Source organism: Populus alba, chromosome 6, assembly GCF_005239225.2.
Source record: "Populus alba chromosome 6, ASM523922v2, whole genome shotgun sequence".
Taxonomy (NCBI): domain Eukaryota; kingdom Viridiplantae; phylum Streptophyta; class Magnoliopsida; order Malpighiales; family Salicaceae; genus Populus; species Populus alba.
Genome location: NC_133289.1, coordinates 14,259,904 through 14,322,509, shown reverse-complemented (window position 1 = coordinate 14,322,509; position 62,606 = coordinate 14,259,904). Strand labels below are relative to the sequence as shown.

General features: G+C 32.4%; 6 protein-coding genes across 12 annotated transcripts in view; 4 read left to right on the top strand and 2 right to left on the bottom strand.

Moving 5' to 3' along the window:
- The first annotated feature begins 4,369 nt into the window (after positions 1–4,369).
- LOC140955704 (uncharacterized) lies at positions 4,370–5,179 on the top strand. The gene is made up of 2 exons (XM_073409874.1): positions 4,370–4,543; positions 4,622–5,179. Exons 1-2 carry the CDS (start codon positions 4,394–4,396, stop codon positions 5,177–5,179), a joined length of 708 nt encoding a protein of 235 aa, XP_073265975.1. The 5' UTR covers positions 4,370–4,393.
- Positions 5,180–7,902: 2,723 nt separating this feature from the next.
- LOC140954164 (chloroplast processing peptidase-like) lies at positions 7,903–12,013 on the bottom strand. Of its 3 annotated transcripts, none has more exons than XM_073410251.1 (5): positions 11,221–12,008; positions 10,347–10,484; positions 9,834–9,920; positions 9,503–9,570; positions 7,903–9,077 (listed from the first exon to the last, which is right to left on the bottom strand). In XM_073410251.1, coding segments are annotated over exons 1-5 (822 nt in total). In that variant the 5' UTR covers positions 11,749–12,008; the 3' UTR covers positions 7,903–9,076. The 3 variants fall into 3 exon arrangements, with proteins under 3 accessions (XP_073266352.1, XP_034913446.1, XP_073266353.1); XM_035057555.2 differs by lacking the exon at positions 7,903–9,077 and adding an exon at positions 9,121–9,397 and having other exon boundaries at positions 11,221–12,006; XM_073410252.1 differs by lacking the exons at positions 7,903–9,077; positions 10,347–10,484 and adding an exon at positions 9,121–9,397 and having other exon boundaries at positions 11,221–12,013.
- A 6,095-nt stretch (positions 12,014–18,108) lies between these two features.
- On the bottom strand, positions 18,109–21,927 carry LOC118048043 (nudix hydrolase 20, chloroplastic). Of its 4 annotated transcripts, XR_004687420.2 has the most exons (10): positions 21,383–21,926; positions 21,239–21,303; positions 20,948–21,137; positions 20,772–20,852; positions 20,555–20,680; positions 20,130–20,209; positions 19,858–19,973; positions 19,596–19,716; positions 18,343–18,718; positions 18,109–18,241 (listed from the first exon to the last, which is right to left on the bottom strand). XR_004687420.2 is itself a non-coding variant. In XM_035057557.2 (9 exons), the coding sequence occupies exons 1-9, from the start codon at positions 21,635–21,637 to the stop codon at positions 18,649–18,651; spliced, it is 1,050 nt and encodes a 349-aa protein (XP_034913448.1). In that variant the 5' UTR covers positions 21,638–21,927; the 3' UTR covers positions 18,109–18,648. The 4 variants fall into 4 exon arrangements, 3 of the variants coding, with proteins under 3 accessions (XP_034913448.1, XP_034913447.1, XP_034913449.1); XM_035057557.2 differs by having other exon boundaries at positions 18,109–18,718; positions 20,948–21,083; positions 21,383–21,927; XM_035057556.2 differs by having other exon boundaries at positions 18,109–18,718.
- An 8,041-nt stretch (positions 21,928–29,968) lies between these two features.
- LOC118048045 (uncharacterized) lies at positions 29,969–33,005 on the top strand. The gene is made up of 6 exons (XM_035057561.2): positions 29,969–30,193; positions 30,275–30,344; positions 30,419–30,524; positions 31,371–31,469; positions 31,556–31,693; positions 31,772–33,005. The coding sequence occupies exons 1-6, from the start codon at positions 30,058–30,060 to the stop codon at positions 32,924–32,926; spliced, it is 1,704 nt and encodes a 567-aa protein (XP_034913452.1). The 5' UTR covers positions 29,969–30,057; the 3' UTR covers positions 32,927–33,005.
- Positions 33,006–39,955: 6,950 nt separating this feature from the next.
- LOC118048046 (large ribosomal subunit protein mL101 (rPPR4)) lies at positions 39,956–42,714 on the top strand. 2 transcript variants are annotated; one of them, XM_035057563.2, is made up of 3 exons: positions 39,956–40,180; positions 40,672–40,884; positions 41,307–42,714. In XM_035057563.2, exon 3 carries the CDS (start codon positions 41,319–41,321, stop codon positions 42,549–42,551), a length of 1,233 nt encoding a protein of 410 aa, XP_034913454.1. In that variant the 5' UTR covers positions 39,956–40,180; positions 40,672–40,884; positions 41,307–41,318; the 3' UTR covers positions 42,552–42,714. The 2 variants fall into 2 exon arrangements, with proteins under 2 accessions (XP_034913454.1, XP_034913453.1); XM_035057562.2 differs by having other exon boundaries at positions 40,647–40,884.
- Positions 42,715–62,351: 19,637 nt separating this feature from the next.
- Positions 62,352–62,606, top strand: part of LOC118048047 (uncharacterized) — a 1,563-nt gene continuing 1,308 nt past the window's right edge. Inside the window, exon 1 of the mRNA XM_035057564.2 lies at positions 62,352–62,606. This exon is cut by the window's right edge and continues 416 nt beyond it. Coding sequence (XP_034913455.1) covers positions 62,465–62,606 — 142 coding nt within the window. The 5' untranslated portion in view covers positions 62,352–62,464.

The following is a 62,606-nucleotide window of genomic DNA, read 5'->3' as shown; positions in this document are numbered from 1 at the left end:
CTTTGATTGATTTATTGTAATGTAATGTATTTTTAATTAAATATGTAGAAAATTCTTGGTTATTTTAAATATAACGTTATGAAATTGATATCAATTCATAATATTTTTTTGAAGTTCCTCTAACACTTAACAATAATAGGTAGGATTGATTAACTTAAAAGATAACAACCATAATGAAAAAAAAAAAACATAAAAAACTTGAAAATTATGATAACATAAGAAGTTCAAATCTAAAGATTCTACTCGTTATCATATTGTTCCCACAAATGTTCAATTAAATCTTCTTGTAGTTGAGAGCTAGTTGCTCTATCCCTAATTTGATTATGAGTTTGAAGAAAATCATGTAGTTCTGGTATTTCATCATGTGACACTGATATAAAAAAATTGACTTCATGTTCATGGTCAAATCCAAGGTTCATTGCTCCTTCATCCTTAATAATTATATTATGCAAGCTTTCATAATATATACAATTGTTTCTTAATCCCAATATTGAACAGGTCCACGTACAATTGCAAAACGAAATTGGAGCACCCCAAATGCCCGCTCCACATATTTTTTTTGCAGACTCTTGCTTGCTTGCAAAATATTATCTCTTTGCTCCTAATGGTCTTGGGATTGTCTTAACAAAGGTTGACCAATTAGGATAAATCCTATCTACTAAATAGTATCCCATTGTATATTCATTCCCATTAATTGTATAATTGACAGGAGTAGTACGACCTTCAGCAAGTGCAGCAAAAATAGATAACTGATCAAGAACATTAATATCATTTAAGGATCTAGGCATTCCAAAAAAGGCATGCCGTATCCAAAGATCTTGTGAAGCCATCGCCTCTAGAATTATAGTTGGTTCATGATAATGACCAGTATACATCACATGCCATGCAATTGGACATTTCTCTCATTTCCAATGCATACAGTCAATGCTCCCTAACATCCCTGGAAATCCATGTTGCTCTCTAATTGATAATAATCGACAAATATCGGCCTCGTTTAGTGCCTTTAGATACCAATCACCAAAAACTTCTATGATTGCTTTGACGAAAGCTCTAAGACTTTCTATCGCAATGGTTTCTCCAATTCAAAAATATTCATTAGTAAGATCTGCAGGAATACCATATACAAGTATTCTGTGAGCTACAGTTACCTTTTGAAGGCAAGATAAACCAAGAAAACCAAGAGTATCTGTCATTTGTTTGAAATATAGATTATGAGCTTCCACTGCATTTGCAATAGGAAAAAAAGACGACGACTCATCCTAAATCTTCTTTGAAATTGACTTTTAGTGAATTTAGGATTTTCTACAAAATAATCATTATATAACCTTAACTCACCTTCATTTCTATTACAATTGACAATATTGTAACCAGGAATAGAGCCACGATACCCTGTTCTCCGCCTTTGATTCTTTGATTCTTCTTCAGCAACCACAACAGTAGCAACTTGAAAAGCAAATACAGGAGTGTCATCATCAAAATCAAAAGCATCATCAAAATTAAAATTAGAATGATTCATGATGAATTTTAATGAAATATAACAAAGATTGGAGAGAAGAAAATGACGAGAAAAAAATGTTAAGGTATATGATAATATTTATAGATGGATTATTTTTTCAAATTGTAAAATCTTAGAATGTTAGCAGTAATTTTTTCAAAATTTGAAATTTTAAAATTTAAAATGTTAGGGGTTATGTTAGCGGTCATTTTTTCAAAGTTTGAATTTGAATTTACTTTTAAAAAATTAAAATTTTAACAATAACATATAAAACTTAAAATTAAAAATATTCATATAAATAAATTTTAAATTATATCTTTTAACTTTCATATTACTTCATTAATTTTATATTACTTTTATAAATTACTCATATTAATTATATAATTAATAACATCATAATTATATTATATATAAAATATCTAAATTAGTTATATAATTATATTAAACTTAATTGAACATGAAATATATTAAAATATAATTGGCTTTTCTAAATAGCTTTTTACCATTAGAATGCACATAATCAAAAAAGCTATATTTACACTATTCAAAAAGCCATTTTCTCCATTTGGCTCTTTAATATAGCATTTCCCATTGGAGATGCTCTTAGAGAGATCATGAACATTCACCACCCCTGCGCCAGTTTGTTTTTGGTCTTATATCCGTCAAACCCTTAATGTACACCACGATAACATTCATATTTCATATCCCTTCTAATTCATGGTACATACTAGTGGAAATATAACGAGCTAAGAAATCATCCAATGCTTGTTATTTAATTGTTATATATACATATATTAGTATATTGATGCATGTTCTACAATGGGTTAATATTAACTTTTTTTTTAAAAAAAAAAATTTAAGAGTATGGAGAATGTTTTAATAATGTTATTAAAATTTAATTAAGTTAAATTAATTTTTAAACCTCCACTCAACTTTTTGTTAGACTTAAGTAGCGAGAGTATGGCAATCATGCCAAATCCAAGCACAAACCTAGGTGTCTTGGATCTGGCAACCATAGCGTGGTTGTTAAACCCAGGACGGTTATGTCTTAAATGGTTGTTAAACTCAAGTCGCTTGAAATCATTAAAAAAAAAAACTAGGAAAAACCTTGGCAACAACCCTCTCAATAAAAACTCTTCCTATAAAGTAATTGAGTAGACATGCAAATAACATCACAAGTAAATATGGTATAACAAAAGAAATGTTTATTGTGTGTGTCGATGAGCTAAAGTCAGAACCCAAGTAGTTTGGGTCTTATTTTTGTCTTTTCCAATACTAAAGATGTATATTAACTATTTAATAATTTGTAAAAGGTTAAAAAAACTCTAGGTGACAAGCCTTATTTTTGTTAACTTTAAGGGTAGAATAGTATTTTTACTATGCAAATAAACATGAAAAAACTAACATGCCCCCACTCGGACATTTAATGACCAATGAGCCTATGAAAAATACTGAAATACCCTCACAATCATGGCTTTAATTTTTTTCAATCAAATGGTAAAATAATAATTTAACTTTATATGAAAAGACAACATTAGCCCCATCCCAAGCTTTCAAAGCTTGATAAATCCACTGTGCAAATCTACAGTGGATCGTGTCTTGGTCCACAGTAAAGGTTGTCAAACCCAAGCCACTTGAGTTTGGCAAACCATGTCATACCTAAGGCGTGTCAGACCCGCTTTTGGTTTTGGCAATCATGCTTGACCCAAGTGCATGAGTTTGATAACCATGCCAGACGTAAGTAGCTTCGGCCCAGCATGGTTGTCACACTTAAGACGCTTAGGCCTAACGTGGTTACCAAACACAAGATGCTTAGGTCTTGAATGGTTGTCAGACCCAAGTCGCTTGAAATCATTAAAAAGAATAAGGAAAGCCTTGACAACAGCCCCTCAACAAGAACTTCTCCTACAAAGCAATTAGGTAGGCATGCAAATAAAATCACATGTAAATATGTTGTTATAACAAAAGAAATATGTGTTATATTATTCACTACAAAAGCTAACCACATTGCTCTTACTGAGGAGGATAAAAGTTGTTATGGATGAAATTCTTACATGAACTTGGTCTAATGCAAATGAATTTTGTGTGGCATTGCGACTTATAAAAGTGCAATCTATTTTAGTATGCATTATACTTTTCGCTCTTAATCAAAACAATTTAAAATTAGATACCAATGGATTCAAGATGTTATGGAGAATAAATACTATGTTGTTGAGATGAAACATACTAATGATAATATATCATATAGGATAGCCAAGCTTCTACCAAGAGAGAAATTTAAGTTTATAAAAGGCAAATGAACTTAGTCAAGCTCACCAAATTAAAGCTTATAAAATGATCATTGTTATGGTGAATTCCTCACATGGTGTGTGAAAAGAAGTTTTTTAAGAAGTTTTTTTATGAGTCCCACACCATTTAAAGAGGACCACACACTTATAAAAAAAAAAGTAAAAGATGCTTATCATATATAAGAGGGCTAGCTCAGTTTTATTTAGGGTCGTCGTAACAAATAAAAAAAAGAAAAAAAAGAGCAAAAACATTAACAGCTTGAGCAAACAATTAAATTTTTTATTGGTAGCTTGTTCATCGTTGTATTGATCTGAAATTTTGACAACATGTTTAAGATATATAACTCTTTATTTTGTATGATTGGTCTGAGGATTAAAGATGTTTAAGTTAGTTGTTTCAGTATAAAATAAGATATTTAGTTTTGTGAGTATTTCTTTCAACTCCTAATTAATCTTATTGTATTTCAGAAATATGTTATTCTTGATGATTTATATATTGTTACCTGTAGTTTTAGCTAAAACATAACACTTTATAGTCTCATTATTTGTGTAAGAAGAAGATTTTAAATAGATTACGGTTAAAATAGTCTCAATTTTCTGATGTGTGGGGATGAATATGCAGAGCAGAGAATACAAATATAACAGGCTGGTGTTTGACCAAAGAGCTCAAGCCATGACTGAGAAATATGCTAAGCCTGGAGCCAATATCGGTAGCTGCAGTACTCAATACATTCAAAGTGACACAAATTCAAGCCCAATGGTAGCATTTGTTTGGTTGTTTTCCCAAATTATTTTTGAAAAATCTGGATCTTTTTGAATTTGTAATTTTTTGCTCTAGGTGGAAATTAAAGGACCAGACAAGGAGTCGACAAATCAAAATAAGGATTTCATTCCTAATCATGAGAAACCAAGTGGGATTGGTGGAAAGCTGTCTCTGGAGTTTGCCACCTCCACTTGTAACAAGGGAAGTGATGGAGATGTGAATAACAAGCGAAATCATGACCTCCTGTTTGACTTCAGAAATCACACAGAAACAAAAGGGGAGGGGGGAGAGTCGATTGTTATGCCTGAAGAGTGCAATGTGAAATATGAGAAGCCAAGTGGCATTGGAAAGAAGTTGTCTCTTGAATCCTCTGTTAGATTCCCTGAACACAACACACAGAATATAAACCCAAAGCAATATCAATCCTTCTGTAACCCACAAACTGCTCCCATGACTTCTTTGGATTTGCTAGTGCTGCACGTTGGCAACTGTAAGGAGCAACGACTCCATAAGCAGCATGATAAGATATCAACGTTTGACAGCAAAAGCACAAGCTCAGACAATCTTTGTCAGGTTAGCCATAAGATGCTGTCTGGAGCTTTGGATGCATACCAAACAAATGATGGCCCCTGAACTATTGCCTTCTCAGTCCCATTCTCATTCAATTCTACCTTCAAAATTATTCTCTTTTATTTCATCATTCAATATTTTATTAATTTTAAATTGGTTGTCATAATTTATTTCAGATTTTTTTCTATAAAATTATCACAGTCTCTAATAAACATCTTGATATTTGTTTGGTATTCAATTCTACCTTCAAAAATGTTTTCTTTTGATTTTTTCATTCAATATTTTATTAATTTTAAACTGGTTTTCATAATTTATTTCAGTTTTTTTCTATAAAATTATCGCAGTTTTCAACAAATATCCTGATATTTAGTTAGTACTCAATTCTTATAAGCGTTTATTTTGTTATCATATCATTAAATAATAATAGTTAAAAACAACTTTTTTAAACCTAGTAGAGTCAATGATCCAGGTTAAGGGTTTTGCAAGTTAAGTCGCAAAGCCCGAGCAGATCCACTATACCAGCATTTTAATATTAAAAAAAATATCATCTTAAAATCTTTTTGTGGCCAAACAATGCTTTTATCGGCTATCTAGGTTGTCTTTGGACCTGCCAAATCAACTGAGTCATGTAAAGTCAACTTTCATATAGGATAATTTTAAATCATGGTTAAGCAAGAAGTCGGTTTGAGAGGTTCTAAGGCTGAGATGTTAGGATTCAATTTAATAACAATACAAATAATTTCATTTTCTTTTAATTCAATCTTCTAATTTTTTTTTTCTTTCGATTGAATCTTTGTTTACTTTTTATATTTATTAATTTTTATCATTTAATATTTGATTGATTTTGAGCTGATATTCATAAATTATTTTGATTTGCTTTCTATGATGTTATTATAGTATCAAACAAATATTTTAATATTTGGTTGGTACTCAATTATAAGAGCGTTTATTGTTGTTATAATACCATTAAGTAAAAGATAATTTTAAAAAATAAAGTTGTTAAACCTAGTAGATTCTATTATCCCAGTCACGAGTTTGTGGGTTAAGTCACGAAGTTTAGATCAATATAATATATTATTGTCTCAATATATATATAAAAAATATATCCTCTAAATTTTTTGAAAGCCAAACCACATTTTTTATTGGTTAACCAGGTTGTTTTTGGATCCATCAAGTCATCTGGATTATATCAGGACAACTCTCACAAAATTAATTTTAAATTAGAGCTAGATAAGAAGTTAGTTCAAGATAATTCAAAATTTATAATTTAAGTTAAGTTTAATAATAATACCAAATAATTTCTTGAGATCTCAATATTTTGTGAAGTTGAAAAAAAATTTATCCAACCCACGAGGGTTAGATTACTAGTTTTTACTATAATAAATTTGAATTTAAATTCTAGTTGATTAGATATACTAAATGTTTGTCTTTTCTTCAATAAGCAAAGTAAATATGTTGGTAGTCTATCAACCTACATGTAAACAATTTTTTCAAGCACATTATAATAAATTTTCACGACATTAAAATCAAGACATTTTTAAAAGTTCATGAAAATATATAATTTTCAAGAATAGATGCCCTAAATAACTAACTTGCTTCCATGTATATAATCAAATGAGAGTTGGAGAATTAGGCTCATGAATACGTAATTAATATGACCCACAAGAAAGAAAAGAAGAGAAGCTATAAAATGATACATAAGATGTACATATATGTCAATGGAACTTGCAAATATATATGTTGTGATAGTATAATTTCTAGGAAAATATAGATGGTGTAGTTACCATATATATGAACGATGACAACAACAACAACAACGTCATCAACAAAGAACACAACAATTTCCACAACAACTTGCATTTTATGGACAACAACAACAACGTCATCAGCAAAGAACACATCAGCCTTCCTCAGCACGCAGCTCATATTAGTTCACATTTAGTGGAAAAGGATTTCAAGCCCAGCAATCCAAAGATCAAAACAAAAGGTATTTTAATCCCACTCAACAACGTCGTCCTTCACCACCAGGAGAACGCCGCATGACTCAAACAGAATGAGAGTTGTATCGTGAAAACAAATGCCAATATTGTGGCACAATGAGTCACATTGCTAAAATATGCTGGTGAATACCTAAAAAAAAAAAAAAAAAAAAACTACTTAGGATAATGAAATCCCGCAAGCACTAGCAGCCCTTACGCTATACAACACCGTTGTTGACATAGAATGGACATCAGACAATGGTGCATCAAATCACATAACAAGTAAGGCAGGTATGTCAATTTTAAAAAAAGATACAATAAAATGGCCTAAGTACTTGGATTAACTCGAGAAACTTGTAACCCAATTCATGAGACTAGGGTAATTTCATAGAAAACAAACCAAAATAAATGAAAAATTTTAATTCATAATCAACTAAATGGTTAAAGATGTTGAATAATGAAATTAAAAAAAAAATCAATTAAATTTTTTAAAAAAAAACTCGAGCTAACTGGGTTAACCTACCAAACCCGTGACATAGGTCATGAGACTGAAATAACAAAAACAAATCAAACCAACCCGTGACGTAGGTCATGAGACTGAAATAACAAAAGCAAATCAAACCATAATAAATTATAAAATTCAATATTCAATAAATCAAGTATTGGAGGATTAAATTAGAAAAAAAATAATTTTTTTTATTAAAAAAAACTATTTGGCTAGAATAGAACGACCGAAATGGGATCAGAACATTCTGGTTATTCTATTTCGACCAAAATCATTCTAAGAGATTTTGAACGAGACGAGATGGAATTTCTTCCTGTTTGTTTTTTTATTTTAAACTGGTATAAGATATATCAATTATTGCATAAAAAACAAAATGGTATTGACAACCTTGAAGATGCCCCTTTTGATGAGTGATATTAAGTACATTTTTTCCCTTTTAAAAATTGGGCAAGCCTGTAAACACTTGCATGTTTATGCTTGCAGTTGAAAAGATACTTCCAACCAAGAAAGAGCCACCGGACCGTGTCCGTGAATCTAGAAGGAACAAAGGTTCCGCTGTATGGCGCAGGGGCGGGATTAGCAGCATCAGAAGACAACGGGGGAGCTCCAATGACTCTAGTTTTTGAAGTCAGGTCAATAGGGAATGTTGTGGGAAAATTGGTGAAGCCGAGGCATAGAAGGCGCGTCGCTTGCTCTTTGGCAATTGATTCTCGTAGCAACAAAGCCATCAAATTTAAGGAGGATTCGTGCACGTACCTTTGAATGGCGAGGTGGTTGATTTATCTTCCCATATGGAAGAAGAATACCATCCACTGCCTAATCAATACGAGCCCTAGAATTTGTTGCTTTAGGCACATGAAATCATGTCAACTATACAACTGTATATAGAATAAGTCCATGCTCTGGTGTTTGACGTTTTTGTTTTCTTGTTATGCTATGTCTAAAGATGACTTGAGCTATACAGTCGGCCTTGATATCCTGTGTGCGAGACTGTGAGGTACAGAGGAGAGACAATTACAAATTAAGAAAATCACTTCATGTGTAGATTAGCTGGTTCAAGGAATCATTAGGCACTCCTGAAACAGTACTCTTCACTTACAGAAAGTGGGAGACTCGCCATGATAACTACCGAATGAAGGAACACTACTCTAGGCTTGAAGCATGATCCTACATGGCAATTGAAATTGAAACAACTCAAACAGTGCATTCAACATGCAACTTCTCATTGCCTTCTGGAATCTCAAAGAGCCCAGACGGTTTTTCCCGGAATTAAAAATACACCATAGGACCCACTTTTAAAGCCAAATGGGTAAGAATGTTCTGATAAACTCAAGTTTAACTTATTTGCATTCTTGCTCATGCTGGAATCAGATCAAATCATTTGCCATTTTTTGAGTGTGCATGCGCACGCAAGTGTGGTGTGTCGGTTTATGTATGCGTGTGAGAGAGTGTTTGCTTCATAAAATACAATTCAATTCTGTAGATCAATACAGGTATGACTTACAATTACATCAAGGTCATTAGAAAGGGGCAAAAAAAACTTTCCCCAGTAAGAACTGCCTCTATCAAGCGAAGAATGCTCTAACAGATCTTGTTAACAAATGGTGACAAGATTAAAGGCTAAAAAAAAATAAGACAGAATACAAAGATTGTGAATATCCAAACTATTTAGATGAAGAAGTGCTATCCTGCTTATCAACAGCACAGCCAGTCTCAAGAACTGTGCGGCCAATCCTATAAGGAGGCCAATAGCGGAAGATTGATCTTCCAATTATATTCTTTGCAGGAAGGGGACCCCTAAAAGATTCATAATTCCAGACATCAACAATGTTATTTGAAAAGGGAAAAAAATATATAAAAAGCTAGGCATACTCTAGCGGTTGTAAGTTCAGGAGCCATTACCATACGTGTGAGTCATAACTGTTATTGCGATTGTCGCCCATCACAAAAACAGAGTTCTCAGGTACATGCTGCGTTACAAAGCAAAGAAATAAGTGATGGGTTATAACAAGGGGGAAAATGGTACATTTCCATGCAAACACGCTGCAAGGCAAGAAGTTCAGAATTTAACTTCTAAGCTGTAATTTCACTATGATGACAGTTAGGAGTTCTTAGTGAAACTGTATACATGTTGGCCAACTACCAACCACAAACCTCCTCCTATAACTTGGTTGGGATAAAAGAACATCCAAAAATTAAGAAATGAGATGCCGATGATAGCGTTGATACTTACAATGGGTGTCAACTCATACGAAGGAGGTTCAAGAATAAACTTTTCACTTCTCACAACTCCATTTACTGTAAGCTTCCCCTCATGAACCTGCAATCAAACCATGGGCCATGTTTGAATGCAATAATCAAAACATTCCAAGAGAAAATTTGAAACGTAAATTTTGTAAGATAGACATGTTCACTCGGAAAGACAGGCATTTTGTAAGATAGACATGTTCGACAAGCATCATTTCCCTATGCTCTCACTGTTTTTTGAACTAGAAGGCACGTTAATCACATTATATCCAAATGTATTGAGACATGAGGTTCTATAATCCTGCAAAACATCATTATTTGGTGCACATCATCCCCATCATTGTCATCATAAATAAAACAAAATTTGATTTTGCACCCTTCCCCCTCTCAAAATCTCAAAAATAAAATTCTAAAATGAGAGTGAAGTGTCTTATGAATAATAAAAACACAGAACTGATGATATGATTACTTAGCAAAAGTGCCTTCTTTGGTAGCTGACCTCCACGGTATCACCTTCCTTTGCAACAATTCGTTTTATGAAGACATCATCATCTGTGTATCCAACTTCCTGGAGGACTGGTGGACTTTTGAAGATCACTATATCATTTACACATGGCTTTCTGAAATAGTATGAAACCTGACAATTTCACGTAACATATCTTATGCATGATATTTCATAAGAAAATTAGTCATTTCAACATTTTCACATCGAGATTCAAGCAAAAACATGAAATTCCCGAACATGGCTCATAGGGCCAGGAAGCACGGACCTTTCTTTCCAAAATCAGAGGATCAACCATTAGGCATTCAAGAAATTTGATAATTGGCAAATGTTATACAATTCAGTCAGTTCTTTGGGTTTTATGGTATGTCTGAACTAATTCTCAGTATGGCAACCCTTTTTAAATCTGGAAATCTAGAACGTAGAAAAATCTCACTTTCCGGAGAAAAATTGTTGTGCCATTCACTAAATGTAACGTGAAGAAAACTCATTCTGATTGTAGCACAAACAAAGGCAATAAGTTCCTACATAGCCTTCCAGGATTGACACTAACACACTTTCCTCATTCATGCAACATCTTGTATAAACTTTGATAGCCTCCCAAAAAATTTCAGTGCACTCCACAATAAATTGGAATCTAAAGTTGTTCCCTCGTACTTGCTAATTACCACTAGGCTAAACGCCCAATGGTTAAAATCCCTCATTATTCAGAAAAAAACTTCGTCTAATGAGACATCAAGACAATAAACCTTTGCATCAACTTGCAATCTCCGTGACTGAAATGTGCCTCAGTTCAGCATTAAATTTACTCCCACAAAACCTCATTAACATCCTAAAAGGAAAGAAAGAAAAGGAAAGGAAGTCATGCTACCTTCTCTGAAAAAACACGATCGCCAACATCAAATGTTGGATACATGGACAGAGAAGGAATGAATCTTGGCTCTGCTACAAAAGAACGAAATGCAAGGGAAACAGCAACAGCAGCAAACACAGTCTTCGCATCATCAGTAGTGAAATTTAACCACTCTGGCAAAATCCCATCTTTTTTCTCCATCTCCCCATCACCATCACCATCATCCCCACCTCCACCTCCACCTCCCCCGCCATCACCACCAGAATCCACAACTGCTTTAGTCTCTTCATCAGAATCCTTAACCACATAACAAATTAATCTCTGAAATTGAACCGAAAGTTTTAATCTTAGTGAGGTTTTAAGTTTCAAGTTGGAGTTTTTGGGGAAAGAGAGGAAATGGGTATGCGTTGATTTTACAGGATAAGGGGTTTTGGAGAATGATTTTGGGTAGAAATTAGGGTTTTTGGAGCATTGGAGTGAAAGGGGAATAGGGTTTATGAAGTGGGAGGAAGGCAAAGGGGATAGAATTTGCAGAGATATCATCATCTCTGCTCAAACTTCAGAATTAGGTCCCAGTTTGAAAATCAAAAGTTTCATATTGTAGGGAGTTGGGATTCTCTTAGATATACTTTAATAGCGGGTCTTGGTATTTTCCTATTGGCTGATGCTTTCTTGTAGTTGCTAACAATACGTTTTTACAAAAATATTTTTATATTAAAAATATTCTTTTTTTATTTTTAATATAATATATAAAAATATATTTTAAAAAAATAAAATCATTTTAATATTTTTTTATGAATATTAAAAAAATAATTTAAACAAAAAAAACAAACTAACTAACTATAAAAAACCAATAATAATAGTATATATAATGAAAAAAAAACACCATGAGTACGTTAAGTTATGATTTTCAAGGTTAATCATGATTAAAATTTTATCATTAAAATTATTTTTTATTTAATATTTTTTTTTTTGGAAGAATAGGTGAATAATTAAAGATAATGATTATCCTTTCTATTATTGTTTTTAAAGTTTTTTTTTAATATCACATTATAATTTATTTATTTATTAAAAAACTAACACAATTTTAAAAGTTTTCAGAAATTGTGTTATTGTTAATATAATGGGTTGTGATATTTTAATAACTCAATCCATTTAATATATATAGACACACAGCATACATATGAATTTATAGACTAAATATATAAAATAAAGTTTACAAACAAGCCATAATGTATCACTACATAAATCATAATTTTTTTGATTATTAGATTAGACTCAATTTTTTTTTAAATGGATTCTATAGGTCCAATTATATATAGAGATCAATTATTGTAAACAATATAGGTTTAAAAGACCTTCAAATTAAACCTAGAAAATGATGTTTTTGGTATTTTACTTATTTTTCTAGTTAATTTTAAATTTTAATTATTTTTTTCTTACCTTTAATTTAAAAGTGTTCAACCTTGCCTTTTCTTCCTTGAGTCATTAAAATGAATTTTTTCAAGGTTGTTAAAAACGCATTTTTGACACGGCATGGAAAATGTAAAATAAAATCAGATCGTAAAAATATATCGTAAAATCATAAGAATTTTTTTTCATATAAAGTTTAAGCATATTAAAATACATGGTTCAAATAAAAATTTATGCAAAGTTTAAATACTCTAAAATACATAATTCAAATATAAATTTATATATAATTTAAGTAATTTTTCATTAATTATAATTAATAAATTTGAAATAAATAATATGATCATGTGGAAGTAATTCAATAACCAACTCAAATTAATATTGTAAAGCATTTCTTCCTCAAGGGCACCTTTACCAACATCTGTAAAGCAAACCTGGCCATTTGAAAAGCATTGATGCCAAACTTCACTTCATCAAATATAAAGTTGATAATGATACTTTTACCCATAGTTTTTAAACCCAGACTTGCCCGGCGGGTCGATCCGGGACCTGGTCGACCCGGTGGCTGGACTGGTTCGGGTTTACTAAAAAACCGTCTAAGGCAACAACCCGGCAAAACCCAGTCGACCCGGCGAGTCGACCCATGACCCGAGCAACTCGGGCAAAACCGAACGAGACCCAATTGGAGTTGGGTCCGCGATCTGAGTTTGGAGATCTCGAGGGTAGGCGTTGGTGATCTATGAAAAACTTCGAATCCTTGTTGCGTTCTTACTTTATTACTTTGGATTTTCCATTACTGTTGAAGAAAGTGGCAACTCCACTCACTGCTCATCAACAGGCGTAGGAATTTCTCATTTGTTCCTTCTCGTTGATGATTGTAACTTAAATGGGACAAAACTCACAGTTTCAAGAGAGAGAGAAAGGCAACAGGGATCAAACTCACAATTTCGAGAGAGAGAGAGAGAGAGAGAGAGAGAGGCAATAGGTAATACCAGCACCATCAAGTCTTTAACATCTCTCTCTCTCTCTCTCTCTCTCTCTCTAGCTAATGTTTTAAAGCATGTAGAAACCAGATCGTGTTCATGGGGGCGTCAAGGAGCAAGGACTGTGCTTCTAGGCTTTCAACAGATCGTGTACATCCCTGCACAAAACAAATGGTTAAAAAAAGAGAGACAGATGGTTGCTTGTGATGAAGCCAGGGAGGGAAGATGAACTTTGTAAGGAGATGGCGATGAGATTAAGTGCCCTTTCTCTGTACAAAACAACCAACAACGTGATATTTATCCCTCTCCCACGCCCTGCTGGTCCCACTCCACCCCTTCATTACTGCCTCTCTTTTCCATTTCTTATTTTTAACTACACAGACCCGACCCAGGGTTGACCCGGGTTGACCCATAAAACCCGGAACCCGGACCGGGTCACTCCCCGGGTCGAGTTTATAAACTATGCTTTTACCAACACCCAGTAACATGACCAACACCCGTAAAGCATCTCTATAACTTCACTTCATCAAATATAGAGTTGATAGTGACACTTTTACCAACACATGTCTTTCCAAGAACCATTAGTTGTAAAAGAGAAATCAAAGGGTTCTTGCCCAGCAGCCTCAAGGTGCTCTGCCATGGCACTATTAAAACCAGCAACACAACCACCATATCTACCTCGCAGCTGCTTAGCTGATCCCAATCTATATAAAACATGTGCAACAACAACATTATAAGGAAGTCTGCCCAAGTCCATGTGCAAGCTGCAAAAATCTCACCCTAATCATCTGAAGTTTTTCACGTGTCTCATCAAACTCTTACGATTCCCATTTTTAGGATCTTCAATCTGTTGTGATTGCGTATGAGAAATAGTTTTGTTAGCATGAAGTTGCGGGGTTGCCCTGGGTGTAGGTTCCAATTGTGGTGTAGCACACCCAAGGCCAGCTGGACGAGAAGGTGAGGGGGCTACACTCAGAGACTTTGCAGATGAAGATGCAATCTCAAAGTCAATAATTTTTTTTAATTTTTTAAAACTCGATCCTAATTTACTGAGTATGATCGATTTTTCCAGTTTTCGAGTTTTTTACCTAATTTCACACATTATATATGTGTTGACTCGTAAAATCATACGATTTTACAAGTCAACTCGCGAGTTTGACAACCATGGATTTTTCTATAAAAGTGACTATCTTGGTTTTCTCTATCACTGCTTATTAGCAAATGAATCCGTAAATAAGAAAAACAAAGAATAATGTAAAACAACAACTTTCAAGCTTAATTTGGGCATGAAACTGATCTCAGATGAAAGAGAGAAACTACAATTTTGAAAACCCAAAATTTAAAGTTAAACTCTAACGAGAGAATTCTTATTCAGTAAAGTATGAATGTCAAAATGACTTACATAAATAGTATATATAAATGTTTAAATAAGAAGTGAAACTAACCTAGCTAATAAATCTTGAATTAAATAAAATTTGCATACCTAATTAGAAAATGAATCAATAAACAACAAGGAAAATAAAAAATGGTGTGAACAACAACATTCGAGCCTTATTTGGGCCTATAAACAATCTAAATTGTAAGAGAGAAACTAGTGTTTTGTAAAACCTAATATTACATGTATGTCTTATGATTGGTTATTGAAAATTTAAGCAATCAAATCAACTTAGAGTCCATTATGTGTGAATCCTATGATGATTACATGAAGATAAGCATAGGTAGATAAACTATTAATATTTCACACTTTGAATTAAGGTAATACATATGGGTTTGTTGGAGGACATATAGTCAAACTAACTAGAGTAATTCATGATGGTAATAATACACGTGGTCAGATCAGCTAGGGGTAATTTAATTTAAAAAACCCTTGGCAATGACACTAATTAAATGATGACATGAAGAATTCCATCAGAAGCCATGAGTGATAAGAAGAAATACCTTATGATGATATGATGCATATGTGCTTTTTTGATGAGTGTTGAAAGGATGAATATATCCAGATCAACTGGGAGCAATTTTGTTTAAAAGAATAAGTTGATGACCTATTCAGAAGTTAAGAGTGAAAAGCATAATTATTTCATTAAGAAAAACAAAAGGTGGGAAAAGATGAATGAATATTACACTTAGGGGCACAATCCAACTAGGAGAAACATTATGGCTAAAAAATGGTTTGTCACTTTTCAAGAAATGGTCAACTAATCAAAATTTCTTATAGTGAACTTAAAAGGGCAATGGTTGTTACATAAGGTTCAGGTTGTATTGAGACATGATTTACACAAGCAAACTTGAGTAAGTCGGTGGGTCAAGCAATCAAAAGAGATTAAATTCAAAGTAGCGAGTCCTACTATAAATAAGAAAGATAAATTGAAAAAGAGGAGGGCTTATATTTCCATATAAGTAAAAAAAACATGAATTTCATCTTATCCAAAATGTTAGCATTGTGTAATGTTTTACAAAATTTGTTTTTAATATAAAAATCTCATATTGAGTCTAGTAAGACTCTAAAACATTTTAACCTAGCAAGGTTTGTTGCAATTTTAAAGCGTAATAAGGCTCAAACAGATTTTAAGTCCAGCAAGACTTTATTTTTTTTGTTTTTTTTTTTTTTTGCTTTTGTAGCTTTTCAATTTTTTTTTCATAAACACTATCTTTTATTTACAAGCTTACAACATAAAACCTTTTTTTTTTTTATAAGACTTTGTTCCATAAGAATTGTAAAGTAGGGGCAACTATAATAACTCAATTTTTACCCCTTTGAATTTTTCAAGAATTTTTAGAAAAAAAAATGTCTTCAAAATCATTCTTTAAAAAATAATATTCAAATAAAAAATATTTCAAAAATAAAATTTAATTTCAGGTTGAAATCAGGCAATAATTTAATTTGTATTTGGTTAGGTAGTCATGTGGGCATGTAATTTTAATTGAAGAAAAATGGAATAAATGGGTTGAAATCGGTCATAATTGAAAATATTAGATAACCAACGATCAAAAAAAGAGTGGCAAGGTTTGGAAGCTTAATTCAGTCAATTAAGAGAAACCCAAAGACTTAAATGAATGTGGAGGATCTAAATGAAAAATTGAAACTTAGGTCATGATTGCACAAATTGGAAAGCTAATAAGCTAAATGAAAGTGGAGGAAACTTGGAAGGTTGCAATTGATTTAATTAGGGATCCAATTGAAGAGAATTTTAATATTTGGATCTAATTTTGATTGAAATTACATAATTTAAAGAGTCAGGGAGCATATTGCAATGCATCGTAAAACTTAAGGGTCTAATGAGAAATGCTTGAGAGCCAAATTGAAAGGATTTTCAAAAAAATAAAGCCAATTAGAGATTTAATTAAAACTTTCATACATCATGGGCTACAATAGAAAGGAAGCCATAATTCAAGGACTATTTTGATCTTTTTAAAATGACATCATTTCACTTAGAAAGAACCCAATTTGAGCGTTCTTCAAAAAACTTAGAATTTTATTTAACTCGCAGTTGTGATGATTTTACAATAAACTCCTTGCTTAACATGTATTCTCAACACATTCATTGATTTGCGTTTTGAATAAAGAAATTTTAGCTTTTAAAAGCATTTTGTTTTTTAATGCATAAACATACACAATCACAAACCGGAACATTCCTTGCAATCTCCCTGAAATATTTTCAAAAGAGTGAAAGTTTATGCATTTTATGCAAGCTAAGATATGTATTTATAAAATGATAATGATTAATAAGCTTAAAAAAATGTCTAAAGGATTCAAACAACTTAGAATCACTTCCAGACACTCCTACGAATGTTCTCAGTGGATTGTGCACATCACATCATATAAAACTCTTCTTGTTGCTTAGCTTTCAATTGTCATCTTTTCCATAAACTTGCCCCACCCTTGATCGTAAGTTCTTTGTTTGCACTTTTTTCTTTTTGTTTCACTATGATTTTATTTGTTTTGGATATATATTTTTTTTATGTGCCCCTTAATGTCAAGACAAGTCTTTCTAGTTGTTAAGAAAAGTATAGCTTTTTTATTAATTAAATGGTCGATCACTTTATGAATAATTTATGTATTAGCATATAAGATTTTTAAAATAATTTTGCTCATTAGTATCGATATTAAATGAGAATGAGATATTTTTTATTATAGGATTTTTACATAATTTTTTTAAATTTTATTATTTTCATGTTTTTTTTATATATATATAGATGTGTAAAAGTAAAAATAATCAATTTAAAATTTTATATTTAAAACATGCTTTCTTGATCATAATAGGTTATTACTTAAAAACCAATTTTTTTTTAATAAAAAAATATTTTCATCAAAATAAAAATAAATGCATAAATAAATAAAATTAGATTTTTAACTCTATATAAAAATACATGAATCAAATAAGATAATTTTTATTAAAAAAAAATAAGTTTTCTATATAATTTTATTATAATATTTATTGAAAATATTTTATTATTATTGTATAATTAAATAAAAAAATAGAATTCAAAAGGTTCCCACCATGCTCGCCGCGTCTACAATAAATTTGGATTCCTCTTTGATGATAAAACGAGAGAAGCAAAACTCAAATTTGGCCTCCTGGACAGGTGCAAACCAAATGTCCTCAGCACTATCATCCGTGATCCCAAGGACCTCATCATGCTCTTGCCTGTCTTAATGTAATTAAGAACAATTACAGCATCTTTAATGAAATTCAGCATCTATTTTTAGCAGTGAAATCTTTCGAAATGACTAAAAACTGGCATTTACCGTCAAGGCGAAGGACTTTTTCAACACAGCAGGCAGGAAAAAGTGGAGGTCCAGATATTACATGCTTTCCCTTTTTTTCTTTTTTCTTTTCTTTTTCCTTAACCTTTGCTTGGGCACTTCAGATCCATTGACGTGATTCACCTCCAAACAGCAAGCTGCCTGCACCTTCCAACCACCATAAAAGAAGTCTCCGGCAAACAAACTTCTTGTTGCAAAAGAGAGGATATTCAACCACACAGGACAGCTTAGATATATTTTCCCCTTCTTTTTGTTGAAGTTTAGATATTCAACAAAGCGAGAGCATATTTAGGAAGTATCTCCACTTCTCAAACTTTGTAATAGATCCAAGTATCCCAAGCATTCAGGACCAATATAACTGCAATGAATACAGATATCAATTAATTTTAGAATGAGAATCGCAGTGGATGTTTTCATTATTTGCTATTTGTTTAAAAGGCATATTACAACAACCATTCCACAAAACTAAATCATGAAAAGAAAGATTTAGAAGAAGTGTCCTCGAGTTCCGCCTCAATTGATTTTCTCTGCATGTAAGAATGATATGGCTGAAAACCCATCAAGATAGTATTATATAGTGATGATCACCATGATGTGTTCCAATGATCCGCAAGCTGCAAGTAACAAGGTCTAATGATTATTTGAGTAAAAACTGATGTTAAGCAAGTTCTCACAGGATCTAATACAACTTTCAGAAGTGGAGTAATTGAAGGAAATCCAACGTAGGAATTTACAACCAGAACAATAGAATTATGATTTTATGCTCCGCCTTAGGCAGTAACAAACCTATACCTTGCTCTGACACTGCTTATAATCTTTCAGAAGTCAGAACCTCATCTATAGACTTAAGTAGGCCATTATCTTCTTCAGGAAATATCAAAGCTGTATAGAAGCCCAAACTTTGAGCATAAAGCTCTTATTGTGGCAGGTGAAGGGATGGAAAGGCGATATAAAGAGTGAAGCTCCAAGACATTAATTTGTGTGATTCTTGTGGCAAGTCATGGGTGTTCTGGTCTTAATGAGAGCTGGAAGACAGAGATAAACTTGTAGGTGCCCCTATTGTTTGTATAATTACAGGCAGAAAATGACTAATGAATGTGATTATCTTCTCACCATGACGAGGTGGGTCATAATAATATAGGTGGCAAAGAAAAATTAGTTTATCTTTTATAGTTAAATGAGTGACCGCTAAATGAGTGTGAAAATAAACAAGGGAAACAATAGAGAAGAAATACCCGTGTCGAAACAGAAAATCCATGATAACAAGAGAGCAATTAGGCTTGAAAAATTGGGTCCTCCGTATTACATTTGCAACATTTTCCACTGGGATCAACTTGAAACTCTCCACTTCCCCATCTGTCACAGTTTGATACGCCAATGATGGTAAAGATATCATAAAATGTCAAAAACACAATCCTCAAATTTCTAGGCATATTTAAAAGGCTTGAAGAATTGACATATAATTACAGCTGAAAACCTGAGCTTTCACAGTTTTACCTTGATTCTTGGGAATAAAATCACCAGGGAGTTCTAAATCATAACAAAATAGAACATCCCTCTCGTATCTATACCCGTCAACATCCACATAAGAAACAGCACCAACTGACATGGCTCTGTAAAGAAGAAACATAGACCCATCATCAGAACGAGAGTGGTTGCAACCAAAACAACTTGATCAAAGGATCCGTTCCTGCTGCACCAAGATTCAGCTTCCCAGACAATACTGATTAGAAAGGCTGAACATAATTCATCAGAAGAAGAAAACTTACTGATTAGAAAGGGATAGAGGAATCCCTGCTTCCTCTTCACATTCCTTTATAAGATTTGCAACACAAGACATCCCATGAGGCTGTCATTACCATAATGTAAGAGTTGGCTCAGAAATGAAGTGACAATTCTATGGCATGCTTATTTTTGCTAGTTGCCGCTACTAAAGGAAATGGATTGCAAATATTGTAATCATCCGGGATTTAACATTGACATTGCACACTCCAAGTTCAGTTCAGAGTTCACCTACCACTTGGTCGTCATAGTATTCAGAGCATTCAAATGTTAAAAATAAATAAATAAATAAAGGAATCTTCCCTTCGTCTTAATCTGACAATGCAAACCAGATACCAATTTCATTGAATGGTATACAAGTAAGAATGTGGATTACAAAAGTAACTGATGAATATCATAGACAGTTACAAACCAGCCCACCAGCAACAAGGTGATCAAGCATCCCAGGAAAAGTTTGTTTCATTGGACTTCTCTTTCCTATCCATAAGAATTTCTCCCCATCTCTTTTCACAAAACCATTCATATGAACTCCATATGCCTATTCTCATAGAGTTGAAAAGTGAAAAAAAAAATTAATTAATTCTAGAAAAAAAAAAAAAGAATGAAGCAAAGAAATAAGAAGCACAAACCTTAATTCCAAAATAAGGAGCGGCAGCACGTTCAAGAGAAAAATAGGGGGGCGATCCGAACGAAGGTGTGACAGGGTACAACTGATTGAAAATCAACGAGTAAACAGCCAATACAGTTCCTGGAATCAAGGTAAGAAAAAAAAGAAGAAGCTCCACGGGGTTGATGATCTTTATACCTCATTTCGGATTCCTGGAATCAGTTCCTTTTCTTCTTCTGCCAGGCTTTTGATTACTTTTCCAACAACTCTGGTTCTTTCCTCTGGCGTGCTTAGTGTTTTATTTAAAGTCACAGTGGTGCCGAAACGAGAATCACTTGGCACAAAAACAAACACGTCCTTAAACCTCCTCAAATAATTATCAAAAAAACTGTCATAAATCAAAATTAATTCATCAATTTGAATTTCCCATTTTCTTAAAATGCAAAAAAAAAAAAAAAAAAAAAGGGAGAGGGAGAGAGATTACCTTACCCGTTATGTATGTAACCAACTATTTGATCTTCAATCACCAATGGAATAAATTCAGATTTTATCTCCTGCAAATATTAAAAATTAGACAGTAAAATAGATTGTTAATTGACCAAAACACAAAGGAAAAGAGAGCTCGCTCTATACGGAGGAGCCGCGATTGCAGTATTTGATCTTTTCGAAGAAGCCAGAGAGATCTGAAGAATCATTTGGGGCATAGTCAGGTAGAGAGGCTTGAACGACGTCGTCCCAAGTGAAGCTGGTAGGTGATGATACAGAGCGACAAGTAAAAGCAGAACAACTGCTTCCTCCTCCTCCTGCTCTTGTTGTGATTGGTTTATAGAGAAAAGGTAACGAGAATCCGATTTTGTTAGGGAGGGCGAGAGGAATTATGGCCATCATCACCGGAATAAGGTGGGCTGCCGTACGTGCCAGAACAGAGGTGGATGTTCACACATGTATCTTCCACATAAAATAATGAATCTCAATCATCGTGGCTCATGGCGCTGCTAACTCCAAAGAATTTAGTCCAATAATTAAGGTTTTACATTTAGCTTGATTATTTAGGCGTCTAATTCAGAGATAAGGTGACTTGTTAGGGAGATCATGAACATTCACCACCCCTGCACCAGTTTGTTTTTGGTCTTATATCCATCAAACCATAAATGTATGGAAAGATGATGAGCTAAGAAATCATCCAATGCTTGTTCTTTAACTGTTTATATACATAAATGCACATCAAATCTGCAATGACAATTTTTATTTACCAACACATCCTGTCTTGAGAACATGTATTTAATTAAATCTATTTTATATATTACATTACATAAACTATATGTACCAGCATAATTTAACATAGGCAAAATACAACAATTTCTCCGTCAATACGAATCTTTCTTCCACTTTTATGAGCACACGACTAAGACAAGACACAATATGTTCATTTCCAAAATCGTTGCCATTAGATCCTTCTTTTGTGAAAATAAACAGCATCAAGGACTTAAAGTGTGTTTGGAATTATAGTAGCAGCGTTTAAATATTTTTTACTTAGAAATATATCAAAATAAAATTTTTTTATTTGTTGGCAAATTCTAAACCCAACTTCAAGCACGTCATTCTCTCTTGTTCGAATGAATTGATGAACCTATCATATATAGTTGGGAAGGTAAAGATGTGTAATTTCCAACTTAATTAAAATTGCATCCAAACCCCTTATGTAGATTCAAATATGACCTGAAAAGTAAAAAAGGTCTAGATTGATAAATTTTTAACCCAACCCTCTTAACTTAACCAGTTAAACTTCTCTTGAATCCACTTCATTTTAGGTCTTAGAATAGATCTAATAGGCATTCTCATGCGATTGTATAATGATGCTTGTAAATTGATAAGAACCATAAAAAAAGGAATGAATGCGAATGTAAAGAATAATAAGATACAATTCTTGATATTAATAAATGATGTTTAATGATGGCCTTTTGTGAACTAAGAAAGGCATTGACTGCAAGACCATAAGTTAGTGGAGTATGACCACTAAGAGGAGAAGTAGATGGTTACCATTTTATCTCTATTTTTTTTAAAAGTTATTTATATTCTAAAATCTTTTTTATTATTATTATTATTATTATTATATAAAGATGTATGAAAATGAGCATTAAAGTATGGAACAAGGTTAAACATGATAATTTGGTGTCATAGGTTAATATGGTGAAATTGTATGTTGTTATTATTGTTATTATTAGAATGGATAAGACTAACTCAAAGAGGTAAAATAGTCAGCTATATAAGTGGGGGCAAGTAACTACTAGTTGGCCATGTGCAGTGGGGAATATAGCTGGTCACAAGAGTGGGGGGCAAAGATGTTAATGGTCGATCACATGAATGAGCACAAATGTATATAGTAGTCAACCACAAGAGTGGGGCAAATATAAATCATAACCCGCCACAAATGCAAATTTTAACCTTCACTTTAGTGAAAGTTGAGGGTGCTAGAAAAGGGTTGACGAACCAAATATAAAAAATTTGAAATTTTCATGACTTGGTATTGTGTCAATGGTTAGAAATTAACAATTATATTAATGGTGAATAGGCAAATATAAATCATAGCCCACCACAAATGTAAATTTTAACCTTCACTTTGGTGAAAGTTGAGGATGCTAGAAAAGGATTGACGAACCAAATATAAAAAATTTAAAATTTGCATGACTTGGTATTGTACCAATGGTTAGAAATTAACAATTATATTAATGGTGAATATATGTATTTCATTTCTTGTGATTGATTATTTTTGCATATATTGTTTTTCTTCCAGGACTTTCTCATGCCTACCATGACTAGAGGACTATCTACTTGATTTTAGTATTTAGATTTTGGATTTCCAAATGTTTTCTCAAGGCACTGTAATAAGGTGTTAGAACAATTAAACTATGTTTTATTTTATAATTGAACCTATGTTTTTAAGTAATCATGATGTTTTTAAGAATACAAATTTGTACTCATACACTATTATATTATTTCTTTCTTATCTATTCATTCGAATTCTAGTATTAATAATTAAGCAATTTTACATACTTTATATGTTTGTGAATGTTATATGTTGGTTGATTGGGTAAATGCATGTTGATTTAAATTGAGTGGATTTTGATACACACACACATATAAGTGTTGTAATAAGTTGACCACATGTAAGTAGGGGGTGTTACAATTCTAGTTTGAGAGAACAAATGTTGCGATGCCGCATACGTGAAACAACATCCTTGATAAGAACTATCTTCCCTTAAAAATTATGAACTTGAACACTTGTTCTCATTATTTAGATGATAAACAACATATAGTTGCATTTCAAAAATTATCTTCATATAGAAGATCATATTTTCTTATTTTGGTTCAAACTGATGTTTGCTCTATGATTGATAAGTCTATTGGAGGCACTCTGTGTTTTTTTTTTTTTTAATTAATGATCATTCTAGAAAATTTTGGGCCACTTGTTTGAAATCCAAAAATTAGGTGTTCGACATCTTTTAAGGATTTTCATGCTATAGTTGAAAGGGAAACTGGTAAAAATCTTAAATGTGTTGGAGTTGACAATGATGATGAATATAAAATACCTTTTTGAGATATATTATAGGAAAAATGGTATTAAGGTGGAGAAGACATTTCCAAAGACTCCACAACAAAATAGAGTGGCTAAGTGTAAACCCCGAGAAAAAATTAAGGTTGTATTAAATTAAAGAAAATAAACTAAACTAAAAGTTGTGGGGTGAAATTATAAGAAAAGAAAAGAGGTATAACTTAATTATAAGAAGTAGATGTGGGGGGGAATAATACACTTAAAGAAAATAAGGCCTAGATGCAAATAAGAATAATTATAAAGCATAAATACCCCTCTCTTCACCAAAAAAGAATTGGCATCAACCGTAAGGAAAGAAAAAAGAGAGTTTTTTGTATCCACTTTTACAAATCAAGAGAGAAACACCAAAATTTCAAGAAACCATCCAAGATTAAGGTTTATAGGTAGAATAAACACTTGTGGGCAAAGGATTAACAAGAAAATTTGAACAAAAAGAGAAAAAGGGAGGGTTGGTTGTCATTAGAAAGAAAATGAGAGAGTTGAAGATCGAAACCTTAATTCTTACCGGGTAAGGTGTTCTAAATATGGTCTTATGAGTCATTTCAAAGTCAATTATGAATTGATGTCTGGATTAGGGTTGAATAACCTGGAAAAAATTAGTTGCTAAAATTAAATAACTTCATGTGTTGTGTGTAAATGGAAAGGTTGGCGAACCTGGACAGTTTCGTCTCTTGACTTTCAAAGAGATTTTGGGTATAAGGATGAGAGAATTAGGATCTGGTTCCTTCATAGAAATTATAGTTTTGGATGTTTCCTAACTAAAAAAATTGATCTTACTTAATTTGGAGTTATAGAACTCCAGTTATGGGTCACCAACTGAGACTAGGTCATGACAGACCTTATAAGGCTAGTCTGGTTCGTTGTTAAGCAATTTTGACTATCTTAGGGGCAAAATTGGGTTCTTCTTCTTTTAGAGAACTTGTAACCTCGTGTTTTAGCTTTCCAAAAAGATTAATCTTGCTTGAAACAAAGTTCTATAACTCTAGATATAGTTAAAAATCTAAGGAGAGGTTGGATAGTAACAGTTTGATGTTAAGATAATAACGGTTGGACAGTAACAATTAAATGTTTGTTGACGAGCAATTTTGATTATCTTAGGGGCATAATTGGGTTCCCCTTCCTTCATATAACTTGTAGATTCATGTCTTAGCTTTCCAACAAGACTAATATCACTACAAATGGAGTTCTATAACTCTAGATAGAGTTAAAAATCTAAAAAGAGGTCGGACAATAACAGTTCGATGTCGAGACAGTAACGATTGGACAATAACAATCCAATGTTTGTTGATTAATAATTTTGACTATCTTGAGGGCAGAACTGGGTTATCTTTCTTCAAAGAACTTATAGCCTCGGGTCTTAGCTTTCCAACAAGACCAATCTCGCTTAAAATGGAGTTCTATAACTCTAGATATAGTTAATAATCTAAGGAGAGGTCGGATAGTAACAGTCCAATGTATAAACAATAATAGTTGGACAATAACAATTCGAGATTTAAATAGTAACAGTTCAATTATAAAAAAAAATAATGATAACTATGGTTGGACAAAGAACGATAATATTAATAGGTGTAATGAAAAAAATGTAAAATATAAAGAAATGACTAAAAGAAAGACTTATTGGCTTTTGATATGGTTATTATAAAACATATCATTGAGTGAGAAAAATTTATGAGATAAACATGTGATTTGAAGGAGAGACCAAAGACGTGGTGCAACAGCAACAGCAGGGAACTTTCACCTTCCTTTTTAATAATGTTAAATAATGAAATACTTTATCATGAATGTTATCGTATTGTGTTAGTTCAGATATCAAATTGCCAAATGTTTAAATGTTGACAAATGGTTGATTAGCTTCGACTAATGGCATCCAAATGGATGATCGGGACAAAGGAATTATTAGCTTCGGCTAATGGCATCCAAATGGATGACCGAGATAGATGAATGATTAGCTTTGGTGAACGACATCCGAATAGATGACCAGGAAAAACGAATGATTAGCTTTGGCTAATGGCATCAAAATGGATGACTGGGACAAACGATTGATTAGCTTTGGCTAATGGCATTTGAAGTGGATGGTCGGGGTGAGTGAACGATTAACCTCTACAAATGATGCCTTGAGAGGATAGCCAGATTTGAGATTATGGCTAATTGCAAGAATTGGTGCATCTATATGCACTACAAGTTTTTCATATCAAGTAGATGAAGGGACTATAAATGTCACACTTCAAACATGAGATAATGTTAATGCTTCATTAAAACGTCAGACCATTTATTATCATTATTATTATTATTAAGTAATTGCATTCTTATAAATGCTTGTACTGCAACAAGGAAATCATACCAACGAAGTGCCTAGAAAAACCCAATACACGGGAACCCACTTTTACAAGGAATCATGTAGTTTCATTCTAAATCATGAAGTATTTTGTATGAATCAATGTACTAAATGTATAACTATGATTATATCCTTTTGTTTAAAGTTCGTGATGACTATTAGTAGGATAAGAATGCAAACTCATGTCTATGTAGGTATATTTTATATTGTAAACTTCTAATCATGCAAACAGAATATTATGTGTTTATATAAGATTCACTTTTAAATGAAATATTGATTATTATTGATGTATGGATTGTATTTTGATGATGTAAGGGAATAGGTTCGCCAATTACCGACACGAAATGTGTCAAGTACAAAAATAAATTTACTATTGTTTTGAGCTTGAAAAGCCAGGTTGTTACACTAAGAGAATGAACATAACTATTATTGAAAGAATTATATATATGCTCTCTCATGCTAAACTACCTAAATCCTTTTAGGGTGATGCAATAAAGATCACAATTTCCATGATCAACCTTTCTTCATCAGCCCCTCTTTATTTTGATGTTTCAGATAGAGTATAGAAAGGAAAATATGTTTCTTATGTATATTAAAAAGTGTTTAGTTGCAAGGTATTTGTACATGTTTTTAGATATGAAAGTTCTAATCTTAACATCAAGACTAAGTAATTTGTTTTATTGGGCTCTAAAGATGGTAAGTTTGGTTATAGGTTAAGGGATCCAAAAGAGAAGAAAGTTGTTAGAGGTAGATATATAGTATTTTTTGAAGATCAAACCATTAAAGACTTTTAATAAAAGGATAATATAGAATTTACTATTTTTGTTCCTACTAATTTGGATTCAAGACTTACTCCACAATTACCTTTGATGCTTTTTAATCATAAAGGAGATAAAAATGATGATAATGATAGGTTTTCCTTTTAATCCATTAGTTAATGATCCTTAGCCAGCTACTAATGATGATGATGATATTATTCATAAACATGTTATTAAAAAAGCTTTAGATGAGTCATAGTTGAGAAGGTCCACTAGACCATATATTCTCCTCGTAAGTATATGTTGGTTACTAATGGGGGAGAGTTAAAAATGTTTTGATGAAGTTATGTCACATAAAAAGAGAAAAGAATAGCTAAAAGCCATACAAGAAAAGATGAAATCCTTGCACGAGAACAATAATTTCAAGTTAATAAAGTTTTCTAAAGGCAAGAAAGCACTCAAAAATAAATGAATGTTCAAGTTGAAAATTAAAGAAAATTGCTCACAACCAAAGTATAAGGCAAGATTGGTTATGAAAGGTTTTGGTTAAAAAAAGGGTATTGACTTAAAGAAATATTTTCACTTATGGTTAAGATGTTTTCAATCCAAGTTATGCTTGATTTAACTGCTAGTTTGAATCTTGAAGTTAAATAACTTGATATGAAAATTACTTTTCTCCATGGTGACTTAGATGAGGAGATTTACATGGAGTAGCTTAAAGAGTTTGAAGTGAAAGGCAAAGAGCAACTAGTTTTTAAGTTGAAGAAGAGTTTGTGTGGGTTGAAGCAAGTTTTAATGTAGTGGTACAAGAAGTTTGATTCTTTTTTGATAGAGCATGGTTATGGCAGTGCCACTTTTGATCATTATGTGTTTATAAAAAGATTTTCTAATGGTAACCTTATTGTTTTCACCTATTGATTATGATGCTAAAAAGATCTAGAGCTTGAATGGAAAGTCAAGCAAGTCTTTTTCAATGAAATACTTAGGACCAGTAAAATAAATTTTTAGCATGAAGATTACTTGTAATAAAAAGAATGAGAAACTTTGGTTATCTCAAAAGAGAAATGTTCAAAAGGTATTTAAAAGATTCAACATGAGTAAGTCCAAACCTATTTGTTCTCTATTTGCAAGTCACTTTCAACTAATTTTTAAATAATTTTCTTTAAGTGATGAAGAAATAAATGAGATAAAGAAGGTTCATTATATATCTACAATTGATTGCTTAATGTATGCCATAGTTTTCATAAGGCCAAATAAAACTCATGTTATTGGTATAGTTAGTTGATTCCTCTCCAATCCTAGCAAAGAACATTGGTTAATAATGAAATGGATACTTGTGTATCTCACAACACTTCTAGTTTGAGTTTATATTTGATAATGGTAAACATATGCTAGTGGATGCACAAATACATATATATGGTTGATGATTTTAATTCTAGAAAGTTTATATCAAGGTATCTAATGACTTTTGCAAGGGGCAATTTCATGGAAATCAAGGTTATAAATGTGTTGCATTACCCATTACAGAAGCTAATTACATTACTCTTACAAAAGAGGGTAAAAGTTGAACTTGACTTAATGCAAATGAACTTTGTGTTGCATTTTGATATATAAAGTGCAATCCATCTTAGTAAGCATTTTATTTTTCACTCTCAATCAAAATAATTTGAGGTTAGATACCAATGGATATAAAATGCTATAAAGATGAAGTATTTTGTTGTTGAGAAGATCCATACCAATGATAATGTATCAGATATAATCACCAAGCTTCTATCGAAAGAGAAGTTTTAGTTTTATAAAAGACAAGTGGACTTGGTAAAGCCCACCAAATTAAAGCTTATAAAATAATTGTTGTTATAGTGAATTCCTCACATGGTGTGTGAGGGGGAGATTTTTTATGGGTATCACACCATTTAAAGAGGATCACACCATTATAAAGGAAGTAAAAAAGGCTTATCATATATACAAGGGCTATCTCTATTTTATTTAAGGTCATACTAACAAACAAAAAGAAAGAAAGAAAGAAAGAAAAGGAGAGCTTAAACATTGGTAGCTTGAGCAGACAGTTAAATTTTGTATTGATAACTTATTTATCATTGTATCGAGCAAAAACTTTGATAATATATTATAAATATATAGCTCTTCATTTTGTATGATTGGGTTGAAAATTAAAAGTGTTTAAATTGGTTGTTCTATTATAAAATGAGGTTATCAATTTTGCCAGTATTTCTCTGAACTCCTTTTATTTCATCTTATTGTATTTTAAAAAAAGGTTATTTAAAAAGATTTAAATATTGTAACCATTAGTTTTAATTAAAAAAAAAATACTTTATAATCTTACTATTTGTAAAAGTGGAAGTTTTTAGATAGATTACAGATTTGTTATTTTTTCCACATCAAGCTTTCAAATAAAAAAAAATTGATATTGATTTGTGTGATTGATTGGTTAGTTTTATTTTATTAATTGTTTGATTCTATTTTAATTACATAAAAAGAAAACAAAAAATAGAACTTGTAGATTATAAAAGGTTATGAACAAAAACCCACGGAAACCAAACCAAAACCGGAAAAAAAAGAGAGAAGAGAACCTGCAAATCGCGAAATGGCACAAGCCGCGAGGCTCAATCTTCGAATGCAAAAGGAGCTCAAGCTCCTCCTGACCGACCCTCCACCCGGCGCATCCTTTCCTTTTCTCTCCACCGACTCCGATTTCTCCTCTTTGTCAGCTATCGACGCCCGTAAGTTAATTATCGTTATATAACCAATCGAAAATCTCAAAAATTTGAGTTATCCATTGACCAAATTTTTTGTTAGGGCAGAGATTGAAGGGCCCGAAGGGAGTGTATATGCTAAGGGGATTTTCAGCATTAAGATTCAAATACCCGATAGGTATTATTTGCATTTATGTCTTGTAATTTAGAATTCTGATGGTTTTTAATTTTTCTTTTTTAAAAAACTTTTAGGTACCCATTTCAGCCTCCAGGTGTGACCTTTGCCACGCCAATCTATCACCCTAATATCGATAACGGAGGTCGAATTTGCCTTGACATTCTTAATCTTCCCCCGAAGGTGACACACACCTACCCACACCCCCTAATTCTTTTATTTTCCTTTCTTTTCTGTTTTCTCTTTTGTCGAAAGTGAAAGTTTGTTTTTGGTTTCCTAGAAATATATAATTCTCTGAGCATGATCGCTTTGTGTTGTTTTCTGGGATATTTTTTTGTATATATAAAAATGAGGATAGATTGACAAATTCTACTGCTAATCACTATTATTAATGGGTTTTTTTTTTTTTTCAAGAATTAAATCTAATGTTTCTACTTTGAATGGACTTTATGTTAAATAAAATGTGAATTAATCTAAAGTAATATCTCAAGTTGCTTGCTTCTAGTTATTGATTCTGTAATTTTACCATTTTGACAAGGTCGGTTGTTCTTCCCGCTTGTTACAACTACTTGTGCTGATATTTTATAAAAATTTTCCTGTATTTTGGGCTGAAAGTATGTACTCCCGTGGCTTCCCATTTTTCATGGAAATCGGCAAGAAGTTGGCCTGTAAAGTCAGTTGTTGGTCCATTGGTTTGAATTAACTCTTAAAGCGTAAAGGTTCCAATCAAGTTTTTCACGGTCCCTTTTGCCATTATTGTAGCTTTGGTATGAACTATGAAGAACAGTGATCTGGAGGATATTTGTCAAGAAAACTGAACTTTATATTTCTTGGGCAGTGACAAGTGTCCAATTATTGTACTGTTAGACAAATCATGGATGGCAAGAAATTTCTTGAGGTTTTTTCAATTTATTTGTTTCTTCAACTTTCTTCTTATTTTTGTTATCAATAGGCAATGGATGTCTTAATGAAATTGTAGGGTTTCTCTCAAACCTATTTATAACAAGGTTTGTGTTTGTACACAAGCAGGGTGCATGGCAACCATCATTAAACATTTCAACAGTGCTAACAAGCATAGGATTGTTGCTGTGTGAGCCAAATCCTGATGATGGCCTAATGTGTGAAGCTGTAAGTGGATATGTACACAGATCGATCAGACAGTGATATTGAATAAAATAGTCTCAATTTTCTGATGTGTGGGGATGAATATGCAGAGCAGAGAATACAAATATAACAGGCTGGTGTTTGACCAAAGAGCTCAAGCCATGACTGAGAAATATGCTAAGCCTGGAGCCAATATCGGTAGCTGCAGTACTCAATACATTCAAAGTGACACAAATTCAAGCCCAATGGTAGCATTTGTTTGGTTGTTTTCCCAAATTATTTTTGAAAAATCTGGATCTTTTTGAATTTGTAATTTTTTGCTCTAGGTGGAAATTAAAGGACCAGACAAGGAGTCGACAAATCAAAATAAGGATTTCATTCCTAATCATGAGAAACCAAGTGGGATTGGTGGAAAGCTGTCTCTGGAGTTTGCCACCTCCACTTGTAACAAGGGAAGTGATGGAGATGTGAATAACAAGCGAAATCATGACCTCCTGTTTGACTTCAGAAATCATACAGAAACAAAAGGGGAGGGGGGAGAGTCGATTGTTATGCCTGAAGAGTACAATGTGAAATATGAGAAGCCAAGTGGCATTGGAAAGAAGTTGTCTCTTGAATCCTCTGTTAGATTCCCTGAACACAACACACAGAATATAAACCCAAAGCAATATCAATCCTTCTGTAACCCACAAACTGCTCCCATGACTTCTTTGGATTTGCTAGTGCTGCACGTTGGCAACTGTAAGGAGCAACGACTCCATAAGCAGCATGATAAGATATCAACGTTTGACAGCAAAAGCACAAGCTCAGACAATCTTTGTCAGGTTAGCCATAAGATGCTGTCTGGAGCTTTGGATGCATACCAAACAAATGATGGCATAAATGAGGAAATCCTTGTAACCCCTGAACTATTGCCTTCTCAGTCCCATTCTAATTCAACTCCAGAGACCTTGCTGGTGGCCTCATCCTTCAAACATAATGAACTGCCTTGTAGGGATTCTTTTATTGGAATTGATAATACCACCATCAATGCAAGATGTAATATGCCACCGCTGGTTAGTAAGAAGCTTTGTTTGGGATTTAAAACCTCATCACAGGGACAAGAAAAGGATGACGAAGAGAATATTGTGCCAATTCACGAGCTTCCATTTTCAAATCCTCAAACTGCAAAGAAGACTGGGATTAGCCAGAAACTATCTTTGGGTCCTCTCACTCAATTGCAGGGGAGCAATGAGGATAATAGCAGGTTGCCTTTGCACTCGCAGAACCTCTTTCCAGATACTCTCCAGAAGCAGCAGTCTATCCAACATCAAATTAGGAAAATTGATAAGGGGATTGAGTCCAGTGGGGGAGACTCACCAGTTGCCGAATCAGTAATTGTGCTGGATAGTGAAGACAGTGAAGAGGAAATCAATGGATCAGCAAGGTTTGAGTTGTCATTAGTGAGAAAGTGTATGAAGAAGAGGAAAAGTTGTGCTTGATTACCGAGGGGTGTTTAATAGTGTTGTTTCTGAGAATCTTTTCTTGTTGAAATATATTAAAATAATATTTTTATTAATATATTAATATATCAAAACCATAAAAAATAATTTGAAACAATTATTTTTTAATTTTGTTTTTACAAAACTACAATTCAACCACAGCACTAAACATTTTTTAAATTCTTTACCATAGCACTAAACATCCTCTAGGTTCTACATGTTATCTATTTAGCTTTTAGGGCAACCTCTGTCTAGCTGAAAACCATGATGGAACAGAACTTTGAAGGAATTGACTCAAAATCTGTTTTGCATTTTGTTGATTAAATTCTTGATACTTGGGTTTGCGCATCGTAAGCATGGAAATTTCCTGCAGCAAGTGATGGGAACTTGGAAAGAATGCTGATTGCATCAGCCCTACTCATCTTACATTTACCTGGGATGATTACCATGCGTCCGGCCTCAAATCTAATACTCTGATTTGAGTGGTAGGAATTGTGTGCACGTTGAGAGATGATACCGAGAGATAGAGAGGCCGTAGCTGTTTGTTCTTGCCGTTTTGATTGAAACCAGAAATTAACAGAGAGACACAGTGTCTTTCTCTCTCTCGCTGGACGATTGAGTTGTAGTCGGAGCTGTTGTGTGGAAGTGATGTGCTAGATCTTTAAAGAGGATGTGCCCAAGTCTATACAGTAGTAGCTTTTAGCCATGCAGTTAGTGAAGCTGACAAACCTTTTTCGATTCAGATCTGAAACGGTGTCTTATGCTGAGTTCATCTTCTAATGTTTGCGCTTATAAATGATGTCCGAGTGTGTCCTGCCATATGAATTATTGAAATCATTTATGACAACGCCCTTCACACTGTCAAACCGCCGGATTGATTGAATTTTTTTTATGATTTTTTAAAAATTATTTTTACTGATTTTATTTTTTAAAATTATAATGGTTAAGAATTTAATTTTGTATTTTTTTTTATTTTACCTTTACATGAGGTTATCGTGGTTTACGGGTTTGTCAAGATAATATAGGTTGCCTCGATTTACGAGTTCAGTAGATTGTCTTATTTAATTGAACTTGACTTTTTTTATAGTCTATTTTTTTTCTCATATAATTAAAATTTTTTTTTAAAAAAAATCATGTTATTAAACTTTATAAAATAATAAAATTAAAGAATATGTAGAAATTATTGTTCACCCAATACTCATTTCATTGTGGATTACTATTGCTTTTTTTCTTTTTTTTCAAATATTTTTTCGCCAATTTCATTTTTTAAATTGGAGATTGTTGAGAATTTAGATTTGTAATTTGCTTCTTTTTATTTTTTTCTTTATGAGTTTAGCATGATTTACGGGTTTGGTAAGATAACTCAGGTTGTTCCAGATTACAAGTTTGGTGGGTTATATTTTTTTTTAATTATTATTGATTTTTTATGGTCTATTTTTTTTCTCATATAATTAAAAAAATAGTTTTTTTTTTTTATTAAAGTCATGTTATTAAACTTTATAAAGTAACAAAAATTAAAGGGTGTGAAGAAACTATTGTCCACCCACACACATTGCACTGTTAATGACAATAGTAATCCACAATGTTTTACTTTTTTTTTTATTCTTGAATTTTTGTTATAATTTTTTTTAAAAAAAAAATTATCATTTTTAAATATTGAGATGGTTGAGAATTTGGCTTTATAATTTGTTTCCTTTTATTTTACCTTTCTATGAGGTTAGCATGGTTTGCAAGTTTGCTAAGGTAAATCGGATTGCCCTGGTTTACGAGTTTGATGGATTGTTTTTTTTTAATTGAACTTGATTTTTTTATCATCTATTTTTTTCTCATATAGTTAAAAAAAAAATTATGGACCTATTCACACGTTTGGCTGGGACTTGATTTGCAGGCCAGATAAGTTTAATTTTTTTAAAATTAGTTTTTTTTTTATTTCATTCTTAAATACTGAGTTAATTAGAAATTCAATTTCATAATTGGTTTCACTTCACCTTTTATGAGGTTATCCCAGTCTAAAAAAACCATCGTGATATGGAGTTGGTGTTTGATTTCACCAATCATTTATTTTTGTTATCATATAGTTAAATAAAAAAATAATTTAAAAAAAAAACAAATTATAATCCAAGTGACTCATACGTACTAACTCAACTTACCCGATTTATAGATTTGATGAGTTTACTTACTGATATGATGTTTTTTTTTTATATCTTTTAATTATTTTTAATTTATTATTTTTTAATTTTATCATTTAATAATAAATTTATTAAAAAATATATTGCATTATTAATTTTAAACGAAGGCTTCAAGGTTATCAAAAATATGGTTCCAAGACATAAATTTGAATTATGTTTTCTTTGTTATGTCACAAAGCCTGTAATATATACCTGTCCTCATAATAATGTAACCTAACATGGATAGTTAGGTCTGAATGGCTGATGGGTGGTTCGGTAAAGATTGGAAGTACTTCCCCCACTCTGTTCAAAACTCCTTTTCTTTCCCTAATAATCTCTCACCAAAGCCTTGGTAAGCAAGATATTTATATCTTTAACTTTTTAGTAGATAGTTCAGTAGTAAGAGTTTAGAATCAAAGGTTTTATTTTTTTTTATGGTTTCAAGTTCGAGCCCTGTAGTTGCTAATATAATGGCTACTGGAGACTTATATGGTTGTTAATTTCAAGAGTCGTGAGATTAGTCAAAATGCGCATAAACTCAGTCGAATATCCATGTTAATAAATAAATAAAAAAATTTAACATCTTTAAAAGCTAGCAAGTTCTCTTTTTTTCCCCATTTTTTAAGTAGCCTATGAATTTTCATCTAGTATTAACCAGCTACTTAGCTCGTGATACGCAGCAAACATTTATTCCTATTTTTTTGGCGTATCAAATTTTGTTGAGTGTTACTTGGATGAAATAAAAAACGAAAAATGTTTCAAAATATTGAATATTGTTGGAGTTCATGGAAGAGAATTTGGTGCAAAAGTAGCGTGAAAACGCAATCGAGACAATATAAAGAGCAAAAAGGATAACGGGTTTGATGGGAAACAACAACTTTTGCATTAGATAAGCATAAATCATGCTTTGACATATGTGAACATGAAATGGTCACGAAAAGACAAAAATATAAAAAACCAGAAAGAAACAGATGTCAAAGCATACTTCCTATTAGAAAATTATCAAATACAAATGGAAATATCCATAAAAAAAAAAAAAAAAAACTCAATGGTAAATCTTAGTGATTTTTACCAATGAAATATCTTCTCGCTATTTCTCTTTATATACACAAACAAAAAATTTTCATTTATAAATACAGAGAGAATTACAGTTGAAAATAAATGAATGAAAAAAAATAACATATTATTATAAACAAAATTATTCAAAAAATATTGTTGCTAATAATATTCGGTGAATCTGTCAATTTGTCATTAATATCTAAGTTATAACCTAACATATAACCTCCCTTCTCACACTCCCTCATTTTTTCTTCTTCATTTTTATTCTGCAGAAAACAGTAGATATCACATCTATATTTTATCACAAATTAAGCAAAGCTACCTTTTTTTTTGTAACATATTTTTAAAATATTATTTTTTTGGCATTTTGATGTAGTATATGTAGTTTGTTTATGTGTTTACTTGTTTTATAGCTTTTTCCCATAAAACTATGTTGTATAAATGTATGATTTGTACATGTTAGGGTTTGTTTGAGGTTTTAAAAAAATGTATTTGTCTTTCATCTGATGAAATTGAGTTTGATTTTGTAATTTAGATGTTTTATAATGAAATAAATAATGGCTTATTTAATGAGCACGTTTTATATTTTATCAATTTTATTATTTAAGTTGAAAATTTTGGTAAATTTGGAAGAATTTGAATATTTTTAGAAAATTAATAGTGATTTAAGAGTAATATTAAAATAGATTGAATAAGCTTGAGTTAAACCGGTAATAGCTAATTTGTTGGGTATCAATAATTTATTTAGTTAACATTATTAATTAATACATGTTGTTATCAATATTTTCTATTGGTTTCATATAAGTACTAGATGATTATTATTAGATATATTGAATTTCATCTGAAAGATTGTGCAAGATAAATTATTGTAACGAGGTTGATAGTTTTATTAAATACACACTATCTAATTCAAAAATATTTAGTGAAGATGGTATTAGATGTCAATTTAAGATGTATATAAATAAATAGTTCATCAATCCAAATGTTGTTAGAATGTATTTTTTTTTTTTTTAAAAAAAAAGGTTTACAAAGAACTTCTTATCTTATCCTCAGCATGCTCAATGTAGGAGGAAATACCTAGGGGATCATTCTATGACACCATAGTTTTGGTGCCGCCCTTCAGGTAATTTGTCAATGTTTTATCAACCAAATTTTGTTTAGTGTTCTTGGATTTCTTTTTTCTTGTGTGTGGCTCCGAGTTCACATAAAAGATGTATTGATATTTATATTGATTATAATAAATTCATAAAGAGTTTATATTGATCCTCTCTTTTGATAAGATAATTGTCTTTATTATTCGATTGTTTGATTTTTTTTTCTTTTATTAATTAATAAATAATAAAAATCTTTACCTTAATTATGGTAATAGAAAGGGTAAGGCAGCACAAAATGGATGCTTAGCTTGAAATCTTTCCTTTGAGAACATAACAACACCAACTATTTGTTTTGTTATAAATATAAAATGTTTTGAAGGTTGATGCAACAATAAGTAGAAATTAGTGCATAGTATCATTCTTTTTACTAAAAAAAATAAAAACATTATGGCGATTCACCATTCATATGAACAATGAACCGGCTTAATTTTAAAAAAAAATTCAAACTTTCTTCCAATAATGAAGCACCTAATTTTTTTTAAAAAATTCAAACTTTATATATATATATATATATATATATATATATAAATTCTACCTTTAAAATTATTTTCTTTTGATTTCATCATTCAATATTTTATTAATTTTAAATTGGTTGTCATAATTTGTTTCGGATTTTTTTTTCTATAAAATTATCACAGTCTCCAACAAACATCTTGATATTTGGTTGGTACTCAATTCTACCTTAAAAAATGTTTTCTTTTGATTTTTTCATTCAATATTTTATTAATTTTAAACTGGTTTTCATAATTTATTTCAGTTTTTTTCTATAAAATTATCGCAGTTTCCAACAAATATCTCGATATTTAGTTAGTACTCAATTTTTGTAAGCGTTTATTTTGTTATCATATCATTAAATAATAATAGTTAAAAACAACTTTTTTAAACCTAGTAGAGTCAATGATCCAGGTTAAGGGTTTTGCAAGTTAAGCCGCAAAGCCCAGGCTGATCCACTATACCATCATTTTAATATTAAAAAAAATATCATCTTAAAATCTTTTTGTGGCCAAACAATGCTTTTATCGGCCATCCAGGTTGTCTTTGGACCTGCCAAGTCAATTGAATCATGTAAAGTCAACTTCCATATAGGATAATTTTAAACCATGGTTAAGCTAAAAGTCGGTTTGAGAGGTTTCAAGGCTGACATGTTAGGGTTCAATTTAATAACAATGCAAATAATTTCATTTTCTTTTAATTCAATCTTCTATTTTTTTTCTTTCTTTCGATTGAATATTTGTTTACTTTTTATATTTATTAATTTTTATCATTCAATATTTGATTGATTTTGAACTGATCTTCATAAATTATTTTGATTTGCTTTCTATGATGTTATTATAGTATCAAACAAATGTTTTAATATTTGGTTGGTACTCAATTATGCGAGCGTTTATTGTTGTTATAATATCATTAACTAAAAGACAGTTTTAAAAAATAAAGTTGTTAAACCTATTAGATTCTATTATCGTAGTCGCGAGTTTGGGGGTTAAGTCACGAAGTTTAGATCAATATAATATATTATTGTCTCAATATATATATATATATATATATATATATATATATATATATATATATCGTCTAATTTTTTTAAAAGTCAAACCACATTTTTTATTGGTTAACCAGGTTGTTTTTGGATCCATCAAGTCAACTGAATTATATCAGGACAACTTTCACAAAATTAATTTTAAATTAGAGCTAGATAAGAAGTTAGTTCAAGATAATTCAAAATTTATAAGTTAAGTTAAGTTTAATAAGAATACCAAATAATTTCTTGAGATCTCAATATTTTGTTAAGTTGAAAAAAAATTTATCCAACCCACGAGGGTTAGATTACTAGTTTTTACTATAATAAATTTGAATTTAAATTCTAGTTGATTAGATATGCTAAATGTTTGTCTTTTCTTCAATAAGCAAAGTAAATATGTTGGTATTCTATCAACCTACATGTAAACATTTTTTTCAAGCATGTTATAATAAATTTTCACGACATTAAAATCAAGACATTTTTAAAAGTTCATGAAAATATATAATTTTCAAGAATAGATGCCCTAAATAACTAACTTGTCCAATTTTTTGTGGGTCCCATGGTCAAAACACAGCTGCTGAAGATAACCAAACATCATTTTACTGCATTTAAAAAAAAAAAAAAACAGAAACTAACATAGAGCGGAACACTATCTAAAATGAGACAGTTGATAACTTTGTTACATTGTACAAATATAGGGTAGCTTTGAGAAGACTAAAAGTTTTAAAAAAGAAAAAAAATCCAATTTAGTCTTTAATCTAAATATTTATTCTCAATTGAGTCTTAAACCTGTATAAATTTTATACATTGGGCCTTGAATGTTTTAAAATACTCTCAATCAAATACCTTTGATCTAAAGATATCATTTTAATACATAATATGCACATTAAACAAAAATAATGTTAATTTTATTATTTTTTCCATCAAAGTTGTTTAAAATCGACATTGTTTTAGCGGATAAAATATGTATATTAGACTTAAACTATTAGAAGAAATTGAAGGATGAAACTGAGAAGTATATAAATATTCGGGGCCTAATTGATAAAGGTATATATAGGTTTGGGACTAAATTGAGGTTTTCATAAATAAAATGACTAAAACCTAGTTAATGAAAAGTAAAGAAAACAAATTCACTTACCTTCATTTCCTTAAACCCTAAACAGACCTACACCCACTGTAACTAATTCTCGGTGTATTAAAGCGTCACGCCGGAACTCCACCAACCCAAGCCTGCTTAGCCATCGGCCGTCGTTCTCTTGTTGTAAGAGCCTGACAGTGGCAGCCCATTATTCTATTTATCAAGCTCTGCTTGGATCGACCTTGCTTCGGCTTGAACTTGGGCATACTTTGCAAGGTGAGTGGTAACGGTAAATATGTAACATATTCTTCGTCGTTGAGTCTGCTTATATGAATCGTTCTGTATTTGATTGAATCATAGAGCTAAGTGAGATAAATGTTTGTCAAGTTTCAGAGTGGTTAGAACTAGAAGGAAGTATTAAACATCAGCTTGGACAGTTCTTGAGTAATCATTCAATTTTGACATTTTTTTTTATTTCTTTTCACCTATGCTTTGCTGAATATCATTCTTTGGAATTCAGCTAATTATGCATTTACTGTAGAATTTTTGAGAATTAATTTCCTAGCTGGCTGTTGAAATGAAATTACTCTTCTTTTATTGCCAAATCTCAACAATTGTTTGGGACTTCGACACATTGTGTTATGGAAACTGAATGTGAACAACTTCAGTATGTTTGGCATTTGAGTAACAATGATGATATTTTTATTTGATATCCGTTGTTTCCATTCGGTTATTGTCAAAGATCAAAAAGAATGGTGATGCCACAGTTATATGGGCGGACAAAAAGCGTGACAAAAAGATCAAAGAAATACCTAGAAGAAGCACTGTATGTGAGGCTGTTCAAAGAAGGCAGCTCAGAGGTTAGTGTGAGACAACAGTTAAATCAGTTCCTCAAGAGCTCCAAGCGTGTCTTCAAATGGGAAGTTGGTGACACTATCAAGAAGCTTCGCAGTCGCAACCTTTATTACCCAGCTGTCAAGGTATCCTTCCTCAAACCCCCAATCTTCTTTACCTGTATGCTTGTTATTCTAATTATTCGTTTGTGATATTATGGGTTATGATTGTCTGAATCTAGAAGGTGAAACATGCTGAATTTTATGAACATCTGCGTCCATTTGTCTTTTGCCTTGCAGTTAATCTATGACCATTTGTCTCAAACTAGTGGTATTGTCTGTATCCCCCAATTAAACAATGTTTTACCTTAATTTTTTGCTCTTAATGGATATTAGGTCATAATCATAAATGTGCTACTTTAAATCTCTTAATCATACCCTGCATATTGTATATCATTATTTTTACTTCTTTCATTGTTTACAGATAATCATAAATGTGCTACTTTAAATCTCTTAATCATACCCTGCATATTGTATATCATTATTTTTACTTCTTTCATTGTTTACAGCTATCAGAAACTATGTCTAGTAGGGGCATGAATAAAACAGTTAGTGATCAAGCTATCCATCTTGATCTAGTTGCCAAAACTCGAGGCATACCTGCTGCAGAAAATTACTTCATTGATCTTCCTGAAACATCCAAGAACCTTCAAACATATGGAGCTCTTCTCAACTGTTACTGTAAAGAATTGATGACTGAAGAAGCAGAAGCTCTCATTGAAAAGATGAAGGAACTCAATCTTGGTTTGAGCTCCATGTCTTACAACAGCCTTATGACTCTCTACACAAAAGTGGGTCAGCCCGAAAGGATCCCAGCAATTATACAGGAAATGAAGGCTGACAATGTCAAGCCAGATTCTTACACATACAATGTCTGGATGAGGGCTCTGGCAGCTGTAAATGATATTTCTGGTGTTGAAAGAGTGATAGAAGAGATGAAGAGGGATGGCCGAGTTGCTGCGAATTGGACAACATATAGCAACTTAGCCTCGATTTATGTTGATGCTGGCTATTTTGATAAGGCAGAAAAGGCACTTAAGGAATTGGAGAAGATAAATGCAAACAAAGATCTTTTTGCTTTCCAGTTCCTGATTACTTTGTATGGCCGAACAGGAAAGTTGCTTGAAGTTTATCGAATATGGCGTTCTTTGAGGCTGGCATTTCCTAAAACTGCAAATATAAGCTATCTAAATATGATCCAGGTGCTGGTTAACTTGAAAGATGTACCTGGTGCAGAGAAGTGCTTCAGGGAATGGGAATCTGGGTGCTCAACATATGATATCAGGGTTGCAAATGTTATCATCAGTGCATATGCGAAGGAAGGTTTGGTAGACAAGGCAGAGGAACTCAAGGAAAGGGCCCGCAGGAGAGGAGCCAAACCTAATTCTAAAACCTGGGAAATATTTTGTGATTATTATTTGAAAAACAGGGATGTCAAATTGGCTGTTGATTGTATAGCCAACGCAGTATCTGCTGGTAGAGGGAATGGTCAAAAGTGGGTGCCATCACCTGTGATTGTAGGGTCTTTGATGGCACATTTTGAGCAGCAGAAGGATGTGGATGGTGCAGAAGATCTTATTGAGATTTTGAAGAAGGCTGTAGATGATGTAGCGGTGGAGGTATTTGAGTCATTGATTAGAACGTATGCAGCTGCTGGAAGAAAAAGCCAAATGATGCGTCGCAGATTGAAGATGGAGAATGTGGAAGTGAGTGATGATTGTCAGAAGTTGCTTGAAGCAATATGTGTGGAGTAGTTTTATTTACTGTTTCAGTTTGTTACCATGATATCATGTGTTCTAGAATCAATTTTGAATGGTTTAACTTGCTATATTGTTCTAATAATGAACTGTGGCATCTGCTTCATTTTTTATGGTGTAGATACATCTAGTCAATGATTAAACAAAGTGTTATGCTGTATTAGTAATTTTTTTTGTGCCCGGAATGATAAGACTAATGATTCAGGACTTGGCTGCATTTGCGACATTGTTCAGCCCCAGTGACTTAGCTCTGGTTGATATTCAGGACTCTAATTTCACCCTGCATTATCTTCTTGTTGATGTTAGGCTTGTTCATATAGTACGGGTTTTGAGAGCCAAGAGGTAGAGGATTTTCCGATGGCATCCTTGGTGTTTTGTGTTGCTGTGGTCTGTCAATTTCAGAATGCATCCCATTATCTACGATTTACAGTGCCAATACTACATTCTATACCACACACAAAAAAAAAAAAATGTTTATTCTTGCTACTTTTGCATTTCAACCAATAAGTGCTTGACACCTCAATCAATACGTACTTGGAAGTATAGCTTGTGCTTGCTATACTAGCAGCTATCTAATTGAAGTAGTTAATGAACTAGCTTGGTAACTCTAATTGGTTACTCTTTCACAAAGAAATAATAAATTTAAAACTTTTCTAGAGTTTTAAGAATTAAAAAAAGTTATAAATGGCCTTATTTAATATTATAACAATTCAACTATAAAACACAATTACATTAATTAATTGAAATATATTTGAAGATTAAGTACAATGTTTAGCAAATTATCATGATCTTTCAAATATTAATAAAGTCATAAGTGGTCTGACTTAACATTTTAATGATCAGTTTCTTAGTGTAATTATTATCCTTTAATCAAGAATGTTCTTATACAAACTTTATAAAAATAGAATATGTTTGATTTGTTAAATAATTTTAGTTTTCAACATTATAGTAATTGATTATTTGAATAAGATTTTGAAACTCTTTTAAAAGCTCATTCTACTTTGACCAAAGATTTCACAATCAGTACTATTTTAGAACAAATAGAACATTTTTTCTAATTCATCAGGGGTGATGTATCCTCTATTGATTACTCAAATAACTTTATATAGTTTATGTTATACTTAATAGTTGCTTGTTTGTTATATTTGATTAAAACAACGTGTGGTCAAGATCAAAGCATAATACTTCATGTATAGATAACTAAGTGATTTCAAGTCTAAAAATCACTTACACAACTATCACACGAGTCTTTCCATAGACATAAATGATCTCTTTATATGAAATTCTCTTGTGGGTCCGTTCAATGTACATGTCATCTACCAAGCACATGTATATTAGTTCTAGGTATTTCTTATATCTCGGTTTATAAGAACAACTATTTTCTTTAACAAAGAAAGTAACATTAATGTCTGGTCTTAATAGAACATTGACTAGGAACATTTAGAAATAATGTTTTGATGCATTATAAATCTCATAATTATATAAACTTTATTAATTCCTATACAAAGCATTATTATTCCATGGACTTTATCTTTACTATAGATTCATTAATTAAATATAATTTAATATTAAAGATAAAGAAAGTCTTTATTAATTATAAATATATTTTACAAATCAGTGATATGTGTAATCAACCAATTAACTATAAGGTTCACTAACAATTTCTCATTTGCGTTAAAGTCAATCGCTTATATATCTAATACCATATCCCTTTATTAGTGCCTTAGAGGTCTCATACCTCTTAATGCATTTAGCTGTATTAAACAATTCTTTGAGATGCATAATTATTATATGAAAATTTATATTCTTATGTTGTGTTTGATGTTCAAGTGACATGTAGACCTGATTTTTTATGCCCCAACGAGGGATGAAATGCCAGCTCTAGCTACAGAACTAGAAGCGAATTAGCTTAGCTCTCGAAACAACCGATGAAGGATAAAGTTGTCCATCAACGGGTCAATTAATTGCCTTTTTTTTTTTTTTTGCTCTACCAGTAATTAAATATCATATGGGAGAACCAGTTCGACAATAAGACCCGGAAAGGACATGGCCGATCTGCGAAGAACAATCAAGGTAGGATTAGCATCAATATGATGTTGATATTTAGTTTTAACTTTGTTATTAACATTCTAATCAAGGACAAGATGAGTCAAATTTTTAAGAACATACAACCTTCCTTCTTATTTGAGAACAATTCTCATATTTTGGTATCAATCCAAGAAGTTTGATTTAGTCAATTTATTAGCATCAAGTATGGTACATAGAGATATATTTATTTTTACTCATGGTAATCTATCAACCTATTCATGTAAAGATAGCAAGTATTGATTTCATGCATACATATTTATAACCATATTCATATAAGGTCTTTAATCTTAACTTGATCTCTTACTATTTCTTGCAGATTAATAGCCTTCATGATTAATTTAGGAAATCTCCCTTAGATCTCCTAATGGGTTAAGATCCTATTTAGTTTATATGACCTTAAGTAATTTAACGTATCAAAATAAATTAAATTAGATAATAATACAGTTTATCAATCATATCTTTTTGTGACTCCTAGATCAACTAGGTGATAACTTTTTGTCTAAATATATTATATATATTTTGTCTAATTAATGTCTCTAATCTTATATGATCATAACTAACCTATCCAAATCATATAAATTAGTTAGGTAAGATCTAATTTTATAGCATTAAACATATTTGATTAACAGTAACTTTAGGTAGCTCAACCAATTATTCATGCATATAACTCTGATTTTATGCATATAAAATCGGAAGTCAACAAATCATATTTTCAGCATATACTTAATATATTAATAAGAGATTTATTATTTTAATTAAGTCTCATTCCATGTCATTATTAATGTAACATATATAACAATTATATATTGACATACACCCCTAGTATGCCATTAATTATAATTGGATGATTATTAACTTATCTAAACTAATTCTCTTTAGCTATTAAAGGAAATTGGTGGTTAAAATCTAGGTAGCTGCTGCAAATTTTTATAATTCCTTTGCGAGCATCACAGTTGTATCCCTCATTGACATTCTTTCTTCATCTTAGATACAAAATTATTTTCCAATCTAAATTTATATATTTCTAAATTACACAATATTTATATAATTAATTAAGAAACCTTGAGTTATGTTCAAGGGGAATTAGATGAGAAAAGAATTTTACAACCCAAAAAATAAATAAAAAAAAAGACAGGACACACAAGTCATATTTAATATTGCAATCATTCAACTATAATATCCATAATCATTCATCATGAATCAGAACATATTAATATATGCATGCTTTAATTATAATCATTGGCTTTACGTGTATTTTTTTTTAACTATAAACATCTTTTTTATTGAAAAATCATTTTTCAAAATTTAATAACAAAATTAATCATATTAAATTTCTTTTTAATATCCTAAACTATTTTAGGAGGAATTAAATAAATATATTTTGGCTTAAAAACTCTCTTTAATTTAGAAATACTATTTTTCTAAATATTATTTAATTAAATATTTTAATTCAATCTTAATCCTATTAGCATATTACAAAACTATATGTTTTTGAATTAAACATGTTAATTCCATCCTAATCAAATTAGAAAAATTAATTTTATAACTAATTTAATTTAGCATTTTAATTCTAAAATATAAAATCAATATTTTATACATGGAGAGACATAATCATAATTCTGACCCAATTATACCTAGACGTAAATAGGCATAAGTTGCAGGGTTAGATTCATAATTCTACTCCTCAAAACCCTAAACTAAGCTCAGGGACAAAATCATAATTTGCATATTTTTTCTTCTCTTTGTAACTACCGGTAATGGACACACCATTAGCGGTACCTAAACAGTGGTAACCTTTGTTACAACTAGGTTTGCTACACAAGGCTGCTGGCGATCACATGTTGGGCTCTTTAATAGCATTAGAAAAGGTTGCCTCTAGGTTTGGCATAACACGAGGGGTTGCCCTCGCATTGCGCCACCTCTAGTGCGAGGCAACAACCTTGTGTTACGTGGCACGGGTCGTCGCTTCCAACGTGAGGCAACTCGCACTAGAAGGTAGCAATGCAAGCCACCATTGGCGTCTTAGCCTGGTGCATTAGACACCAGTTAAGCATGCTAGCAGTGCTGACATCGTTGATGGTGGTGCACAAACACTAAAAATCTTTTTTTAGATTTTGGCCAGATCTGATCGAAATAGTATCAATTCTTTTTGAAAAACATGAAAAAGAAAAATAATTTTGGGCAAATAGCACATAAATTTAATTCATAATTAACACTAATAATAATTAAAACACGCGATCAATAACCCTAATTGTCTAATGAAGACTCTAACACCACTATTGAATTTCCCAAAATACATACATGTTGTGGAATCGATAAATTTAAAGTTTTTCAAGAGTTTCAAAGATTTCGTTAGATAAATCTAGAGTTATTTAGAGCTTATATAAATATTACCTAAAAATCATATGTTTTTTACAACTTTGAAATTTGAATATTTGCCTTAAGGTTAGGTTATTGAAAATCACAAGTCATCTAAATATCTAATCCCTAACGATAATATACATGAACCACTAGTAAAAAATCCTCTAAATCTTTTTATTAGAGAGTGATTGTTGTATTTTAGAGAGTTAGCTCTTTTTTTTTTTTTTTTTTGTATTAGGTGTTTATGTACTGTACTTTACTTACATTCTCATAATAAATAAGAGGCATAACGTTTTATTTATTGGGAAACTTAAAAACCTTATACATTACAAAATATTAATTTCCTCCTTAAATAATATCACACATTATTTAGGATAATTTTATAAATTTATTCAATCAAATCCCTTCTTGATTTTTTTTAAGTTAGAATTGTAATCCCATGTATTAATTATATTATAGTATGTAATTTTAAAATTGATTTACAATCAAGTTACACTTGATTAATCATCCCATTTTAATTTATGACCAATGGTTCTTATGTGTATGACCCATTAGATTTTTTAATAAGTTGGTCTAAATATAAATTATAATTCTACATAAAATAACATTAAATAATTTAATTTATTATCAATTTAATAATTGATTGACTTATTTTTGAAAATCAAGTACAATGTCTAACAACTTGTCATGATCCTTAAATATTAAAAAAGTCATAAATGATCTGACTTAACCTTTTAATGATAAGTTTTTAGTGTAATTCCTATCTTTTCATCGAATATTTGGATTAAATATTATAGCAAATAGTATATCCACTTAATTTGTTAATTGTTTTAGTTCTTAATATTAGTAATTATTTTTTAAAATAAGATTTTGAAACTCTTTTTATATTGATTAATAATTTTATAAATAATATTATTTGAGAAATGTTGATATTTCAATAGAGTAGCAGTGAAAGATATTTCAATAACAGCTCAAACTTCATCCTTTTGGCACCAACAGCTGATTCAACCGTGAGCGATGGAAGCTCCTCCTTCAAATAGCAGCAGAGATTGTTCTTTATCAGCCACACCATTTCTCAACTATAGTACCAGAGCTTCTTTTTTTTTACCAGCAGCTTCCTCCTTCTCAAGCATCGATCTCCAACCGTGCACTCCTCAGCATCAACGTGGACCTCTCCATTTGAACCATGATTTCTTTGTTTTTTTTTTTCTTTCATTGTAGCAACAGTCCAGCACTGATTCCCCAGCAACTTTTCTTGGTCTAGCCACTATGACCTCTTCAGCTCCAGCAACTGTATCTCGTGGAAACAACAACTTCATAGCCATCATCATAAATCGCGAGCTCATCGGCCATCCATCCACCATTCCCTCTCTTTGACAAAGCCAAGACAGACCAACAGTTTCCTCTTCATCTTCACCGTCAGCGAAACAGCTCCTTCAACAAACTCTCCTCTACCCGTGAGTCACTTTGTCAGCACCAGCAACTTCACCTCCAAATCCAGCAGTGCAGCGAATGACGTCCTCCAGCAGCTTCTCCTTCAGCAGCAGGGAACCTCTCTGCACCACCAACGTGAGCAGCGAACTTCTCTTCACCAGCGTCCAGCGTTTTAGCCACTCCTCCTCAGGAGCGCTGGCCGCAGTCGAGAGTTCCAATATTTCAGTAGCTACCTTTTAATATTCATGCAATTTGTCTTCTTGTGTTTTTGGCCATTTGAAGGTTTGGTCATTAAATTTTAGAATTCTCTTTAATCATACGCATCATGTTTGTGGACTAGTTTATATGATTTAACTTGAGTGAAATGTTGCTTAATGTGATTTTATTTTTGTGACTTGGTTTGATTCGTATGATATTAGGATATGTGAGTGATTATTTTTTCTTTGATGAGTTCTTTTGTGTTATTTGTCAAACATGTGTTTAATTTAATTCACCACCAGAAATTCGCTAAATACCAACGGATATACCGACGAAATTTTTTCTGTCGGTATTTTTCGGCTGAAATCACCGACGGACAATATTCGTCGGTCATTCGGTCGGTAATTACCGACAGAAAATTTAGAATTAATGAAAAAAGGGCGGGTAGGTGGCGCGGAGGTTTTGGCGGGTGATTTTTCCGACGGAATTACCGACGGATTTGAAATGCCAGATCCGTACCGGTGACGTGACCGGTGCACCGTTAAAAATACCGACGGAATCACCGAGGGATTTGAATAGCAGGTCCGTGCGGTGACATGTCGATTGCCCGTCAGAAGTGCCGACGGTTTCGCCGACGGATTCACCGACGGAATAAAAACCGTCGGTAAGTCCGTCGGCAAAAGTGAATATATGGCCACTCTGCCGTCACTCTCCTCCCCCATTTCTCCTTCTTCTTCCTAATCCTAACCTTCCCCATCTGCAAAATAACCAGCCCCCCTCGCCCCAAAACAAAAATCTTCCTCATCTCAGCAGAACAAGTTGTATTTCTTGAAGTTTTGTGGTCACAGCATCCGTGTTCTGATTTACCGACGGATTTTATCATTTTTTGTAAGTAATTCTATCTTTCAAAATTTTAACATTATTTAAATGTCAATTTTATTGTTTTTTTAGTATATGTATTTTTTTTTAGTAGATGTACATGTTTTATTGTTATTTCTCAAACAAACTTGTAGTATATGAATGTATAATTTTATACTTGTTATGGTTTGTTTTAGATTTTGTAAGATTGTATTTGTTTGAAAATTGTTAAAACTTAATTTGTAGAATTACCGAATTACATGTTATGTTTTGAAATAATTAAGAGCTTGCTTAATGGGTCCTTTTTATAGAGGTTCGATAGAAGTCATGGATGATCGTTCATGGATGTATCTAGATTCACCCCAAGGATTGCGAAGGATGGATTATTGTAACGGGGTTCAGGGTTTTATTAATTTCGCAACATCTATTCCCAGAAATTTTACTGGAGGCGGTATTAGGTGTCCATGCAGGAAGTGTCAAAATAAAAAGTATCTGTATCCAGATGTTGTAATGATGTATATTCTACACAAAGGGTTTGTGGAGGATTACGAGTGTTGGTATGCACATGGAGAGGTATTTGTTAGTAATAGGAGAATGGGAGAAACGGTGGTTGGGTCAACTTCTAGTGCTAGCAACGTGCATGAAGCAGCAAATGACAACACTAATCCTTACAGAAACATGGTTATGGATGCAATGAGAATGAATCAAGATAATGTCAATCAATGTCCAATCATAGAAGAAGAACCTAATGCAGAGGCAACTAGGTTTTTTGATTTGTTGAAAGATTCTGACGAACCATTATGGGATGGCTGCACAAACCACAGTAAATTATCGACTGTGGCACAGGTGTTCACCATCAAGTCAGATCACAGGTTGAGTGAGGTCGGGTATGACAAAATTATTGATTGGGCAAGAAGCATTTTACCTGAAGAGAACAGGCTCAAAGAGAACTTCTATGCTGCGAAGTCCATGATGAAACCCCTCGGTTTAGGATACCAGAAAATTGACATGTGCCCTAACTTCTGCATGTTATACTACCTTAAAAATGCTGAGATGACCGAGTGCATGACATGCGGGCATTCCCGTTACAAACCCAGAACTGGCAGGGGGAAGACTCTAGTGGCATATAAAAAACTTAGATATTTCCCGATCACACCTAGATTGCAGAGGTTATTTATGTCACCAAGGACTGCTGAGCACATGACATGACACCAAACACACGATGTCGTTGATGGTGTGATGGTGCATCCTTCTGACGGCGAAGCGTGGAAACGCTTTAACAGTGTTCATCCTGACTTTTCTGCTGAATCAAGGAATGTTCGACTTGGGTTGTGTACAGACGGGTTCAACCCATTTAGGTCATTTGCTGCTCCCTATTCTTGTTGGCCGGTCATTCTCACAGTTTATAACTTGCCACCGGGAATGTGTATGAGGCCGGAGTTCATGTTTCTATCTACTGTCATACCCGGTCCAAGCAGCCCGGGGCGGAATATAGATGTTTGTCTTTGACCGTTGATAGATGAGCTGGCGCAGTTGTGGTCCTCCGGATCTCTGACTTATGATATATCGAGGAAACAAAATTTCTTTATGAGGGCGGCTTTGATGTGGACTATCAGTGATTTTCCAGCTTATGGAATGCTTTCTGGTTGGAGCACGCATGGGAAACTCGCATGTCCATACTGCATGGAAAACAACAAGGCATTCACGCTAGCAAACGGAGGTAAAGCTTCTTTTTTTGACTGTCACCGTCGCTTCTTGCCACTTAATCACAAGTTCAGAAAGAACAGAAAAGATTTCTTTGTTGGTAGAGTTGAAAAAGATGTTGCATCCCCGCGTCTTTCTGGTGAATAATTGCATCATGTTGTATCAGAGTACGGTGACATTGTGTTTGGCCTTCAATCAGGTAAGCAAAAGTTTCCTGGTTTTGGTTTGACCCATAATTGGGTAAAACGAAGTATCTTTTGGGAGCTTCCGTATTGGAAGACTAATCTTCTCCGCCATAACCTTGACGTCATGCACATCGAAAAGAACGTGTTTGAGAATATTTTCAACACCGTCATGGATGTGAAGGGGAAGACAAAGGACAACATGAAGGCTAGATTGGATATAGCTTTATACTGTAACCGTAAAAATATGGAGTTGGTTTATGACGAGTCACAGGTTGCAAAACCAAGGGCAAGCTTCGTGTTAGAGAAAAACGCACAACTGCTAGTCTACAAATGGCTTAAGAGTCTGCATTTCCCGGATGGACATGCATCGAACATATCAAGGCTTGTTAACATAGAGGACTGCAGATTGTATGGAATGAAGAGCCATGACTGCCACGTGTTTATGCAAACACTCATCCCATTAGCTTTTCGTGATTTGTTGCCAAAGGGAATATGGGATGCACTAACGGAGATTAGTCATTTCTTCAGAGATATATGCTCCAGCAAGATGAATGTTGAGCATATTGAGATGCTTCAAACGAATATCATCGAGACACTATGCAAACTTGAGATGATATTCCCTCCTTCATTTTTTGACTCAATGGAGCATCTCCCTATACATCTACCGTTCGAGGCAAAAGCTGGAGGACCGGTCCAGTATAGATGGATGTACCCATTCGAACGGTGAGATATTACAGTTGCAATGGAATTCATATCTTAAAGTATTTTCTATGTTTTTCTTATTTGAAAATACTTGAATTGTACTTCAATGTAGGTACTTGTTTAATCTAAAAAAAAAAGGTTAAGAACAAGGCGCATGTTGAGGCTTCGATATCTGAGGCCTATATTGTTGAAGAGATATCAACATTTATCTCGTACTATTTCGAACCTCATCTGAGAACAAGAATCAATCGCGTTCCACGACATGACGATGGCGGTGAAGTGCCTTCCAGTGGGAACTTGTCAATATTCTCCAATACTGGACGACCCACACCTAAAAATGCCGTAAGAGGAAGATATTTGTCGGAAATAGAATTCAAACAAGCACACAACTATGTTCTATTTAACTGTGATGAGCTGAGACCATTTATTCAGTAAGTCTATATATGTGTAATACTAATTAAACTTTGTCAATAATATACTGTTAATTATATATTGTAATATCATACACTCATTATCACTTGCAGGCAACATCGACAACATTTGCTCTCCAATAACTCGCAGCTGACCGAATCCCGGATCTTTTAATTACAAGATGAACAATTTGCCACATGGTTCAGAACACATGTAAACACTATCACAAACTCATTCTAATGTATGCATGTCATTACGAGATTCTCGTTCATTTACCGTGTATTGATGTACATTTAATTACATATATTTACAAGGTTTATCAAATGGGAAGGAGTGCGCCCAAGTCATTGTCTTCACTAAGCCTCGGCCCTGAAAGAAAAGTTAGGTGCTACAACGGGTATTTTGTCAATGGATATGTTTTCCATACTGAAGAATACGGGCAAGGAAGAAAGACATACAACTGCGGTGTTTGTGTTAAGGGATCCACAAGTAGCCAGTTAGAAGTTGACTACTATGGTAGATTAGAAGAGGTCGTCGAACTGCAATATCATAGCGAGCAGAATAAAGTGTTTTTATTCAAATGCTATTGGTATGACACGACGGACAGAGGAATCAGAGTTGATCCGCACCATGGTCTGGTCGAAATCAACTCAAAAGCTAGACTCCGCAACATAAACGATGTCTTTGTTTTCGCAAAGCAATGTCAACAAGTTTATTACACATACACCCCTTCATTTAGAAAGGATCGTTCAAGAGTTGATTGGTTTTCCGTTTTAAAAACGAAACCACGGGGTCGTGTCGAGGTTGTTCAGGATGAGAACGAAGACACAAGTGTGCGAGATGAAGTCTTTCAAGTTCGTGAGTTGGTTGAACCATATCGAGTTGCTCCTTCGATTGAATTGGAAGAAAATTCAAATTTTCGAGTTTTCGATGATAGTCTTGTTGATATTGACGGAGAGGAGTTGAATGTTGTTCTCAGCTCTAGCGGACAAGCAAATGTCGATGAAGAAGATGATATCCATATTGAAGATTGCGATGAAGATGATGACAATTCAACTGATGAGGAAGAGGTCCGTCGGTAATTTGTCGGTCACACATATTACCGACAGAAATACCGACGGACCGCGTGATTTCCAAAGTGTGTGAATTAATGCGCCTCTGTACTTGTCATATTACCGACGGAATCACCGACGGACTGCGAAAAATATGGAGGGCTTTTAAAAATTCAGGGTGAATTTGAAAAAATACCGACGGATTTTTTACCTTTTACTGACGGATATAAATTCCGTCGGTGAGTCCGTCGGTAAAACTGCCCTATAAGTTCCAGCCCCCGCCGCTTCGCCTCATTTTTTCTTCTTCTCACCGCCGCTTCGCTTCTCCTCCGTTTTTCACCTCAGATTTTTCATTTTTTCCCCTCAATCCTTAAACACTTTCACCTTTAATCTCTAGCAAGATTTGGTGTTGTAAATCTTCATCATATTAAAAGGTATGTGTTTTTTTTCTAATTTATTTTATTTTATTTTATTTTTAGTTGTTTTTATTTTTGTTGTTTTGGTGTTTTTTGTTGCAATGTAGATAAAGTTTTGAATTTGACACATTATTAAGGTATGTATATTTCATTCCTTTTCTTGATGTAGGTTTTTTTTTTTAATTTTTTTTAATTTTTTGTTGTTGTGTTGTTAGAATTGTTATTAGTTAATTTAACTTAGAATTAGTTAAAGTTGAATATTTGAATTTTTTTGAATTTTTTGAATTTGTTGAATATTTGTTAATTTAATTGTTAGTCTATATTTTTTTTTTAATTTATTGAATATAATTTATTGTTGTATTGCCTATATAATTATTGATTAATTTATTGAATTAATATTGTTAATGTTGAATTTACCTTAGAATTAATAATTGCGTTTGTTGGAATAATTATCGATTTCCAATTTAATTTATTTACTTTTAATTTATTTTTAGTTGTTTTTATTTTTGTTATTTTGTTGTTTTGGTGTTTTTTTGGTAATGTAGATAAAGTTTTGAATTTGTCACATTATTAAGGTATGTATATTTCGTTCCTTTTATTGATGTAGGTTTTTTTTTTTGAATTTTTTGAATATTTTTTATTGTTTTGTTATCATAATTATAATGATTAATTTGTTGAATTATAATTGTTAATGTTGAATTATAATGATTAATTTGTTGAAGTATAATTTGTTGAATTTATTGAATTTATTTTTTGTCATATTTTTTATTGTTTTGAATATAATTATTGATTAATTTGTTGAATTATAATTGTTAATGTTGAATTAAAATGATTAATTTGTTGAATTATAATTTGTTGAATTTATTGAATTTATTGAATTTATTTTTTGTCATATTTTTTATTTTTTTGAATATAATTACTGATTAATTTGTGAATTGTAATTGTTAACGTTGAATTTATCTTAGGATTAATAGTTGAATATGTTGGAATAATTAGTATAGATTGGTTCAATTGGTTGTGGCTATTGTTAATATTTGCAGGTTTGTGGATTTGGGTAGTATCCAGTATAGGGGAGGTGCTGCCGATTTTTTTTTAACTTTTGAATTTTATTATACAATTATTTATATGAAATTGTTTAGATGCGGAGAATGAAATCCAGAGCTGGTCGTTCACGTCCAGTCGAATCAAGTTCGTCTAGCAGCGATGATGATGTTTCCTTAGGTGCCTCTCAAGAAGAGGCACCTACACCACCTGCGCCGTCAATCAATGTTGCCTCTTCCAGCGATGTTTCACATCACAGAAGCGGCGTGCCTTCGAAGCGGAATCAATTTACCCGCCAGTACGAGGCACAGTGGAAGGACGATCTTTCAATGTAAGTTTGTTAAGGTTTTAGTTTTTTTTATATAAAAAAAAAAAATTTAAAACATAATTTATGAAGTAATTACAATTTAATTTCATTTCTTTTCAGGTTCACAAACATTGAGGCCGCCCGAGTAATATCATCGGCGTTTAAAGCGTCGATGGAGATTCCATTGTTTCAATGGAGTCAAATATCCAGACATCCTGAATGGATGCCTCAAATCAATGCATGGTTTTGTAGATTTGAGGTTCATGTTAATATATAATTTTCAGCTTATTTCTAATACATTCTAGTTATAATTGTAAATAAATTATTAACATTTTAAAAAATTATTTTTTTATATACAGCATCGATTCTACTGGGATGATGAACATGACACTGTTGTGAGGAGGGTGTGGGAAAATCACGCGGCAATTAGGTAACATTGAAAACAATACGACTGTTTTTTACATAATTATTTATGTTTCGAAATGTAATTTTTTCGTGCGTGAATTAGGTTGCGTGATTTTTGGTATGACACCCAGAAAAAAGCAAAAAAAAAAGCGAGGGATAAGGGGTTCCAAGGCTGGAACGATGTTGCGGTTTGGAGGGATTTCAAACCAATATACATCCCGGAAGATATATGGCCGCACTATCTTCAGCACGTGACGTCTGAGCGGTTCACTCGACGCTCACAGTCCGGTGCTGGCAACTGGAATCAGCCAATTCATGGCTCGGTGACAACGCACACCGGCGGCTCCGTTTCGTTTTCTGCATATGCGAAACGGATGGTAAGATTAATTTAAATGAAATATATCGTTCAATTAATTTGTTGTTAATACATTTTTTTTCATTATAGGCTAGGTCTCTTGGACATGAGCCGAGCCCTATGGAGCTGTTTGTAGAGACGCACGTGCGAAGTCATGACCGCCAAAAGGGGACGCAACAGTTCGTTGACAACCGTGCTCAATATTTTATGGTATGTTTGTTCAACCATTTTATTTTGTAAGTTATTATTATGTTTATTGAATTGAATATGATGATTTTTTTTTTCAGGAGACCTATAATAATCGGTTGAGGGAGAGATACGGGGACGATCCATCGACCCATCAAGAATTCGATCCAGATTTGTGGATGGAGGCCGGATCGTCAGGTGGACCTGATAAAAATCGGGTTTACGGGCTCTCCAACACTACCGCGGCCAACTTGCGATCGACCGGTACTGCTTCAACCGCTGGGAGCTCCCAATCTGTATCGAGCTCCCAATCTAAGGAGTTTGTGGCCTTGAAGCAAAGGTGCGACCACCTATCAGAGGCATACACACAACTCAAAGAAGAGCAAAGATTGGCGAAAGAACAACACAGAGCAGAGTCTGAACAACAAAGAGCGGCCTATGAAGAGCTTCGGCAAATGGTCATGAACATGACACAAGGTGGAACATGTGTGCCTAATCCTTTTTGGCCGCCTAACCCCCATCCTCCTCCTCCTCCACCTTTATATTAATTTTTAATAAACATTATTTACATTTAAAATTTTGTTTAATGTTTTTTTGAAACACATTCATTTTGTAATGAATATTATTTTACTTTGAGTTTTTGTTGCTTAATATAAATTTTATTTGCATAATTGGTTTGTGTTACCATTAATTTATATTATTTTTTCAAAATAATTAAAAAAAAATTAAAAAAAAAACAATTACACAGGGATTTACCGACGGAAAAACTCCGTCGGCATTGGACAGTGTCTGCCACGTCACCGACCATCACCGATGGAACAAATCTGTCGGTATAAATTTACCGACGTATATACCGACGAAAATATTCGGTCGGTATAAAATATCACCGACACTTTTGCCGACGGAGTTAGTCCGTCGGTCTTTTTATAACACTGACGGAAAATATTCCGTCGGTATATTCCAAGAGGGAAACTTTTTTTTTTGGCGCGCACGGTCCGTCGGTAAAAGTTTTTTTTGTATTTCCGACCGATATAGCGACGGAATGTGGAATCACCAACAAAAGGTATTCTGACGGGAGTATTCCGTCGGTAATATAGTCGGTAAATACTTTACCGACGAAAGTTCTATCACACACTGACGGAATATTTCCGTCGGTAAAACTGTGAAATCTTGTAGTGATTTTAATAAATTTTCAAAAATTTTGGAATATCATTTTGTAATTAATTTTGATTTCTCTATAATTTTTTACCCTCTTATATTTAATATCTTGCATTGTAACCTATACACAATGTGTTTTTTTTGTATTAAATAAATTAGTTTCTTTACACAAAAAAGACAAAAAAAATTTCATTTAAAAAAATTTATTTTAAATTTCATACAACCAAGCTTCTCAAAAAATAACTAATATTTGTGTAATTTAGCATATTAAAAAATCACAAAATTAATCCTTTTATTTTGCATGCATATTGAATTTAATAACTAGTTTATTAAAGCCATGCATGAGAACTTGGCCAACATTTCAAAATAACTCCAAAAATCTATTTTGTTTCTTTTAATATATGGGATTACAAATTTATACATAAAACAAAACATGAACTTATACGTAAGATGTATTTCCCATACCAAATAAAAAAACATTTTCTTTTATTTTTATATTTTGACTTTAGAATTGTTAGGTTTTAACCTAATAATATAAGGATCCTCCTTACCAATGAAGACTTTTCTTAAGCCTTCGACACACCAATGATTAAAAAATACAACAATATCTAAGTTTATATTAGAAAAATAAACAATGCGACTTACCTTAAGTAAGGTGTATTAGGAGTGATACGTCCTCCTTATATACAATCAGTTTCTTTATCTAAACTTTCACGAACATTAAGTTTTTTAGTTACCTAATACTAGGTGGCCACTCTTGAACCCTTTCAAATAATAATTATGATTTATCTCAATACATCCAAAATCCCTTCAATCGAGGAAGTATGACTCGTCATCTGATGTCGTGCATGACATAACATAGTTTATGCTATAACAAATATTTGTTTGTTTGTTACAAAAAATTAGGACAACATGTGGTTATGATCAAATCATAACACTCCTTATATAAGATAACTTAGTGATCTCAACTTTAAAAATCACTTACACAACTATCACAAAAGCCTTTCTATAGACATAATTGATCTCTACATATGAAATTCTCTTGTGGATCAGTTCAGTGTACATCTTATTTGACAAACAGCTGCCTAATAAAGTAAGGAACATAATATGCACTGGTCTCAATAGCTTTAAATAATATTCAGTTTTAATAAAACATTGACCGCGAATATTTAAGAACAACTTTATATTTTTCTATACAAATCATTATTGTTATATGGATTTTATCTTTACTCTAGATTTATTAATCAAATATAATTGAATATTACAATAAAAAAACCTTTATTAATAATAAATATATTTGACATGAATAAAATTAGTGTTATGTATAACCAACTAATTAACTATAAAGTATATTCACTAACATATAGCTAGTTGGGTTGATGGTGAATTTGTGTTACTAATGCACTTAGTATATGTTTTAATTAATTTGCAGGTGTTTTGTGATTTAGAAGATATTGTGGCTTAATTCATTTCATTATAGGAAACTATCTATTAAATGATGCAACTCTTATTTAACTTCCTATGATTAAGGAGCTTTCTAATCCAGTTGCTTAACCAATATCGGTTTCGGAAACAATTATATATAAAAAAACTAAATCAACTCATTCTTTCATTGTTTATCAAGATACAAATTATTGTGGATAGGAACAGTGTAAAAATAATAGTCCTTGCTAGAAAAAAAAATTTAACATACAATTAGGGGTAGGATTGTAGGATACATTTGTCATTAAAAGAATGATTGGGGATAAAATGTCCGTTTATTTTTTTTTGCTACAATATAAATACTAATTTTCTCTTCAGGGTACAAAATTTTAACCTTTAGAAGTGGGATTCTAGTCTTTTGTTTAAAAAATAATGGCAATGTAAGTCACCATTGTTGCACTATTTCCTCATCTTCCTCCTAATAATGGCAGTGTAAGTCACCATTGTTCATATAGGAGATTGGTGGCCGAAGAGTTTTGATATTTTTTTGCCATTAATGTTGTTTTTTCTAGATAGTTTTGCTTACAACATATTTTTGGGCTTAACAATAAGGAGGGGAGGCATATGGATTGTCTCATAGGTTATGTCACCCCATATTCTTCCTCTTAGTGGAGGCAATATAGGTCACCACTAGTGATAAAGAGAGGTCAGACAAATTGAAGTTTTGATTGGTATGTTGTCTCATTTTATCCTTTACTACTATTTTATTTTTCCTTTTTCTCACTTTTTTTCATTTATTTATTGTTATCATTGGTATTGTTTTGTCGGGGATGTCATGAAAGAGTTCATGGTGATGAATGAAAGGTATGGATGGTTAGCTGAAGTTGGTGGACAAAATAAATGAGAGAAATATGTGTTAGGTTTTTATGAGGGAGGATATGGATGATTTTTGCTCCTTTTCTTCTCTCTATTTTTTCATATAGAAGCTTGGTCTTTCCTTTTGGTGGCTAGGGTTTGTTCTTTATGGGAGAGGGGAAGAAAATGAGGCCCCCCCCCCACTTTTTTTTAATGGCTAAGGTTTTTCTCTCAAATTTCAGCTATACTTTCCTCCCCTCTTTCATTTTATTTTTCTTTCTTTATCTCTTCCTATAACAGTTAGGGTTTCTCTCATTTTTTTTTTTACTTTCCCCTCCTCTCATATTATTCATTTTTCTATTTACACTACTCTACTTAGAAACATTGTTATTTTGATCCCTTGTTCTAGGTATATCTTAAGAATATCCTTATTGTATATTTTTTTAGTCCTTTATTTTTCTTGTTTTGTACCTTTTCTCTCTTGACCATTTTGCTTTCTATTTTGATTTTCTTATTTTTTGTATTTTGGTTGTTTTTAAAAAAACAACGCTAGCATTAATTCGATAAAAAAAGTAATCAAGAATTATGAAATGGATGTGAATGCATCATAAACTTATTTCTTTAAATTTTATTTATTGAAAAGACATTGAAAATTATGAAAGCGGAGTAAATGCATGAAAATACAATTAAAGATGGAACAAATTAACATTCCTTATGCTTTTGTGCTTAGGAGTTTAATGTATGATTAGGTTTGCAAAGACCTGGCATTGCTTAAGTAGTTGGAATGTTGGGAAAATATCAAGGTAATCTAGGTTTGGACCATTGGAGAGCTGCAAATAAATTCATGTGATACCTTCAAGTTACTAAAGACTACAAGTTTATATATAGACAATTTGACCATCTATAAGTAATTCAATATTTAGATTCTGACTTTATTGGTTGTCTTGACTCGAGAAAGTCAACATTAGGATATGTCTTTTTATTAGTTGGAGAGGGCATTTTTTAGAGAAGTGCAAACTGATCTTTGGTTGATACTTTTAGGATAAAAGTAGAGTTTATTTCACGCTTTGAAGTGATATTACAAGCTATATGGATAGATGATTTGGGGTCTTGATGCAGAAATTTGAAAAATAAACTGAAATTGGTTAAGATTGTATAAATTAGAAGTTTGAGGATCAAGATGGACAAGACTGCAAAGTTTGGTAGACAAATTTTGATAGTTGAGAGTCTAATTAAGGAGAAAGTTGGAGATGGGGGCAAACTTGCTAAAATGAGAAAAACTAAGGACTTGATTGAACTTTGGAAGGGCTTAATTGAAAGGAAAATCAAGTTTGAAGTCAATTTTATCACAATTGGAAAAATCAATAAGCTTAGGGATTTAATTAAGCTTTGGATTGACCTAATTAATGCAATTGAAGACTTAATTGAATAAAAATTAAAGTTTGGGAGTCAATTTACATCAATTAATCCAATGATCAGAATGAAAAAGATGCAAAAAATAGAGGGTTTTATTGGCTAATCAAGGGTAAAAATGAAAGAATTAGAAGTGTAAGGGGTTAATTGATGACTTAATCAAAGAAATCCGAGACAAATGATGATTTTGTAAAAGAAGATGAAATACAAGGGCCTAATTGAAGAAGGTTAGGGATGAAATTGCAAAGATTTTTTAAACTATAGACAATTTCGGGCTTAATTGAAAAGGATTTGAAAGTTTATGGGGCAAATTAAAAAAGGCCTTAATTTAACATAATTCCCTTATAACAGGCGTCTGATTTCTAAACATTCAACCCAAATTGCTCACCTTGTTCTTCCTTTAAGAACCGAGGAAGTTGCCTAAGTGCTAACCTTCTCAGCTTTGGTTCAACCCATTCTTGCAACCAAGACTCACAAAATCTTTCTCAAGCACAGGAGTCCATACTACCTTCTTCAAATCTAACAGCTGCAATCCGTTTTCTTTAGGCCTAAGCTGTTCCCACGACATAACAAAAGCCCGTCCTCAAGACTCCAAAAAGGACACTAAACATAAAGCTTGATGAGTTCTTGGTTGTTATCTTCAATCAACCCTGGTTATGTCTTACAACCATCCGCCAAAAAAAAAAAAAAAAAAAAAAAAAAACCATTAAACCACCTTCACTGCCGTGACAAGTACACAGCCCCTCAGCCCTCACTAAATCTAAGGTTATGTTCTACAATTGATAACATATGAGATGCTGACCTTTTCTTTCATTTCCAGGTTTTCTTTTTTTAGAGAAAACTTTCTATACTGCAAGTCTTTTCAAGTTTCTCGCTGGGATCCTCTCCAGTACCTAAGAGTAGGACTGTAACAGGGAAAACCTTTCTTTCATTAACACGGGGGAGTGGTATGCATTTGGGTCCAGGGCATGTAATAATCCTTTTTTGGGGGTAATTTCGGACAATCCTTCTGTTATGTGCCTTGGGTTTCTTGCCTTACTCGCGTGGGGCTTAAGGTTTGGACAATTCAATTGAATCAATTCTCAATTTTTTCTTTTTTTACTTTTTTATAAATACTTAATGTTATCTTTTATGTTGGAAAACACCTAACAAGTGCCACCTGTTTAATAATTGCTAAAGTGGAGCCTTTAGTAAACTGCTAGGAGAAAATTATCTTCATAATTCTCTTCTTGGTGAACTGAAGAAACAATAATAACTCGACACGTCATCAGGGACACAAACCTTAGCGCGCATCCATAAAGGAGTAATGTTCGCTTAACCTTTTCGGAACGGATCAGAACCCGACAAGATAATTCGACCATGACTTCTAAAACCTCCTCCGTACCGTACACCTCTCTACCTTCCCACCCGGACTCCTATCCCCAAAACGTCATCGTTCTCTCCTACTACCATCGACCTCCAAACCACATCCTCCGCCGCTGTCTCCTCTTCACAACCGCAA

Bases quoted from the DNA above. Each gene is read 5' to 3' on its own strand.
- LOC118048043 (XM_035057556.2), bottom strand. From the start codon at position 21,637: ATGATGGCCATAATTCCTCTCGCCCTCCCTAACAAAATCGGATTCTCG. The intron at 21,304-21,382 runs GTATAGAGCGAG...TAATATTTGCAG, and splicing joins ACTGCAATCGCGGCTCCTCC to GAGATAAAATCTGAATTTAT. The intron at 20,681-20,771 runs GTTTGTGCTTCT...CTATGAGAATAG, and splicing joins CTCCTTATTTTGGAATTAAG to GCATATGGAGTTCATATGAA.
- LOC118048045 (XM_035057561.2), top strand. From the start codon at position 30,058: ATGGCACAAGCCGCGAGGCTCAATCTTCGAATGCAAAAGGAGCTCAAG. The intron at 30,345-30,418 runs GTATTATTTGCA...AAAAACTTTTAG, and splicing joins AAGATTCAAATACCCGATAG to GTACCCATTTCAGCCTCCAG. The intron at 30,525-31,370 runs GTGACACACACC...GTACACAAGCAG, and splicing joins TTCTTAATCTTCCCCCGAAG to GGTGCATGGCAACCATCATT.
- LOC118048046 (XM_035057562.2), top strand. From the start codon at position 40,657: ATGGTGATGCCACAGTTATATGGGCGGACAAAAAGCGTGACAAAAAGA. The intron at 40,885-41,306 runs GTATCCTTCCTC...CATTGTTTACAG, and splicing joins TTTATTACCCAGCTGTCAAG to CTATCAGAAACTATGTCTAG.
- LOC140955704 (XM_073409874.1), top strand. From the start codon at position 4,394: ATGAATATGCAGAGCAGAGAATACAAATATAACAGGCTGGTGTTTGAC. The intron at 4,544-4,621 runs GTAGCATTTGTT...TTTTTGCTCTAG, and splicing joins ACACAAATTCAAGCCCAATG to GTGGAAATTAAAGGACCAGA.
- LOC140954164 (XM_035057555.2), bottom strand. From the start codon at position 11,748: ATGATGATATCTCTGCAAATTCTATCCCCTTTGCCTTCCTCCCACTTC. The intron at 9,921-10,346 runs GTCAGCTACCAA...GTTTGATTGCAG, and splicing joins AGGAAGGTGATACCGTGGAG to GTTCATGAGGGGAAGCTTAC. The intron at 9,398-9,502 runs GTAATGGCTCCT...TGAATCTTTTAG, and splicing joins AGTTATGACTCACACGTATG to GGGTCCCCTTCCTGCAAAGA.